The sequence below is a fragment of the Abrus precatorius genome, unplaced genomic scaffold, assembly GCF_003935025.1.
Source record: "Abrus precatorius isolate BTA unplaced genomic scaffold, Abrus_2018 Scaffold5, whole genome shotgun sequence".
In the NCBI taxonomy this organism is placed as follows: domain Eukaryota; kingdom Viridiplantae; phylum Streptophyta; class Magnoliopsida; order Fabales; family Fabaceae; genus Abrus; species Abrus precatorius.
The window spans coordinates 11,181,772-11,245,046 of record NW_020874395.1 but is presented as its reverse complement, the minus strand read 5'-3'; the positions used below and the strand labels follow the sequence as shown (position 1 = coordinate 11,245,046).

Genomic DNA, 63,275 nt, shown 5'->3' with positions numbered 1-63,275 from the left:
TACTTTTTTTGTTCCTTAATTTTAGGATAAAATTCACTTTCATCCTCTAATTTATTTATTTTTGTTCATTTTAGTCTTTTAACTTTTGAAAAAGTTTAAAATAAGTTATTTGTCTTTAAAGACTCTAACTCTATTAAAAAAATTTATCTTTTTATATCACGTGTATTATGCATTATTGTTCATCATCTTCTTCTTCAGATCTCTAATCTTGTCTTTGACATGTTTTCTTCTTCTTTTTTCCTTTTATCTTTATCTTCTTATATTCAAATATCAATTTTCTTGCCAAAGAATTGACATTCAAAGCCAAAGAACAGCCTATCCTAGCCATGTTTTCCTCCTTTCTTCCCAGAATTTTATCTTTAATCTAAATGTATTTAGACACAATGCAATATGAGTTGAGATAAATGAGTTGAGAGAAGCATAGTTGAAACAGACTTAGGAAAAGAATCCGACGCAATTAAGGCTATGAGTGTGGATTTTCTTGTGCCTCCGTCATCGCCAACTATGATTCTAACTCCTCTATGATTGTCGGCACTGGATGGACCTATCATTACAACAAATCACAAAACAAATGTAAATGAGTGTTTATACTCAAAGTTAATGGGCATATAAATTTTACATTAGAGAAGAGAAAAATAAGATGACTAAAATTTTATGAAAAATGGGTATTAAAAAGTTAAGTTATTTATAATTTGAGATCTGGGAGTGAGTACTTAGTGTTAATGACAAGAAGATAAAGTTTTGAGTATAAGAAGATGAAAATAAAAGGGAAAAGGAAGAAACAAGGTGTTAAAGACAATATCAAAGATCTAAAGGAGAAGACTATTAACAGTAATGCACAGTATACGTGGCACAAAACGACAAATTTTTTTAACGGAGTTAAAGTCTTTAATGAAAAAAGACCTATTTGAAACTTTTTGAAAAGTTAAAAGACTAAAATGAACTAAAAAAAAATTAGAGGATAGAAGTGAATTTTACCCTAAAGTTAAGGAATAAAAAAAGTAATTTTGCCTTTTTTTATTATGATGAAGAAAGGAAGAATCATTCTAATGATGAAATATTTTGGAGTACCTAATGACTCCTTTGGAACTTAAATGTCATATTTTCCTACAAAGTCTTATGGTGAAAATATATGGTTGATGAAATTGACCACACACAAAAAATTGATGCTTGTCCTATGGTGGAGATGTCTAGAGAAACCAATTTGCTTTGTACATTTAGTGAATATCACACACATTTATTTTGAGGCTCAATGCAAGGCTTACATGAGCCTTCATTCATATGGGTAAAATGTGTGGTGTTGGAAGGGAGAGGTTGAAGAAGATGCACTTATTTACAAATATATAAAATATTATATAACTTATTTATAAATATTAATTTTAAATAATAAAATATTTAAAAATAAAATGACATGACATGCCACATGAAAATGCTGAGTTGACTCTTCGTCAACTGACTCAACATTTATTAGAAAGGAGTTAACAACAAGAATTAAATCTTAACAAAAAATTTTATAAGAATTTATAGTTAAATGTGTTATAATTATAAAGCCTAATAACATATTTAAGTTTAATTTAATTAAAAAAATTAAACAAATACAAAAACTAAATTTAATTGCATTTTATAATATTTTTCTATATAATTATATTTGATATTATTTTTATGATAAAATTTTAATATATTTAATAAATACATTTGACTTTAAAATATTTTTAAATTTAAAATTTAATTTTTAATTTATTTAAATAAAATAATATAATTATCAGTTACTTTCTAAAATAAGTGGGCTGACTCACTCCTAAATCCTAACTCTGATCCTAGTCCGCCATTTTCTTTATATTAGAACTTAGGGTCAAATAAACTTACTAGATATGGAGCTTGAAAAGGGGTGGGGCTTAGAGATGTCAAAATGGGCTAACCTGCCTCGATTTGGTCCACCCTGCCAAAAGCCCACTTAAAAATGGGCTAATCCGAGCCCATCCCATTTAAATAATGCATTAGTTTTTCTAGCTCGACCAATTTAAAAGTGAGCTAGCAGGTTAACAAGCTAGCCCGTCAAAACCTATAAAGCCCTATTTGAATCATAAGTAGATTTGGACTTGGACTAAGATTTAGACTTGGGCTTTACCTATCTTAATTGAAATCATAAGGCGTATAAGTTTGGTGTAGGTCTAAATCTATAAAGCCCTATTTAAATCGTATAAATACTATGTGTTAGCTCTCTACTTTAAACCCTAAACAGTACTATTATTCGAGTGTGTCTATGTTCGAGAGCGCCGCCGCTTTGGACTACACAGTGACTCAAAACCTAGGTACACATTCAGTTCTAGTCTAATAGATTTCAAGAAGACTAAACAGGTATGCAATCTTGATTCTTTTAATTTTATATTCTAATTTCTTCTCGATTTGATTTTACTTTAACATGAAAAAACTTGATTTGATATGATTTACAATTATCTTTCTTTTCTCTCTCTTTAAGATGGTAGTTCAAGGACTAAGATGTACATAATAATTGGTGATTTTATTTATTATGCTCACAAATTTGATAAAAGATTTCTTTTTATAACTTTGATTGGATTATTTACAAATAACAAGTATGCTAAATTTTTGCATTTTGGATATATAAGTTCCAAACTTTAAGGTTTATTCCCATGAGATTGTAAAAATGTCACTCAAGTTTTGGTGACAAACCTAGGAATTTTATCATTGATTTAAGCATCACACAATTTTTAGTTCATTAACAAACATAGAGGTTTAAATCATAGGGTCATAAGTCATTAAGATTTGTAAGCCTTATATATTTAAATTTGAGGTGTTTTTACTAGGGGTGCCAATTTGGACTTAACTTAATGGGCTCATCTACTTAACCCACTAAAAATGGTGAGTCAGGTTGAATGTTTTAGATTTGTTGGCATGCCCAATTCACTCTATTTTATCTTGTCAAGATGCAAACCAATAGCGAGCCGAGATAACTTATTAGGCTATTTTTAATTTTTAAAATCTAAATATCTATTAATTTTTATTAATATAAAAAAATTAAATATTTTTTATTTTTTATTAATTTTAGGTGAGTAAACTTATTAATCTATTGATCCATTAACTCTTTTTTATTTTATTTTTTAGTCTTTGGCCAGTTGGCCCATTAGCTTGCCAACACAACCACAAATAGGACGACCAATAAACATCAAGCTCATTTTTTAAATGAGATTAAGGTGGGCTAGCCAATTTTTGATAAACTTTTGGTTTTATATTTAACTTACATTTAACGGGGTTATAATTTATTACTTTACTGATTATTAGATGTAAGTTAAATAAAAGGCTTAGATTAAGTGTAATAATTTTTAAGTTTACTATAGGTATAAATATTCGTAAAAAGTATGCTTTGCCCCGTATATGTTTAGTTACGTGTAAATTAAACCTTAAATTTTGTAAGGGTACAGTATTGCAAAGAAACTCTTTCTTTATTGAGACGTTAAATTTGACTGCTAACACTTCATATACTTCTCTTGTATATAATTCTTTGGACAAAAATATCTCCATTTTAAATTTATTTTCTAAATCCCTAATCTTTCCTCACTCCATTGGAAGTAAATCCTTTATTGTCACAATCATAAATGTTGCCATTGGAGATAAGGAAGTGCCCCTACTTCTGCAATGAAAGCACAATTCTCCTTTCCAGTTTTTGCAAGCAATCATATCTCTTGTGCTGGCACAATCTTTCTAGCTTGTGAGTCATTAACTAACTGTTGAATGAGAAGTGTGCATCAACTTTGTTGGCTTCAAAGGCGGCTTTGGTGGGACAAGTTGATGCAAAACCTTCACTCATTGCATCCATGACCTTTGGCAGATCAAAGAGAACTCTATGTGTACAACACCACTACACAATCAAATTCCTCAGAACATAGTTCGGAATGAGGTGATTGTGAACAAGCATTTGACCTATTTTTGGGAACGTAGTATGTGTTTCTTCCATCCACCTAGAAATGGGCAACAAAAATCCTTTGGAACAGTCAAAGCCATCATCAATCCATCTTCTCTCTTAGAAAACCCCCAAAAAACTATCTCTTACTCCCTTTCTTCCATCCTTAATGCCAACTTTGAATACAACCTTAAAGTCATTCTTGAAATAGCCGCATATCCTACATGATGACATCTCCGTTGGCGGCAATTATGGCTGTGAAAATGGAAAATGTACTTTTGAGCATGGAGAGAGGGGGATTAAGGATTTGGAAAATAAATTTAAAATAATAGTCTTTTTGTCTAAGGAATTGCACATATGAGACGTACTAGATGTCTAGTTCTGAACCTGAGAAGAGTGGCTTAAGATATCTCACATAGGCTAGAAATATAGTTAGAGTATCTTTTATAAGACCTAGACAATTCTCTTTCATGAGTTAGTTTTAAATAATTTTCTAATATAGTTTCAGAGTTTACAAGACCTAGATACTTGTCTATTCTTATCCAATATAAAATCTCTTTACTTATACTTACTATTTTAACAAATTTTTTTATAAAAATAAGTAGCGCTAAGTGGTGTTATTTTTTTTTTAGTGCCATATTTATGATGAGGAAATTAACCTTGTTCTCAAATCACATAGCTTTTATGCATGACTATAATTTAACGTACATAGGTGTCAATGACACATACTGATTAGAAACATGCACATGGAATTAACGCTAATTTATTCAATTGCAAAAATACGTTCATTGTAAATAAACTTTTCCAGAAAGTGAATTTCAAGATATATATCTATCATTTGTTTTGCTACTACATAAGAAAAAAAAACCGTCTTTTACCTAATTATGGTCCCGTATTCTAAACTATGCCCTTGTTTCGACAGATTTTATTTTATTTTTCAGTTAAACATAAAATGAAAAGCAGGGTTTATAGATACCACTGTCAAAAATTGAAAATAATCCTTCCATTAGAAGATTCATTGGATAAACCCTAACAAGATGCTAGAATATTTGCTTAAGATATTCTCATATGATTCTGGTGTTTTTCTTACATTTGTATAAACTAGTCAGAGATCACAATCATTTTTATTGATGGTAGCTTTATTTGTTTCATAAAAAGCCTTTATTTTCGTTTAAATTTTAATATTTGATTTTTATTGTGAATTGAGAAACCCTGTTTGTGCTTATACCTTTACTTGCTTATACTCTGCAGACATAGTTGAGGAGAATAACTCTAATATATTGTCATCAAGCTCATGGGGAATACTAAGAATAACTTACTCTCAACAGATCTTGCCCATTCTGCTGAAAAGTCAAGTGATAAATTCAATATACGGTAAGAGTAATTCCTCATATTCTTATAAGTTTCATAAAAAATCAAATTATAACTTCTTAGGCTCAATTTAGATTTGTTTTTATTTTTCTTCATTAACATTTTGCTGGTTTGGGGAAGTGCAGAAGACCAGTAAGTTATACATTTTATATTTCCCTTCACTTAGTTCATGGTATCTTGTTGCTGATGTTGCAATTGATTTACCTTATTATTATAAGATAATATATTGTGTCTTTGTTAACCATTGAAAAATGTAAAAGTTTACAAACACCAGCATTTTGAAGTCATACATAGACTTTGAAGATAATATATCATAAAGAATCAAATGTTCAGTGAGGCCAAAATATACTTTTTGCATAAAAGCATCGCAGTTATAATAGCAGGCCATTACGGCAATATAGTGGAATAGTAAAGCGGAGCGACCACAAGCCACTACAAAATTTGAATAGGAAAGCATTTTTAAATACATTTTTGCCCTAAAAAACAGTATTTTGGGAGATTTTTTACTTTTATTATTATTTACTTGTCTGTTTTGTCTGAAAAACTTGTGTGTTTTGTTTGAAAGTTATGAAAGTCATGAATTTTGGTTATAAATATGTAGTATACATTATTTAATTTGTATGTAAAATTTCTAAATAGCAGTAAATTGATACGCGTCAATATCTGAGACTGACATCTATCAAAAAGATCTAACTTGACATTTTTTGAGGGAGTCATAATCTTATCATATCTTTATTATTAATGCAGTGGTTTTGTGGCTGGCGTTCGCAAAAAAGACTGGAAATTATGCTCACCATTTTCAATAAATTGTGATTCTGCGGAGGAACCATCACTTCCACCACTGGATGTGTCAAGCTCCAGAAAAAGGTTTTGTCAGAAGATTAAAACAGAAGCTGATGCCGAACTCATTGTTGAAAATTACCCAAATGACTTTGGTAATGGAACTCAAGAAACTCCAATGCCGAACCGTATTCTTGCAAAAAGAGAAATTGATCTTAACGAACCTGCTGAGCTGATCAGCAACAGTGATGGCAAAGATTGGTCATTCATTAGTAAAAATGAGCAAAATGACTTTAGTAATGGAATTCAAGAAACTCCAATGCCTAACAGTATGCTTGCAAGAAGAGAAATTGATCTTAACAAGCCTGTTGAGCTGATTAGTGACAGTAATGACAATGACAGTAATGAAATGACAAATGATGCTGAAGTTGTAGTCAAAGCAGGTAACTTTAAGAACGCTTCAATAAGAGTATTTTGTTTACTAATTTAAAATATGTCCTTTGTTTGTCTCTGTTTTCTCCAGACAATGAGACTAGCTTGGAGGTTAATCTCAACCATGAAGCACTGAATGTTCCATTATTAGAAGTGTGTTCAAGCCTCTTACAAGAAGTGCATGCAAATGCAAGAGGTAGGTCATTTGATTCAAATGTGTAGAATGTATCACAGGTATGCAGCAATGACTTGTATTGTAGTGACAAGTTTTTGTAAATTATAATAATTTCAGTGTTCCAAACTCCAATGACACTGCCAACTATCCTGGAGAAGGCAGTTGCGGAAGGAGACACGAAGATGCTTGACATGCTGCTTGAAGAATCATTAGCACAGACGGGGGCAGAAAATATGTCATATTTACCAGTATCCATTGCAATTCCTTCGGCACATGTTAGCAACAACAGAAGTTCCCATCGACCAAAATCTCAGCTTATAGGAACAGGAAGTGAAACCAATTTCAAATACCAAAGCACTCCTTCCAAGCACATAACAAATGCTACTTCTGGAAAAGGAAAAGGAGTTCTTATTGAAGTAAGTACAATGAAAATCCCTTTTTTAAAGTCTTTAGAATATAACTTCCATCACTAGAAAATGGTGTATTTCCTTGTTTTTCATTTTATTTTTTAACATGAAGAGGAGCATCGTGTTGATTTGTTGCTGAGCTGGAATTTAGTTGTCTCAATTTGATTCCAGTTCCCTGCCTATAGCTTTCATTTTATGACAATTTTGTTGTGTCAACAAACCAGATCTTAGTGTTTTGATCAATTATGTACTATAGTAGTTGATTGAAAATTTTTTAATGTGAACTATTTTGACTTCTTGAACCATAATTTGAAATGCTTAGCTAGCTGCATATTGAGCTACTTTGCAGATTAATCTAATTCTTCATAATAGTAAAGTTCATCCCATGCTTAGCTAGCTGCCTATAGCTTTTATGCATGCTGCTATAAAGGAGAAATATTAAGTTAGCTGCATGTTAATGGCTAATTAGCTTTTGTAATTGACCAGATAGAGGAGAAGATATTATATTTATATATTCTAAAAGCACTTGTCTTTCTGAGTTTCTCAGTTGGCAGTGAAGTTCTTAAATCAAAAACTTCCATTGCATGAATGTTTTCTTGAGACAGGCTGTTTGGTTTAGAAATTATTTTCTGCTTTTATTTCTAGTTTTAATTGTGAAAATAAGGTGACAGTTTTTCATTAAAACAGAAAAACATAAAATGAAAATAGAAAAGATTTTTTGACAGTTGTGTGGTTTCAAGAAATGTTTTCTGTTTTCAAAGATTTTTAAAGGAAATACTGACAATAATTTTTTTTTCTGTTTTCATTGTTTCCTAATTCCTATACAAATCTTAGAAAACAGGAAACATAATGAAAACAAGGTAATAGTTTTGTAATTAAAAGTGAAAGTAGAACATTTCCAAAAACCAAATAGACAAATTTAATAGAAAACATGTTTCCAAGATAATAAACATTTTCTTCTTGCAGGAAATTGATGAGGCCACATACAAGGACATCACTGCTGAAGCAGTGGAGCAAGGTAGCATGAAAAGTTCACATGATCCGACAGCAAAGGATAAGGAGTCTGGTAAGGTCTCGGCAGATGATGCAATCATGGAAGCTGCAGAAACATTGACATTTTATCTACGTAATGAGGAAATGTAAACCATTTTCTGAAACACACCTCCTAGAAGGCAAAACCTAAGATACATGGACCTTTTTATTCATTAAGTTGCATCAAGACTACATGATAATGAATTGTGAATTTGGATAAACCAGAGACATCCGAATTCCAAGTTGAAATGTCTAGTTTACTGCTGCTAATTTTATGTACCTGTCTATCTGCTTGTGCTAATTCTTCCTGCAACTCAGCTAGATCCTTTTTCATGGGGCCTACTTCTGGTTTCATTTGATGGTTTGAATATAGGTAGCATAATATCCACTTGCAAACCACATTGTTGTCATAAAAACTACATACAGATTTTAGAAGCTCGCCAATAAATAGTAAATCACCCTACTCTAGTATTGACAAAGATACACCAGGAGTGTACCCACACTTTGCAGCAAAAGATTATTTGCTTACCATAAACCTTTTTGTCCTGTGCATCAAGAGATATTTCTTGCATCATCCAAGCCCCATTTGCAGATAACAAAAGTTGTACACAAAAAAATGATAAAAAATAGATCAATTTCACTTTAAATCCCAATAATGGACCAGTCATAAGCAAGGCAATAAACCATTCAGACTAGAAGGTTGATAGAAAATAGCAAAAATGGAAGGGAAAAATTTTTAATAGAAAATTTACGACATTCTCAATGAAATCCCACCTTGCATTTTTCAACCATGTTTTCAATACAAGTATTATTACTTCCTTAATATCTAGAACTTTTCTGATATATAATATAACAATATCAAGCATTTCTTTCGCTGGTTTTGGGGCCATAAAGTGCCGTGTCTTGTTTATATAGTGAAGGTGAAAAAAATCTCACTCTAGGGTGAATCTCAGTAGGGGCAAACTTACTTCTGTAGAATCATCCAGCATGGCTCAAAGAAATAGAATTTATGATGGAATTCTATTATAATTTTGTCTATTGTTTTTGTCCAATCAAAGTTATCATGATGGAATTGGAATCTCTATATCCCATGAAACTAGAATCTATCAATTATGAAGAACAAATAACAACAAAAGGTAAAATGTTGGAAATTTGACAAAGAAGTAGAATTATATATGTTATTTTCAGCTACGGAGATGTATGTGGTTGGCTTTAGTTTTATGACTTGAGTTTTGGGCTAATACGGATGACAATGAAAAGTGGGGAGAATATGCCTACTGAATTGACGACTTATGTTTGACTCACCACATCACTTTCCTACAAAAGTTTAAAATACGAGTAGCATTCTTAATCACAACTTTCATTCAAGACTTCAAGTTTCTTATCTTATATTTTACACAAGTTTACTGTTTTCTCATTTTCCATAAAAAATGGATGAATATCAGGTTGAGATTGAGAAATTCAGAATTTGTGTTTGACTTTCAATTTGATTGTAAAACAATGTCAATGCATATTGTTGGTACCAGGACAGTCATCATTAAATTGCCCCAGTTCAGAAATCAAATCCCAAGCATGTTCTATATTCCTGCAAAATGCACTTGTAACAACTATCCAAACTATTTTCTGTGATCTTGAAATAATTACCACAACATGAGTCAAAAAGAGGGGTGGGTAGATTAAAATTGAGAATGACAGACAAAAAGTTGAAGATAGCATTTTTGTCATTTTGGGTCGAGACCTGCATTTTAGGCAGAGGGGATGGGAAATGGAAAAGACACCAACATAGTTGTTTGCTTTAACTACTCATTGAAGACTGAATCTAAAACTTCATAATCATTGATGCACAGTCAGTGCATATGGTAGACACAAGTATGCCACATACGTATTATTCAATTTGACATTCTTCTATATAAAAAGGATATTATTGAGTTTCCCAGGCTTAAACATAATCATCCAAATAAATATACCAATTTCCTATCTCTACACAGGTAATTATTACCCTATCCAAAGTAATCCCACCTGGAGGTAACCCAGGCTTCTACAGGGTTGTCTAATGACAAGCAATCCCAAATAAGTAAATTACCAGGAGATAAGCCAGGCTACATTTTTCAAACTGCTGCATGATACTCATCTATAGTTTGCTTCATTGCATCCAACTGCGACATAATAAATTCAGCTTTCTTACAACAAATCTCATTGGCTATTCTTGAACCATAGTCACATTTCTCAAATGGACGATATTCACAAGCACTTTTGATTTCATCACGCAACGCCACCTGAATGTCCTACAAGATATATACAGAAAAGAAATGAAGTTAAAAAGCTCTACAAAATTACACCACAGGTTTCACCATCAAATTCATGATGATGATCCCAAATAAGAAACAGAGTTAGCTGATCGTGATTTCACTGCTTTGTCTACTTATAGAAATTCATAGCATCATTTTCGTAATTTAATCTGTATAACCAAACTTGGTGATAGCGATAGTTCTACACTCATATTTCAACACTTACTACCACATTAACCAACCATTACTCTTTCTTGCTAAATTTCAATGAACAGTTCCAAACACAAAACTCAGTTTTCTAAAGGTGACTATCATAAATAAATTTTATTCAGAAGTACCTATTCACCAATTACCCAGACTAGACTAGTATCTGTTATTTAAGGGAGCTAGCATTAGTTATTGATCAAGTTAGAATTCTAAAAGAATTTGGCAAATATAAGTGATTAAGAGATAGGAAGAGAAAGATTACAGGTATGTTGTTTAGTTAGGGATTGGTTATGGATCTTGCAATCCTGAGAGCAACAACTTGTATTCATTCTTTCTGTTCCTAACCAGAGTTAACCATTGGCATAAGGGAGATTTCATGAACAAAATCCAATCTTTTATTTCATTCTTCCACTACTTTCTGAAACAGTACCTAACACAAGATTAATTTATAGTTCATAAAATATTGTTATCCAATGCCTGGTGTTCATATTATACAACGTTAATTATTTTAATACTACCTCCAGTCCTATTTGTAAGAAACAACTGCCAAAATTTTTTTGTTCTAAATTCTAATTATAAGAAACAAAGGCTTATTTTCAAATGAATTAATTGTTAAATTTCTTTTATGCCCTTAATTTATTATAAAATTATGTTAACTAAGCACTCACCTATTTCCAATGCAAGCCACTGGCTTAGTCATTTAATATGATAGACATTTTTGGAATAACGTTAATATTTATAGTGTGTAACTGTTTTTATTGGTCTTGATGAAGTAGTTGCTTGTTTCTTATAAATAGGAACAAAGGTAGTATGTAGTTATACTAGTGCAGTCTTGCTAGTGTATGCTCTGTCTGGGACTTGAATCATATACATGTATAGACAAAACAATAAATCAATTTCTGAGAGACAAGGACCTTGATTAACTGCATAAACTCGAGGCAGTGGTTTTGGACTACATCTTTCCTAGGACCAACAGGGCTTGCAAGCTCATCCATGACTCCTCCTGCAAGCTCCAAAACCTTCACAATTCTCTACAAGACCAGCAAAAAGGAAAAAAAGAATCAATCAAAACAAACTACGCTGTTCTGTACTCCCGGGATTTGCTTGTAAATGCTTTCAAAATATTACCTTTTCTACATTTTGAAGTCTCTGCAAAGAAGTTGTCTGGCCCTGTGAATCCATGGATGTTGCTTCCTTGTGTTCCTTCTCTAACACAAGTCTCTACAATAAATTATTATTTAGACAGAAAAATGAACTAAGAATTGAGAAAAATAAAATGCACAATTAACAGTTTCATACTCACATAAAAGTGCATAAAAAGAGTTGGGAAGCATCGAATGGTAAGGGTTTATTAGTTTAGAGCTTTTCTTTAAAAATAAGAACTACTGATAAATTAAGATTATTCACATCAAGGTCCAGAGTGTTAGGAGCAAATAAAGAGAATTGTATTCCTAAGGGGGGTGGGGAATTGTGCAGATGAAAAGAAATGGCAATTAAAGAGATGAAAACTAAGAAGGCACACATGATAATCCAACGAAACTGAATTTGAAGTAGTAATTTGAAAAAAAAAACTGATAGTTTGATAAGAAGCACAATGTTAAATGGTCATCTTATTCTCACAAGTCCAGCACCAAAACCAAATGATTTTATAAACCCTAAACCAAATGCCCACTGTATCAATGGTGTATACATCCCTGCTCACTTAAGAGGAGAATTGTCCCTTCTCCATTTTGCATGACATGTACGCTATGATGTCTAGGTATGAGTACAAGTATTTGTACCGGTACAATCCTCCAGCAGTAGGGCAACCACAGACAGCTGGAATTAGGGAACCAAATTCACATTGTCATTGTATGATTTGGCAATTTAAGTATGTTTTTAACTTATTGTACTCTACTTCATTGCCATAGCTTTTTAAATATTATTTATGCATGAAGAAAACTCTTACAAATTTACAATTTGTGTTAACAAACATTCTACGAGTTTACATAAATTCTCAAGTTTGACAGCCTTGTCACAAAGGGCAGGGGCAACCGTGGGCGTTCTGCTGGGCTTCCTGGCAAGTGCCCAATGTGATCCTCAATCTCAAGGTAATCTCCAAAGTGTTGCAATTCTTACAGTCAGCTACCAACAAGAACAGTAAAGATATACAAAGGCCATTTCATACATGCCCACAGCCTCAAATGCACGTGCCTTTCAAAGGAAAGTCCAGACAAATCAATGCTGGAACTGAATTCAACAATCACAGCCTCAAATGCATCAAACACGAGTCCTATTGCTATGAAAAACGGCTAAGTCAGGGTGTGTTTTCAAAGAGCACCATTTCCACACTGTTCAAGAACATCCACATAGTCCCTATTCTGAAATCTCCCGTTCTCGTATTCTTTCATCTCATGCACTTTCTTAAAAAGAAATAACAAATCGAATTCCACCGCACCATTAACCGTGAGAATTGAACCTAGACTATCAACGGCATCTAGGTTTAAACCATTTCCCCATATTATCATCCCTTTCACACGCAATTAGTTATCTAAATCTAAACAAATCAAAATCAACACAAAACGAAAAAACAGTAATAGCGAAACAATTAGTTATCTAAGAGCGAAGTTTGATTTGAAAAATACCAATGCACTGAAGCCTGCGAAGAAGTGACGGAGTTATGGAACAACGAAATGGAACACTGAGACAGAGCTTCTGCTAGCGATTGCGAATTTCACTAAACAAATTCAGCTCATTTGCTGCGAAGAGGGAAGATTAGGATTATGGGCTGGCCTCACCTGGGGATGAACATGGTTCAATTTTAGGGGAAAAAAATGAAAATGGTTTTTTTTTAACTCAAACTTTTGTTTTCTTTTTTTCTTTTTGTTTTTTCTGCAAAATCGATTTGAATTATTTGTAAACCGGTGCAGAATTAATTTTAGAATCGGATCAGAGAATTAATATATAATAAATTCTAATTAAAAACTATATTAAAATATATTGAAAATTGTGAAAGTTAGTATTTATGTTTTTAATAAAATATTTTATTTTTCTAATAAGTGTTATTAGGGTAAAAATTAATTTTATTTGTAAATAAATTATGAAATTTTTTGCATAATAATATATAATTTTTAGAAAAAAAATAATCTTATTCAAATTAAGAATATTTATGTTACGGATTTGAACTTAAGATTTGATTAAAGAGAAAAAAAAAATATATATATATATATACACCACTTGAAATTATTTTTATTGATAAATAAATAAATTTTGAAGCAAAAATTAGTTTCAAAACTGGTTTTCCTTTTGTAAAAATAAAATAAAATCATTTTTATAACTTTTTTTTAAGAACCAGTTTAAAAACTGGATTTAAACCCTTCTCAAGTGCTAATTTGCCTAGCCTTGAAGTATATTTACCATCGAATTGAGTATGTAATAATCGGGAAGCAAGATAATAGTACAAAAAAAAAAAAGGAGAAAATAAAATTTAAGGGCATGTTTATTTTGAGAAATATTTTTTCATTTCATTTTTGTTTTTTTATTATACATTTGTAACCTTATTTTTATTTTATTTTTAAAATTTATATCAGAAAGAAAAAAATTATTTTTTTAATTTTTTACAAATATTTAAAAATATATATATATAATCAAGACAATATATTTTAAAAAAAAAAAACACTAAATAGCCCCTAAACCTTTACGCTCGTATTATTACAGGTAAAATAGAGGATATTGAAAAAAAAGAAGTTAATTTAATTTTTTTTCATTTTTTTAGAATAAATAGTAATTGAATTTGAACAATTTTTGTGAAATACATTAAATTATATTTTCGATGGAGCGGACAGCAGTACTTAGATATGAGAGGGGTAAATGTTGGTTTTTTTTTTATGTTTTTTTATATTTTTATTGTAAAATGAAATTTTACGAAATAAAAATTTTGTAATCCCTTTTTTTTATAAACAGTAATCGAGTCAAAATTAACTCTGAGAAGGCCCAAAGCAAAGCTCCAAAAATTAGCAGTGAGCAGCATAAGTGTTTTTTGTTTTTTAATTATTACTAAAAGATCATCTAATTAGAAACGACACTTACAAATTGTTTTAAAAAAATCATCTAATTAAACAATACTTACAAATTAAAAATATTAAAATATTAGAGCGTTAGAATAATACACGATAAATCAGAAAAAATATTGACCGTAAAAAATATATATCAGAAAAAATCAGACGTACATATTCAAATTTTAAAGTCTAACAATCTTAAAAAATCTAAATAAAAAAAAAGCTGAAACAAATCCCTAAAAAAAAATAAAAGACTCTTTGCAAAAACACCTTAACAGAGTCATAGAGAATATAATTTATATATACCTTTTTTTTTTGTCAAGTATAATAGTTTGACTATTAATAGCTTTTTTTTTTTATCCACTACTATAAATAGCTATTTTATGGGTCAAAAAATAGCTTTTGACTTTCTGAATTTATATAAAATCGATGGATTCATATTTTGCACTGTTAATGACTAAAAATAAAATTTTTTGCACTGTTGAATTGCTTGATGCTTTGACAAAAAACAAATTGGTTGATTCTTCGGCCTTTGATAGTATTATTAATATTTTAATAATACTAAAATAAGATGAGTTTGTTAAAAATAATATGTGGCTTGATTTGGTAAAAGCTAGAGTAGGAATTAGTGAAGCCTATTTTTAGGGATTTTTTAAAATTTATGTGTGGTAAAAAATGAGTTTTTAATTTTTATAAATAAAATTATTTTTTATGTTTTAAAGAAAATATTGTGAAAGAATATAAAAAATAAAAACATTCTTGAATGTTTCATCGGTAAGAGAAAAATAGTGTTTGAATGAAAATTTTATGAGTATAATTTTAAGTTTAAACATAATATATTTTAAATATACTTTAGCTATATAACACTACTATTATAATAGAAGGAAATCTCATTTAAATTTTTTTATTTAAATTATTATTTAATAGAAAGAATTATTCAGTTGTTGACATATTTCTTTCTATTTACTTTGAATACGTTTTTTTTATTTGCATTAAGTTGTTTACATATTTAGAGTATATTTAAATTAATAAACTATTAACTTCACATATTTCTTTCGCATGTCAAAGAAAAAAATATATTCATATTTATACGTAGGCAAACAGTTATGGATGAACTTTTTGTTATTTTATAATAAATGGATTGAAAACATTTATTGATTTAGATTTACTGCATGTTAATAATATATTAAAATTTCATTTATAATTCATTCATTTAAATTATCTATTTGTTAATAATTTATTATGAATGCACATCTAACTCATCCGTTTAAAAATATATTACATTTTAAAAATTATTTTTCCTTTTTTTATAATTTAAAAATTGAAAATAGAATACATGTTTGAATGAGTAATAATTAGATTTAATTATCTACATGCAATGAATGTTGGATACTAATTCTTAATTAAGCTAATCTTTTTCTTAGAAAATCGATAATCTATCAAATAAGAAAAAGTTGACGTTTATAATTTCATGAGTCATTTGTTACCTCTTATTTAATTAAAAGCAATAAAATCATAATTAATTTTTTAATTTATGATATCAAAATTGAAACTAGTAAAAAAATATATGAAACACTAATAGAAATTGATCCGATTGATAAGTAGCTTAATATCACTTAAGTAAAATTTAAGATTAAATTAAATAAATTTAACTAATAAATAGCTCAATATTACTTAAGTAAAATTTTAATTAAATCAAATGAAAAAAATATGAAAAGTATTGTGTGTATGAAAATTGAAAATTGAACAAAACATTTATTATTGGTATCACTAACTCTAGAGTAAATTTATTAATAATTGATGATAAGTATACAAACTAACGTCTGTATATCAACTCTTTTTGAGAACTTGTAGTAAAATCCAGATAACTGACCCTAGAGAAAAGTAAGAGTTTGATCTCCATTTATGCATCAATTATGAAGCCGGTTTGGTCCAAGAGGAACAAGCCTGTGAGAAACTGAATGAATCTGCTTGAACTTGTTCTTCTTCCTTGAATTCAAAGAGGAGAGAATAGATGAACATCTTTGCATAAACATGGAAGAAAACTTGATTTCTGATCTGCTTTCTAAGTCTTCAAGGCTAGCATGTTTGACCAAACGACATGTTGAACCCTGCATTGCTGACAACACAATCATGAGAAGGATAAAACAAATTTTGGGTTTTGGAACTCTCATGATTGTGATGGATTATGCAAGGAGCTAGGAATAATATGAGTGATGAAATGCAGTGCCTTGAAGAATATATATAGGCAGCTTCTAGATGAAATTCTACAAGAAAAAAAATTATAAAAATAAATGTTATTTTTCAAGTTAAAAGTAATTTATTTTTTAATTTTTTTGAAAAGCATAAATTATTTATATTTTACAATAAAAGTTTTATTTATTTTTTATACTAATTTTTTCCTATAAACATTTATTTAGAAGTTTATGAAAACAGGACTTAGGCCTAATTTGTGAAAATTTTTAGAGAAACTTTTGCAGAATAAAAAATAAATAACTTTTTTCTTATAAATTAAATCTATTTTTTTAAACAAATTATCTCATTTAACCTTTTTAAAATACAAATAAATAGAATTTTTTATTTAAAAGAGGAATTTTATTATTTTTTATATTAATTTATTTAAAAAATTTAAAGTTTATCCAAAGATGCTGCAGCATGTAGCAAGGGATATTGAACAACTTTCACATAAAATATGCTCGAATAAATTTAAATTATTTTGCATGTATGATTGATGTTCGGCGCATTTCATGGACAATTAAGTGGACGTGTAGAGCGGAAAACAAAATCATTAATTAATAGGCCTCCATTTAATGTATATATAAAAATAAAAGTAACGATTGATATTCCATTGAATATTATATTTATTAAATAGATAAGCATCTACGGTAAAATTAATTTTACGCTCTAATTAATATCATATTGATTGTTAAACGTATTAAATCCAATATATATGCAATTAAAATAATATAAATAAAACAATTATCTTTATTTAAATTACATATATTTTTTATTGGAGATAATTTTTTTAAGTAGAATAGGACTACTATGAACAACAAAAAAAGATTCAAAATATTTAAGACAGCTGTATTTGGTGCTAACTATATTTATTAAATATAATATATTTATAATAATTATTATTATTTATTAAAAGGTGATAACTAGCTACAATTAAAAAAATTATATATTTTTTATATTAAAATTTATAGTTATATTTACTTCCTAGTTACTAAAAAATAATATTATGAAATTTAATAAAGAAATAAAAATAAATGATATATACATAGAAAGACAAACTTTATTCTTACTTGTGTAAACGAAAATTAATTTATAATTATCTATACATAAAATGGTATAATTAATTACACTTTTTAATTAATATTTCATTAAAACTATATTTATTAAATACATAAAACAAGAAACTAAATAATATAATTATCTAGCTATTTTTATGAAATATAATATATTTATAATAATAATTATTTACTACCAAAGTGCTGTCTGGCTATTATTTAAAACTCTATTTATTTATATTCAAATTCATAGTTATTAAAATAAGTATATTTTAAAAAATTAATAAAAAAATAGTGGGAAGTAAGTAATAAGTTTTATTTCTTCGAAAAAGTTAATTCCGCTAAAAAATTAATATTTATATTTTTTTTCTTTTGAACTTTTGTTAATTTTTTTCTTAATTTTCTTCATTCTTTTAGTCCATCCATCATTTATGCTTTTATAACCTTCCATCGACAAGAATTTTCTTTGTTCATTTTTTTGTTGTTGAATTTTTTGGTTATGTAATGAAGAGAGATAAAAGATAAAAGAAAAAGAAGAAAGAGGAAAGATAATATTTTTGTAAAAATTCAAAAGAGAAAAAGAGAAACAGTTGTGGATGTATGAATGAAAGATTAAAAAATAAAATAAATTTTGTTTTTTACCAAAGTTCAAAAGAAAAAATAAACAATAATTTTTCAATAGCGTTAATGCTTTTAATAAAAAATTATTTAAAATAATTTTGTAAATTAAAATACTAGCATAAATGTTTTTTTAAAAATATATTCAATTAAAATAAAATTAAAAGTCAAAAGACCAATTTATTAATTTTATCTATATTTATATGTGCATACAAGTATAGTTGATTATAAATTTATGTTAATATTGCATTAAATATTATATTTATTTATTAAAAAAAGATATATTATATTTATTAAACACGACACAATTAACTAAAATAATATTTACATATATGAGGAAAAAGAATGTTCTTAAAATTTTTCAAGTTATCATCAATATTTATCTTTATTGTTGTGAAGGAATTTCTAGTTAAACACATTATCATTATTTTTTAGAAGTGTTTATTTAAACTACTTATATAAGTGTAATTTATGATACTCAGAAAAATTTATGTGTAATTTTAAAAAGTATTTAAATATATATCGACGATTTTTTTATTTCTATGTCAAGATTAATAAAAATTTATATTTTTTTTGCTAAAATAAAAATGTATATCTATGCATTATAATTTACTCACCTTACATTATTTATTGATTTAAGAATATGTATATTTTTTTATCTTTCATATTTTGATAATATTTTTTATTTTTTATGATTAACTAATTTTTTAATTACTCATTTATAAAGATTCTAACAAGACACATATTGTCAAAGATATTAATATTACAAAATCTGTAAATCTTTATAAGTTAGATATATAAAATTTTTTGACTATGATAAAATTAGAGAGTAATATGATAAAATTAAGTTCACTTATAATATTTCTTATTTTACCTATTAACTAAAGTAATTTTTTAATTAAAATTTAAAGTATTTAAGTGTATGGTATTGCAATTATAAATGATATATTGTTAAAATATAATTGTATTATATTTCGTGTTCCATTACAAATGAAAGGCTTCTATGACAATGACAACTTTTAAATGTGTAACTGCTCTAAAGGGGATGAATTTCAAATAATAAGACAATAAATTTTTTAATATAATTATACTGCTATGTTTTCTAAGTTTTTAATTAATCTTAAAATTCATTGATATTTGGTGACGCTATATTTTTCATTGATATAGGCAACAATTTATTTACTGTTATAATAATGATAATTACAAATTCAATATTTTCAAAGCAATTAATAGTAATATTTGATATTATTTTAAAATTATTAAATTTTATAACAATAAATGAGTGATTTAAATATAGTTTTATTTACATGTTTGTTTTAATTTTATAATAACTTTATTGAAAACCTTAAGAAATATGCACATACAATATAATGTAATAATTTAATAATATTTTTATTTACATACAATGAAGCGCTCTATTATCTTTCTTTAAGTAATTATATTTGATATTGTTAATTATAATGCATGTTTATAATCATTTAATAAATAATAAATTTATGGACTTTTTTAAAATATATTTTCAATATGTAAAATAAAATTGCTTCTAATTATTTTCAAATAAAATAATTCATTAAAAGTATAAACAAACCCGTAGTTTTCTAATAATTTTTTAATATAAATTCATTTATTAGTGAAAACCTTCATTTAGTAGTCATAAAATATTTTAAAATATGTAGTTCGTCTTTAATAATTAAGCTGATCCTTTAATGTGTGCTGGTCACACACACATGCATGTATAAGCATCAATCGGTACCGTCTCCACTCCGGTTAAGGTTTTGGTCTAGTAATACTAATATCCTGCAAATATCTCACTCATTAATTTCATTATTTCACAGAAATTACGTAAAAGAAAATATTGAAACGTATGGTGAGAATTTGTGGTGCAGAAAATAGGTGATGGAGAGGATCCAAATTCATTTAAGCATGCATATGATTAGATGAGTTTTCAGTAAATTTTTGCATTGTTATGTTTGCATGAGATGAAGAGTTAGATTGTTATTATTATTATTATATGGACCTTTAAGTATTAATATCTTTATACTTATAGAATATATAATGGACTGTTTCGAAAATCATGCAAATTGGTCAATATATGTTTGGATTTTATGTGAAAATAGACTTTTAATGACTGTCAAAGCTTGTTGGAACTTCGACCACCTGTGCCTATTATGAAAATAATAAAACTTACGTCCACATCCTTCATGTTGAATTCATGTAAGATAAAGTTGAAATTTCCATATGCATATTTTTCTCTCTTTTGACAAATGCATACAATAATCAATAGGAAAAGAAAAGGTGTATATAGAACTAGAGATCGATGATAATGCATGCCAATAATTACATATTTAATATAATGATTTTCTATTCTAATACAACCTAAAAAATTGACTACTAGCTAGCAGGCTGCTCCATATGTAAAAAGATAAAAACAAGAAAGTGACAACTATAATATAAATTTAGGGGGCAGGGAAAAAAACAAAAATAAGTATTCGACACTTATAAATAATGTGAAATGAGCAAATCAAAGAGAAATAAAAATAAAAAATACAAGTAAAAGTTATAATATATGATCCGATAAAAAATAGACAATTAATTGTAAAACAAAGTTAAAACTAATGGATAGTTTGCACCATCTTATGGCATACTTAATGTCATTAGCCTAGTCTGCACTCAATTCACTTGCTCAAACCAAACACTACAAATATATGGTAATGGTTATATATTATTCTTCAATTTTGGTCGTGGTAGGTTTGGATTTGGTAGGTTATATATATATGAGATAAAAAAATTTTATAACAGTGTAAATTTAAAAGCTTTTATGTTTGATTTTAATTTTTTATTTAATTTATATTTAATAAGTTATAATTTATTATTTTAATAATTATTAAATATAAATTAAATAAAAAATTCAGATCAAATATACGAATTTTTAAATTTATACTAATTTAAAAAAATAATTTATATATATATATAAAAAAAAGTCATTTTACATTGGTATAAGTTTAAAATCTCTTATCCTTAATATAAATTTTTTATTATATATATATATATATTAATGGGATCGATTCTTCAATTTGCAACAGAAGTCAATAATGAGTTAGAGAAGCTGACAATATCACCATAACACGTAGGCATACTCTAAAGTACACGCCAAATTTAGCGTCCACTGCCTATGATACGGATAACAAACTCTTCTGATGATCACTATTTTATATAATTTTCACGTACAAAAATTGATTTTAGACTATATAGTATGCAAAATTGGGAGAGGATATTATATGTATGTATTCAAAATTATATATTTTCCCATGAAGTTCATGTGCAACACAGTTTGAAAGAAAAAAAAAAATCCTTTATGGAACCTATCTGCTTGTATGTGTCTATATATATTGTTTAATGTATTGTTTTATATGATTTTTGGGGGTTAATTTTTCAGTAATATTATTTCTACAATAAATTTTTATGATAACAATTTTTTCTCTAATCACCCACTTCTTTCTCTTCTCTTTCTATCTTTTTTTAATTTGTAACAAAAATATAACCTTTTATCATAAAAATATCATTTCTCAAAATTTTTCGCTTCTTTTTTACTCGTGCAGACCAACGCAAGGCCCTCAATACTTGTTCTTGTGTCAAGGCATGCAAATTAAAGGATGCGTCTATTATATATCCTTTTAGCTCAATTATTTTACCTAAGTATTTGAATAATTTATTCATAAATTAGCTAGCTGCCTAGCTATGTAAGATGAGTATTTACATAAATTATTGAAGATGGATCAGATAAGCAAACATTAAACACATGAGATTTGTTAGCGTTGAGAGAAACATTTTTGTGAGGAGAAAAAAGTTGATGGGTACAATACAAGATGAAGTCATGGTTAGAACTTAGATATTCACATTTTGTCTTCAACTTATGATCTTAAACTCGTCCATCAGGACATATGTTTCAAGTATTCCTTCATTCCAAAGCTCTTGGAACAGCCTTTCTAGCTTGCACAGTTTCAAGCAAAGAAGACATACAAAAAGAAATTGAAGTAAGGTATGTAAATTAATTGAACTTCTGCTAATTGAGATATTCTTCAACATGTATTTGGCAAGATAAAGATGAAAAATGAAAATATAGGCAGGAATATTATTGCCAGTGATGATATAATAAACAGAGTATGGACAAGTACATTATAAGTTCCTTCACCATATTATACCATATAATCCCCACAAGTACAAGCAACTTTCAAGTGATACATTTAAGATATGCTTTTCTATTATACATATATCAAAGTGAATGTCATACCTTATGATGCAAACTAAAGCACCATTTTGGATATTCTGGAAAGGTATAAGGAAAATGAAATCAAACTATGTCTTGCTCCTAGGAAATTGCTACCCTTTCTAGTTACCAGATCTGCTTTCACTAGAGACATCATGAACCCTCCTATTTGGCTAATTCACTCAGTTATGAAGTGGGTTTGGTCCACCAGGAGTAGCTGAATGTGAAACAGTATGAAATTCACTGACCTTGGTGTCTTTGGTTTCATCAGAATTATAATTAGTACCAAAGGCCTTTGGAAATGAAAAGGGGAACTTGGTTCTTGTTCTTTCTTCCATGATCTCTTCATTAGCACCCCATGAAATGTGCCTGCAACTTGAAAGATGGAGTAGTATTACTAGTATGAAAAGAAGGAACATAATCATTAAGACTCTAGATTTATGAACACCCATGATTCCAAATGACAAGGGAAAAAGGGGCAGGGTTAGAATGAAAACTTTGGTTTAATAATAATATACTTAGAAAAGACACATAAGTTCCCTGCTTGCAAAAACACTAAAAAATTAAATACTTGTAGGTGGTTAGCTGGTATGCTATTTAGTATTTGCATACATACAATTCAATCAATCAATATGTGGTACAGAGTGTGTCGACACATGAACCAAATTATATCTCAATCATACATGGCCTAGTTGAAATAATTGATAGTCATTGGTCACAGATGCCGAAAAGATTAGGAGTAATGTTACATGGACTTACCTATTCTTCTCACTCCACGTAAGTATCTTCCGGAGACAAATTTACACACTACAACTTTTTGAATATTGAGTCACTCAATTGTGTTCCTCACACACGAGTGCAACCATCATTGTTCAAAAGATAATAGCTATCTATTTTAATATATTAAATCAATAATTTAATTCTAAGATGTTTTTTAGGGCGAAGACTCAACTGTATTTCTCATACACAGTAGAAGTCAACTTAACTTCATAAATTTTTTCTTCTTTGTCATCACTTTCACATTTTTTTCCATCACAAAAGGGTTGGTATCTTCCTTCTACAACTCTAATTACTTCTTTTACTTATTTTCACTTTCTTTACAATAAAATCTCATTACTTTGATCTTTTTCCTCTAATTACTAAGTAAGAATGTTATTTGAAAAACTGTTAATAAAGAGTACTTTAGAGAGTAATTATGAAAATTACCTTTTTAGTGACACTTAAAGAGTAATTATAATTTTTTAATTTATTTTTAAAAATTAAACATATAGGATATAAAATATTTACCGGTTTACATGAGATTTTTCCACACATAGTGTCTTCATGTGGGAAATTGACCCCACTAATATTGATATACCTAAAATAATAAAAGAACAACGATGGAAGAAAGTTGAATGAAAATGATATATGTTTAGTGCATGGTGTGATCAGACAAGCTAATATGAGTGAATGTGCATAGTTTGTAGGGTATTGCATAATTTCTTGTGGTACACTAACTTTATAGCTCAAATACTGTATGGTCTGAGTTGTTCTTTGTCAACCAGTCTGTGTAACGTTACGGATACAAATCACGGATCATATAATACAGTTGTAAAGGGGCCAAGACATTTAAGAAGAGAAGAAGAACATTGATGGAGCAAATTATCTCTTCTTAATTTTTTCAACATTGTTCCCCATGACAAAGTTAAGCATAAATACTCTTTTTTCTTGCATAGGACTACTATAAACAGTAAAAAAAAATATTTTTTTTAAATATGTAACACAATTACATTTATTTCAAGACGCAAATTAAATTATTTACATGCATGATAAGTATAAACACTTTTAATAACATGATTGTGTTACTGAAATAAATAATAAATATTTATTAATTTAATTCTTAAAATTGCAAGAAAAGTAGTCTTTAAAATTAATTAAGTTCTGAAAATCAGATCACCAATTAATTTATAATATTAACATATATGTTATTTTGTCCCTCTAATAATAATTCTTAATCAATTTAGTTTATAATGTTAAGAAATTAACCAAATTACATCATAGTTATAGATTAAACTGACAAATAGTCACTAAAGTTAGAGATATAATTGACATGCATGCTTTAATATCAAGGATTGCATTGATTAATAATTACTGATTTTAGAAAATAAAATGATTAATAATTATAATTTGATAGACTAATTAATTTATTTTGTTACTAATTTTGAATTGTATTTATTCCATTTTTATTTTTTAAATTTTTTACCTATACAAATTAGAATATCTAAAATAACTAAAAAGTTATAGTAGTTTATATTTACAATAATTTGTATTAATTTTAAAACACAATTATTTCTTATTATTTAAGATTTTTTATTTAATATTAATTTAATATGTTGTATTGTATTCACGATATCTTATATATACCTTTTAAGAGAATTATTCAAGCCTCTTAAGCTGTATTCATCTATCATATTCTTAATCATCATAAAATAATATTTTTAACACATTTTATGATCAAAATTAAATATTTAATACGTGGTGTGCATATTATTTGACCGTTTGTTTAATTTTTTTTTATGAAAGAACATTTTCAAAAATAATTATTCTTCATTATTTTAGATTACTTGATTTAGATTACGAAGAAAAATAGAAGCAAAAATAAATAAACTTTATCTTTTAAAAATTTATTTTAAATAACTTCTAAACCACTATGGAGCACGTGAATCAACTCACGTATAGTTGCTTCAGCTTAACTTTGACCTTAAGTTAAAGTATTAATAAATATAATTATCTTAAATATTTTTTAAAAAATTGTTGCTTACAGTAATCCATTCAATTTAAATCGAACTACCTTACAAAGCTGAAATGATAATTATTCACTGAAAAAAAAAACACTTTTTATAATAACAAAAAAACACAGTTTTTATAAATTCCCTAAAAATATTTTTTTATATATCTTTATAATCACTTTTTAAAAGTTAAAACAAATTATCTAAACTTCTATGAATAGGCTTTTTTATTTAAATAATGCTATTTTAAAAATAATTTTTTAAAATAGGTATACTTTAAAACTAATTCTTTGGTATTTTCTTTTTTTGCCAACTCAGCAGTAGTATCGCTTATGCATAAACGATAGTAAATTTTTATTATTATTTTAATATACTATTATTTCAGTATTGCCGATACTACACAAAAAATTGACACATGTCAAAATCATATGTATATCAGACAAAATGAAATGATAATATATTTTTATTATTATTTTAATACACTATCGTCATATAATATTCGATACTCTCATTTTTTTAATCAATTTTAATACTATCGTTACACATTAACTGATACTTATTTTTTTTATTATTATTTTAAAAATCTATCGTCTTAAACTCTCTTATACTCAATTTTTTATTTTAACAAAATTTGATTGCTATTCTTGCATCAATGAAAGTACTGTAATCGTGTATAGTGTAAATTGCGATAGCATTTTGTGGGCTGTTCTTTGATTATAATCAAGCGTCATATAAAATAAATCAAAATCATATTTAAACTAACAAAAATATTATCAACATGTTAAGACAAGAAAACGTAATATATTCAAAGATAACTAGGTATTTTGATACATTTTCACTAGCTCAGCCACTTTATTAAGTGTTAATGAATCATTCTCTAAGATATAGGATCAATGCTTTTTTACTTAAATAAGAGTTAATGAATCATTGATGTAAGAGTTGTGATCAAATTTTGTTAAAATAAAAAATTGAGTATCAGAGAGTTTAAGATGATAGATTTTTAAAATAATAATAAAAAATAAATATCGATTAATGTGTAATGATAACATTAAAATTGATTAAAAAAATAAGAATATTAGATATTATATGATGATAGTGTATTAAAATAATAATAAAAATGTATTATTGTTTCATTTTGTTCTATATACATATAATTTTGACACGTATTAATTTTTGGTGTAGTATAGACAATACTGAAACGATAATCTATTAAAATAATAATAATAATTTACTATCGTCTACGCATAAATGATATTACTTTTGAATTGACAAAAAAAAAGCACCAGGTAATAAATTAGTTTTAAAATATACCTGTTTTAAGAAATTATTTTAAAAATGACATTATTTAAGTAAAAAAGCCCTATGAATGGCCCAATATTAAAATTGATATAAGAAAGAGATTAACTTAGCTAAATCCCAAGAGCTACTTTAATATCTTGAATTGTATTTATGATTTTAGGCAGCAATGGGTACACTAGATGGATGAACTTGCATCTTTCTCCATGTATCTAATTTTGACTGCTTGAACAAAACAGGGGAGTAGTTGGTTGATTAATATCAATTAGGTAACTGGGACGGTCTAATTAATTTTAGCTTTATAAAGATCATAGACTTCAGGTTAGGTATCTAAGAAGAGGTATATATATATATATATATATATATATATGAAACTATAACTGGGCACGAAAATAACTCTTATGTATCAGTTTTTATTATCTTAATTAACCTACACAAATCACGTAATAAATAAGAATAGTAATTGGTGAGCGTGTGATGAAGACAAGAAAAACAGTCCAATCCTTGCCGAAGATATTCTTGCAATCGTAAACATGAAAAGATAATTGATGTGACAAAGGCACAACCTTTTCGTTTGTTAGCAATGTAAACGTCCAACCTACACTTACGGCTAAAAAGATAGTTAAAATATAATAAGCTATGGAATTTATTTGGATTTATAAAAATTATTTTAAGGTTTTAATAATAAAATTATAACACAAAGTTTCATATAACAAAAATGTATTAAATTTATAAAAGAAATATTTAAATTAAATTATTTCCTTAAATATACCATTATTATCGTATCTTATCATTTTTTTTATGGAATAAAACAAATCTATTGTTATTTTTTCAGAACAACACGTACAAGCGTACAACGCCGAAATCCCCAGTAAATATCAACCAAACTCTTAATCGTGGAATAATTGAACTTTCCAGTTCAACAAGTATATGTTCACCAAATACATAATATATATATTTTTATTAAAAGATATAAGATAATATTATTAACTCATTAAGTTGTGTAATGTCTTTTTTTCAGTAAAATTACTATTAATTTTTTTATTATATGCATTGAAATACATTGTAAAAATGAGTATTTTTCATAATATATTTTCATTATAATATGTACTTTTATTTATAATTAATTTTAGAACAATCAAGTCTTAAATATCTATGTGAACCTCAATAACAAAAATTAGAAATATGCCTACAATAATTTCTAAAAGAAATACTAAAAATACGTTTTCAAAAAAATCATTTTAATCCCTAAAAATCATAACTAAAAAATGCTTCGTTCTTTGCATTAAACAGACTAAAGTGTCTCATTTATAATTTTTTTTAAAAATATTTAGTAACTTTTGGTGAAAGGCTAAATTAAATTGAGTAAAAATCTTCAAAAACTAAATTAGATATTTACTCTTAAAATATATTGAAAGAACGTGTAAAAATAATTCGGCTAACATTTTTCAAGATATTACAATCTTTGGGTAATGTAGGTGAAGGCTGGGACAATAAGAAAGCAACACAACATCGTACTCTATCAAATCACATCAATTGCATGCTGAAGTTCATGGCATTAAAATGTGACGCCAATCTAATGATTCCAAGAAGAAAAACCAAAGCAAAAACACAATAAGCAATTATATCTCATAGCATACAGACCAGATGCATTCACTCAACACTTGGCTCAGCATATGGTCCCAAATGTTCATTGGTTTGTAGCCTCTAGATCTTATGGAACACAAGGAGGTTTAAACACAAAACAACTGAAATTAAATACTAAAATTTCTTATTTATCAAACATAATACTTAGACAAAGTTCCAATGCAAAAGGGTAGCCTAGACTAAAAACTTGTCCAACATTTGCTGAATACATTCAGTAAGGATCAGTCTTTCTCAGAAGCTTCTATATATAATTGTTTCCATTGTTTGCAAGAGTAAATTGCATCCAAGTATTGTTACTCTTTATGTGCATCAACCTTTGAAGGGGTTTCAGATTCATCACTTTTAACAGGTGCAGTTTCTGAAGGGACATCTTCAGTAAGCTTGGAAGATTCGGCATCACGAGGAATAGATTCTGATGGTTCACCAGTTGATTGAGTAGATTCGGATGGTTCACTTGTGGATTCTGGTTCAGCCACTGGAACTGTCTTTTTGATAGTTCCAACCTTTACATACTTGCCCATAAACTTGTATTCCCAGTCTTGTAAGGCCTCAAGCTCAAATGGACCCAGACCAGAGATATCACCTGTTAGATCTTTCTCTTCAAAAGACATCTTTGCTAAGGCTCTGCTAGCATCCTTGCCAGCAAATAGAGCATAAGGTCCACCGGGTCCATAAAACATCCTGGTAGAACACATTACAAAACATCAAAAAAATATGAAAAGAAAAACATATATCAATTTCCTTTTGCAAAATATTTCTTGGAGGCACTTAAGAGTAGAAATCAGAGGAAAAGGCAATATAATATTTTTGTCAACTAGTAAAAGGAACAGGGATTCTTTCTCACATCTACATTCTACAATAATAACCTTTGTAGTTGCCACTAACAATGGACATATGCATGCTAAGAGCAGTATCGGGAGTCAAGTCTGCAGGTGACTCCTTTCAATAGAGCTCGAATGGCAATTCAAACCATTTTGAACCCATCATTCCCAGCCTAGTCAAAAAAAAAGGAAGGGAAAGAGAAGAAAAAGGTGCTCTGAATCCTCTAATTCAGAATATATTCAACTTACTTCCTAGATAACTTTGTTGGTATCTAGATCATTGCATCAGCAGTTCCCTTAACTCTAAATTTTCATCTGATTATTGGACAAGAATCAATTTACTTTTAGAGCTTACACAGCTTAATTTCTTGTACATCAGAAATTTGGCTTGGGATGGTTGACATTTGTCAGTTTTAGAATGAGTAAAGTGAAATATATTTTATAATGTTTAAAGACACATTCCAAGCAATGTTTAAACTTTTGAGTGATGAATGATAGGAAAAATTGTCATCCTATTTTCCATCTTATTCAAGATTTGACAATCATTGCTAAGTTTGTTAGCAGGTAGCAACCAAAACATAGTTTGGCTGAGGTTTTAATGTCCTCAGCAACATGAATAGTTCATATAGAAAACCTTTTTGTTAGAAGTTGTGAGACCAAAACCTTAAGACTCTTCAAAGGTAACTAGAACAGACTGAATTAAAAAGAAAAATAATCAAGATTCATAAAGAATAACAATACATTCACAAGCAGAGCACAACTGCACATAGGTTCTACCAATCTATATAAAAAGTAAGATACATTTGTTTTTCCTTCCTCGTCATACCCACCTACTCTTCAATCAGAAATTTGAATGATTCATATTGTAAAAAAATTGTACAAAAACCTGAGCTTATTGGACAACTTATTTTTGGATAATAAGAGGGAATTATCAAGTTCAGTACTTGATAAAGCAATATTTGCAACAGGCAGGCCAAATTTGAAAATTGGGAGACCCAAAACCATAACTTCCGGGTGAAACTAAATAAACACACAAATTCATTATATCTAGATATAGAAAGGACATTACGGTAAGAGACAAAATCCCTTCAAAACTAAGGAGCATATCAATACTATAATTTGTCTAACCCTCTCTTTTGAGTCTAGATGCATGAAAACTACAGTTAAAATCATTGGAAAGTGCGCACGACATATATTAAAATGAGTAAAGCATGGAGGAACTGAGGGATACCCTTCTCAACTAAGTAAAGCAATTTCTGAGTGGAATGAAATGGAGTGGAATGAAACCAAATAGAATAAAGTTATTATATTGTTTGGATATTTTATAATAGAATAAAAATAAGACTAGTTTCATCCAATATTTACCAAATTAGAAATAAATAAAATGAGAGATATTGGATGAAATGGACTGCATTCCTACAGATTCTATTTCACTCAGTTCCATCCCTTTCCATCAATCTATACATAGCCCTCTACTAGGCACAAAGTTGGAAGAAAGAAAATTTCAAATGAATGTCACTTTAAACTTAGTGCACGTCTGGTTTTTCCGTTGAGAAAGGTGGAAATTAAATGAAGCCATTTTCTCTTAGAGACAACTTAGGTTAAATGTCATTATCACTCAGCACTCCACTTCCCTCCTACCTACTACTCCACCTAATACCGAAACAGACCCGGAGGCTAGGCATAGCAGAAGTGTTGACCAGAAGTTGAAAAATGGAGGCCTAAAAATTAAAAATGTATTTGAATACAATACACAACCTCGCATACATCCAGTATCTTCAATCCTCCAATTCCTACCTTCCAATTTTCCACCTCCACCAAGCATACCCAAAAATGCTTGTAGTTAATAACATGAAATTTCAAAACTTGAGAAGAAGCGCATCTTCTTCTCACCGTAAAACAATAACAAAATCAATACCCCTAATATGAAAAAATTCATAATCCCATAAAATCTAATCGTCAACCCCGCTCCACAAGATAAAAGACACCAAAAGCATACCCAAAAAAGGATAAATTTTTAACAAAAGTACCACAAACCCCCACCCCCGGAAAAAAAAAAAAAAAACCTCAAACAACGAAAGAAATACTCAGAATAACCAAATAGACAGATAAATCATACAAAAGGATCAATTTTTAACCCAAAAAACGCATTCTTCAGCCAAAAAAACAAAATTTTAAAAATCATACCCAGAACCCAAAAAGCCCCCGTTGACCAAACAAAGTGAGACCCAGAACCATAAATCAGAAGAAGTAAAAAGGGTAAGAATCAAAAAGCAAAAGGGGCGTTTCGAAGTGTTGGCGTTAATAACAACATAGCTAAACCTGCTCTGCGAAACATCATAGATCTGACCCTTGATGGCCATGAGAAGGGGCTTGTCGCGATCAGAGCCATCATAGGCTTTGAGCTCTTCCTCTGTGACCTCACCGATCTGAACGGGGGGTCGCAGAGGCTCCATCTGAGGCTCAAAGTCCTTCGAAGTTGCATGGCGCTGATCAGAGGAAGGGAAAAGACCCGAAACGACGTAGTAGAGAGCGAGGATGAGGGCGAGGAGTGTGAAGAAGGTGGGTGGAGAGAGACCAGTGTACGCAACTATGGCTTCCTTCAGGGTTTCCCACAGTTGCAAAGCCATTTTCTTCCGTTGTTGGTGTTGCACTTCGTGTGTTGGCGTCAGAGAGAGAAGAAGAAAGGGACGAAAAGGTTTAGATTTTTATAACAGCGTCGTCGATATGCTATTCAAGTCATTGTCAGTTGTCACTCACTCTCCTTTTATTTTATTTTATTTTTGAAAATATCGTAAATATTATTTTTTAATAAAGACCTATTAATTTTAAATACTTTAAATTTATTTTCAAATAAAAACTTAAAATTAATAAAAAAAATTTATTTTTTAAGATTTAAAATTTTTTATTTTTAAAATATATTAAATTTTCTTTTATCCTTTACAATTTTTTAAATTTATTAATTTTAATTTTTATTTATTATTAAATTATATTACCAGTAAATACTTTTTAATTAAGCATTAGGAGTAAAAACTTTATTACAGACTGAAACATAAATTATTAAATAATAATATTGTCAATTTATATTTTATATTAAGTTTATTTTTTATAAAATTATATTAGTGAAAAATAAATAATAAATAAAATTTTAAAATATAAAATTAAAAGTATTTTTTAAAAAGTAAAATTAAATAATATATTTTTATTTATTTTTATTTTTTTACTTTTGCCTTTATGGGCTCTGGTTTTGCAACTAGGTTGACTAATAAAATTGCCACGAGGTACATGTTGACATATACTAAATACTAAGGTTGCGTTGGTTTGGGTGTTGTCAGCAGCGTACGGAGTCAGTGGTTCTTTGCATATCCTTCAGAACTCCGTATATGCATTTAATGGACGTTCCGATCTGCGTTCAGTCAGATATCTTACCTACTGAAACTCTACAAATTTATTTAATTCATTTTTATTTTCATTTAATATTTCACTTTTTTTATTTAAACAATTTTGAGTTCAGATTTTACATTTATTAATTCTGATTTTTATTTTTTATTTTAAATAACTAAACTAATTTTTCAAAAGAGTTACACTTTTAAAGATTTTAGCTTAAATAAAGAATAATTCTTTATTTCAAATGACAGATCATCTATTTCTAATAATAAATTAAATAAATAATTTTTTATGTAAAAATTTATTTATTTTATTTAAAATATTCATGAAAGATAATTTTTTTTTACTTTTTAAGGCTAATTTGATTAAGATAATAAAATAATAAACGATAAAATGTAAAAAAAAATCGATAAACTCTTCTCCAATTGTATGTTTAATGTATACATAAAGTAATAAAAGAGATAAAAAGTATGTTATTTTTTAATATTTGAGAAAATAAAATATATTTAAATGAAAAAATTACTCATTTCTCAAAATTAATATAATTTTAAAATATCTCATTTTTTACTTTCATATATATATATATATATATATATATGAAATATTTTTATGTGCCTATGATATTAAAAGTTGATATTGAGATATTGAGTTATAATAATTTTATTTAATTTTTTTTAGATAAAATTATAATTAAAACAAAATTTATATTTTTTGATATTTTTTAAATATTTTTCAATATTTTTTAAAATTTATACACTTTTTAAGATATTTTCTACTAAAAAATATTCTTATAATTTTTTATAAAGAACATTAAAATTATACTTTTAAGACAATTTTTATAAAATATTAAAAAATATAAATTATATATAAAAATGTAACCGAAAAAAATTTATCTTATCATGATATTTATTAAAAATAAGAGTTTAAACTATGATAATTTAATATGATACAATAAGTTATTATAACTTATCAATCATCAAATACTAAAAAATAACACAAAATAAATTAAATTATCATCCTTCGATGTAAAAAGTTAAGTTTTAAAAATATTACTGCAGTAAAAATTTAATCTTAAAAGTTAGACTTAATTATATTTTTAGTCTTTATAATTATTAGTTATTTTGTGATAAGTCCTAATAAAAATTTTTATTAAAATTTAGTCTCTAAAAAGTTAAGAAATAAGGTCCTATTGTTAACTATCTTCTGTTAAGTGTGGAGTTGTCAAAGTCAGCTCAACACTGTCACGTGTCATGTTATTTTATTTATTTTATATTTTATTATTTAAAATAAGTATTTACAAAAATGTTCTTAAATATATTTTACATATTTACAAAGAAAGTCTTTTTCTTCCTCTTTTAACTCCTTCTTGATCTCACCCTCAACCTGTAACATCTTCTTTTCATTTTTTTATAAATTATATTTTTATGAATGTTAAGAAGTATCAGAATGCATTTAGATGTAAGTTTAAAGGATTTTTAAAAGAGTTTTTATGCAGGAGATTTCGCTTAGACGAGGTAAATTTCGCCTAGGCGAGATTGAGCATGTAAGAATATCTTACTATAGGGCTATCTCACTCAGGCAAGATGATTTTCGCTCAAGCGAGATAGGATAAATGTTGCCTAACTATCACCTTGTCCAAGCGAGAGTGATCTCGCTCAGGCGAGCTAAGGATCTCGTTCAGGCGAAATGGGTCGCTCAAGCGATGACCCACAGGAGAAATAACATGCTCTCTGGACATCATCTCGCTCAAGCGAGATAGAGATCGCTCAAGCGAGCATATCAAAAAATAATGGACGAGACCACTATCTGCATATCTCGTTCAAGCGAGATGCTCATCGCTTAATCGAGATGTTGTCGCTCAAGCGAGATATTCCTCGCTCAAGAGAAAATGTGCGGGGTTGAGGGGTATTTAAGAGATTTCTCGCATGAAAAATTTATTCTATTACAAACTCACATCCCTCTCTCAAGTTTTCTCTGAACTCTCTCTTCCTTTTATTTAGATAAAAGCCTTAGAAACTCTTATTTCTCTTTATAATCACACTTGGACATTGAAGCTAAGTGATTCTAAGTAAGTCTCTTTGGATTAAACTTGAGTTTTTCTATCATTTTCCTATTATTGTTCTTATGGATATCTCTTGATACTCAGGAGAACTTTCATCCGTGAACCTTGATCCTTTTCAATATTTCTTCTTAAACTCATCTTTGAGGTAAGGAGAACTCTATTTTATCGTATAGTACAATATTTATTTATACTCATAGAGCACTATTAGGTGAATATGGTATGAGAATAGATGATGTAGATATTTATTGTGTGGAGTATGAATGAAGACATGTTTGTTTGATTGTTTAGAATGATTGATTGTTTGGGCCAAAGGGCTTATGTATGCTTATTTGTATTGTATGATGAGTACTTGATATAGAATATTATGGAACTTGCTGAGTGATTTTGTGTGATTTTATGATATATATTTGAGTAAAATGATATAAGGTAATGATATTGATATCAAAGATTTACGGTTGAAATTATATCAATAAATATATGCGTGAAATAGACTTAGTCTGCAGTGCTTTACTAAGCACAATTTGATGAGTGAGAAAGAGAATAATGCTGAGAATGACCTAAGGGTCGAATATGAATGGAATCTAGGGTGAATAGTTATAGAGATACACTTGGAGTATAGAGTCCGAAGATGATGAAAATCTCGGGAAAATATTTGGTGGTGAGCGACATTCATGTATGTGTATACACATTTTCTGAGAGTGAATGCGTCACTAGGTCTCACTTGTTTCCTGACTAGACTCTTGACTATGCCTTTGCTAAAAATTCTGATTATTGTACATGTTGTATCTGTATGCATGAGCTAACCGGCGACTATTTACCTAATTGAGTAAGATCTCGAGAAGTACTGGATGCATCGATATCTATGATCACAATGCATTGGGAGTGCGTGTTGAAATAAGAGAAAGGAAAATAGATAATAAAATATTGATTATTATGTGTGATGTGAATATGTTGGTGAATCTGAATTCATGAAATTGAATGTGTTATATTTATATTAAAATTTTGATTTTATGTTAAATATTTTTTTTAAAGGATAGAATAAACGCTCATCCTTACTAAAATTTTTAGAAAATCAGGATGACGGAGCCTCAGTGAAGAATTAGACTAGTATATAGTTCTGTATATTTTAGGTTAAATTATGTATTTAATGAATATTAGAGAGTAAATTATTTTAAATTTACTGTACTTGTAGAAGATAAAACTATGATTTTTGTTATGATAGATATGAATTTTTCTTATAGCATCCCTTTTGACTTCTCTAGTAGTAGAATACACTAGACCCTATATGTATATATATACAGAGATACTGTTAGAACCCTGACAACTTTTACTTACCTATTATGACCACAACCACCTCAGAAAACTGTCCAGATGGACATTTGAACATGTCACTGGTACAGAGGTCAGAGTAGATTTGAAATATTGTTGTTTAGGTTCAGATGATGATCTTGATTCAGAGGATTTGACTGAGATAGAAAGTTGACATAGAGTGGATGAGTAAGACCGGTCTTCAGTAGTTGATTTTAAAGAAAAACTGCTTTGGGACTTGTATATTTTTATGGATTATAAATATTATGGTTATGTATATATTGTTGTAAATCTCATCCATTTTGACAAACAGTTTGTAATATTTAAAGTTAAAATATGTATTGTATATATAAATTTCTTATGAAGACTTCTAAGTTGTATTTATGATATTTATTTACTTTTTTCGATCTTCATTAATATTGCAAATTTTTAAAATTTCAATTTATATATAAAATGAAAAGAAAATTTCAGTAATTTGCTATATAAGTTCATAAAATTATGGAAAATATGTATTATTTCAATTGATTAAGAATAATTCATACATTGTACGAATTTTTGAGATAAGAATGTTACACAACCCCTTTCCGTTAGCTCCACCTCCCCCTAACCTCCAACTCCTACCTCACACCTCATTTCAACATCCTCTCCTCAAACAAAAAGCAAGTGTAGCATATGGCAAGGTAGTTGCACAACAAGAAAATATTAATCAACACATAAAATTCTAAATGTAAGTTCGTATAGAGAGTGGTGATGATTGCTATCACACCTTTAGCTGACATCATTAAAAGACTTAGCTGGTTACAATAAAAATAAAAGAAATAAATAAGAAAAATAAAAAAGGTAGAAAAGCCAATCTATTTACACATATTTATGATCTCAAAGTATCATAGAAACTAAAGAAGCTAATTAAGTCTCATAAGGAAAACACTGATAACACTTTACAAATAACTTAAATGTGTTAATTTGGTGTATAAAATTAATCATGCTTGCCCATCCTACCACCAAAATCCAAACTATATCAAACATGTTTATGGAAGAAAGTGTGAGATTGGTTGCAGGGTGAGAAAAAATGTAAGAGTAAATTATGAAAATAGAAAAAAGTAGAGTTAGCGGTGCCGAATATGTTTGTGTGTGGAAAGGAAGGGGTTAAGGTTGGAGGTTGGAAGGAGGGAAGGGTATAGAGAAGTGGAAGGGTTATAAGAGAGGTTTGTGATTAGGGGTGAGAGAGGTGGAAAAGGAAGGAGTTACATGAGAACTTTGTGATTAAGGAGTGAAAGAGGGTTTATAGAAGAAGGTTGGAGTTGGAGTAGGGGTTAGGAGGAGAGAGAAGAGTTATGAGTACGGTTTGGGATTTGGAGATAAGTGGATAGAAATAGACTACAGTAAAGTTTGGGGTTGGGAGTTAGAGGTTGAGGATAAGGTGGGATTGAGAGGGGTTGAGGGAAAAAGAAGAAGACTTTTTTTGTAAATATGTAAAATATATAATATATTCAATGACTTTTTATAAATATTTATTTTAAATAATAAAATATTATAAAATAAATGACGTAGTATGACATATGACAATGTTGAGTCAACTTTCTGTTTGCGCATTTAATATAGAATAGTTAATAGTAACTATTAAATCTTAAGTTTTTAACTTTTTAGAGGTTATATTTAACAAAAGATTTTATAAAGACTTATCATAAAATATCTAATGTTTATAGAGATAAAAAAATAATTAAACCTAAAAGTTAAATATAAAAGTGCTTGATTTTTAAAGTAACTTATACAATATTTTTATTTATTATTTTATTTTTTAAAATAAATTTTAAAAATATTTTTAATTTTAAATTAAAATATATATTTAATTCTAGAATTGATATTGGTTTACGAATTAATTTATATAATTAAAAATATTACATTTTAAACTTTATATAAGTATTTTATTATTATTTTTAATTATGAACATCAGTGTTATAATGATAATAATTTAAATATAACAAAATAATATATAATAATTAAAATATAAAGACTAATTCATAAATAATGTAAATTATGAAAATTAAATGTATATTTTTAATTTTTAATAAATATTTTTAATTTAATCTAGCTTATCTTTTTAAGTTTTCATCTTTTAGTTTATAATTTTCTATCAGCATTTTTAACTATAATTTTATCATATATACCCCCCATGATTTATTTTTAACATAAAATAATCAGTAATAATTTTTCAAGGACGAATTTTAATGCATTTTATATGATAGTAATTTTTTCCCACTCATTGTTAATCATATATATACAAACAGATCTTCAATGCAATATAAAATATTGTTAAACAAAAATATTTTCCTCGTAATTTAGACACTCCAAAACCTTGTTTTGGGATTTACAACTTAAACAAGTGTTTCAGGATATACAATATGTCACCCATCTAATTTCCAACAATTAGATACGTCTTACGTTTCAAATTATTTATTATAATGAATATTTTAATTTATTTCAAAATAGTTTATCAATTTAAAATTTAAGAAAATAATAATTATTTTTTAAGAAAGTGATTTATTTATATCTCAATCAATTTAATGCTCGCTCAATTACTTATTAAACATGTATAATAAATAGTAGAAGTTAATAATTTATTTAAAAAATCTATAAATATTAATTAATTTTTAAAATATTATAAATCACAGCTATTAATTTAAAAATTATATAAAAATATTCCTTCAAATTTACCACTATTATAATAAACATCACACTATTATTCTCCGATCAAAACACATGACTAGTAAACTATAGGCATATGCCACATAGATATATTTTTTTTACAAAATGACTAGATTGAAATGTATTTTATATGACTTCAAAAAAATTAAACTCAAACTCTTATGTTGTCACCTTTTCTTTCACTTGTCGTTTTTTTTATTTTTCTTCTTCAATCACTTACACCAATAATATTGCCTCAAACTATAATGAAAACCACTATGATATGATAACTTTTTCCTATCCCAACCTCCCCTCATCATCATCACCTACTCCACAAAGACATCTATTCCATTAATGGAAACCCAAGTTCTGGAATCAACAAAGATGGCTACAGAGAAATACATCAATGAAGGAAATTCATAACTGATCATCCCTTGGCATCACACACTAGAGTGCGTAAGTTATATCTTTAATTACATTTTGTGTAAAAGAGAGAAAGTTAAGATTTTTATAACTTTTCTTTTATTGTATCTTTATTTCAGTATATGAGTTAGATTGAAAGATACCAAATATGATCCACCATTTTGTTGTATTATACTACCGGGATAGGGTTGTGTTTTTCAACAATGATAATTACTAGTAAATTTGATCATTATTCTTAATTTAGCATATATACTCTCTTACTCAAGTTTGAGTGTATTCACTCTTAATAATGAATCTCTTCCACCCCATGGAAACTCTTTTAACCAAAATCTCACGATCCAAGTTCCTCTATCATATTCTTAATAGAGGCAACTCATTTTCCCCTTGAATCCACCCCTTCAACACTATAGACATGATGTCTTTTTTCTTAAATAAATAAATCATCTAATAGGTCACAAATTTAAACTTATATTATTTTTTTCTATTAAAAACAATATTTTCGTGCACAGTTAAATGAAGTAAGATAGATATAAATATTTTTTTAGCTCAATAAATTTTTTTATCTTAAAATGAGACACCATTATTTCTCTCTTAGAAACTCTATAATAAACGAATAATTTTTTTAAAAATAAAAATGTATAATAAATAAATAAATGAAAGTATTCTTTGCCGACCAATCAATCATCCTTGTCAGCTTGTATCTAAATTTTGTTGTTTATCGTAATCACAACCTGCCCTTATGACAAACATTTTTATATTGCACGAAATAAAGCTAGAAATCAGGTTCGCGTTTCGAATTTGAAACGAAAACGAAACCCTCCAATTGTTTTCCCTCTTAGAAAAAAAAAATCCATTGTCTCTCATACCAACGTCTCAATCTGCATTCCGATGGGTGTGAAGAATTTGTGGGATATACTCGAATCATGCAAGAAAACGGTTCCTCTTCACCATCTTCAGTTACGTTCGTGAACAAAATTTGTTCTTTGATGTAGAATCCTGTTCCCTTTTTGACGAATTGAAGTGGGTCTTTGTTGGTTTCTCAGGAACAAGAGGGTGTGCGTGGATCTCTCGTGCTGGATGGTGCAGCTTCACAACGTTAGCAAGTCACACGCATGTGTCAAGGAGAAAGTGTACCTCAGAGGACTCTTTCACCGACTTAGAGCACTCATTGCACTCAATTGTACACTGGTTTTCGTCGCAGGTTCCTTTCTCAAATTCTTTTTTTTTTGGGTTCTCTTCTCTTTATTTTCCAGAAATGTTTTTCTTTTTTATTTTAAATTCATTATGTGTTTGGTTTTTTAATGAGGTAGTTGTTTTGGAACTGTGTAACAGAGCTTCTAAATTGGTTATTTCAGTAATTTTGTTAGCATTTATTTGGTGTTTACTAGTGAGATTTTAAGTACAGTAGGTGTAGGGTAGATTAATTGTCAGTATGGATGGAGACTGTGGAGAGTGACTTGAATTTTTTAATGGGTAGAGTTGAAACTGACCACTTAGGCTTTTGGTATAGAGAAATGCTAGATCTATGACAAATTTGTACTACATTTTTCTACAAAAAGGGAGAGAGATGGGAAGAAAAAAGAGAGAAGTATGCGATAAGATAAGTGATGCGGTGGAAAGAGACAGAAAGGAAAGTAATATTGTTGTAAAAAGTGTTGTAGAAAAATGTTGTATGAATGAGCTCTTGTAAGTATAAGTGGTTGGTATTCATGTATGTAATGTTGGCATTAGATCTGATGGTTATAGAAGTTGTGTACATAATTTAGGAATGCTGATACTAGTTGTTTTAAGTTAAGTTCAGTGTGTGTGAATGTATTGGGTTTTGAATTACAGCTGTGGTCATGGATATGTTGCGAACATACTAAGTTTGTTAGCTGTAAGTGTTTTGCATATGCTGAATGTGCTACTGACACAATCAAAGAATACAGGTATCAGGCAAGGTAATACATTTTATACCATCCTATCAATCCAAGTTAGCTTGAAACAGGGTGAAGACTGAAGGGCATGGCCTATGATGGCACCAGTAATCTTACTAATTTGAAATCTGGTGTATGTCATTGACATAGGGCATCTTATTCATAGGTCTTATTTATGGGTGACAATTAGGTTCTTTGTTGTTGACTTTATTATGATGTTTTTATCACCATTTATTTTGCTTATTTGCCTTTTGAACGTGTCTGCATTTACGTTATTCTATTATATTCCTTCCTAATGAGTATCTTTGATGTCGGGTAGATGGATCAATTCCTGCCATCAAATTATCAACTTATAGGCGTCGCTTAAACATTGGAAAGGAGGTTGGTATCTGTATTATATTAACATTTCTTTTCTTTATCATTCTCTCTCTCTCTCTCTCTCTATATATATATATATATATATATATATGTCTTCTGTACTTTGGCATATTGTTTTTACTTTTTCTTACTTTTTTTGTACTAACCTTGGTTAGTAAATAATTATAATGAAGGTTACACAGATCGAAACTAACTTACAGAAAGTGACTTCATTACGGAGAAACATGGGGTCTGAGTTTTCTTGCATGATTAAAGAGGCTAAAGCGTTGGGGATGGCCCTTGGCATTTCTTGTTTGAATGGGTAATATTTAATTGCACTTAAACTTCCTTGCTTTGTTTTAGAGGATGCTTTCATATTATGACTGGTAATTGTGGTATTAATATAAATTTTACTTAAATTAATGAAAAATGTAAGTTTGTTTATAAATTTATAATAGTAATAATAGTGTAGGAAGAAAAAAATGTACTTTTGTCAATTGGACTAATAACTATTCTTTTTATATAGTAGTATATATGAGATTGAGAGCACTTATTCATTATAAGAGACACACTGTTCTCAACATTGTAGTCGTATGCAGAATGCCTATGTAAAATGTTGAAAATGTTTTTGATGTCTTGTTGTAGAGGTACTAAACTCATGTTTATAAATCAATATTATCTGCTTTTTTTTGTTATTTCTAATAGTTGATTGAAAAATTTGCATAGCTAGATATTAAAGAAATTACTACACAATTTAAACTAATATTATCTTCCTCTTTTCCAAAATTCAGGATTGAAGAAGCTGAAGCCCAGTGTGCTTTGTTGAACTTTGAATCATTATGTGTAAGCACTGCCACTGTGTATACTTATCTGTCTTTGAACTCTTTTTTTCATCTACTTTGTAATTTCTGACATTCATTGGATATTTATGCTATAGCTGTTGGCTAACCTATCATTGTTATTGTCATTCATTGTTAATAACTGGTAGGATGGATGTTTCAGTTCAGATTCAGATATATTTCTTTTTGGTGCAAGGACAGTGTATAGGGATATCTGCCTTGGTGAGTAGATCACCTCATTTTATTATTGGTGGATTGTTTTTGTATAAATAATATTTTCATGCAACTTATATAAGGAGTTGTTTATTAATGAGTTAGGGGAAGGTGGATATGTTGTTTGTTATGAGATGCCAGATATTGAAAGAAAACTTGGATTTGGAAGGGACTCATTGGTAAATTTCTGATTGACTTTTCAACATCCTTATGAATTGCAATTCTTACTTGCTTTTCTTTTCTTATTTATTCTGTTTTTTTAATAAATGATCTTTCATTGTTCTGTGTTGTTCAATACAAAGTCAGGGCCCAAAAGAGAAAGTTAGGTCCATGAATTATAGGTTAATTTTTAACTTTCTGCTTCTCATCATTATGGGAAGCCTAATTGAAAGGCCTGTCAAAATTGAATTTACTTTGTAAAGGCAGTGTAATTGACCTTCAATTGTTTGAATTGAAATAGTTTTTCTTGTCTTGCGTTGAATATAGAAATTTACATGCATGCCTGACTATTTGGTTGTGTTTTTCCCCCCTCCTTACACGTTTTGATGATCTAATACTTATATTAGTGACATTTATGTCTTATCCAGTAAGTCAAAGTTCTAATTCTGTATATATGCCAATTCAAGCTTCTTGTGTTCTTTTTGCGGTGAAAATCAGTAACTGAGTTACTTGTGATCTTCAGATTGCTCTCTCCCTGCTTCTTGGCAGTGATTATTATCAAGGAGTTCATGGTCTGGGTCCAGTAAGTCCTAAATACTGTCTTTCATAGTGTTATTACCTTTTTGGCTTTTCACCCATTCTTGTTTAGCAGAGCTGAAGATTACATGTTACATGTATGCTTATGTTTTTTGCATGATTTTTCCCTTGGTTATAGGAGTCAGCTTGTCAGCTAGTCAAATCAATCGGGGACAAATTTGTTCTTAAAAAATTTGCTTCTGAAGGACTTGAGTGGGTTAAAAAAAGAAAAGGTATGCCGTTTTTTTATCTATATTGCATTCTAATTTCATTATCTTATATTATACAATTGTTACTTTTGTCAATAATTTTTTCAATAAATTTTGCACTCATTTTTCTTTAACTCAATTGTTACTATATAGAAATTTAAAGTTTAAAATTGACGGAATTGATATGCCTTTTATGCTTATTTTATGTCTTCTAGAATGTATTATCTGCATCAACTTGCATACAGATGATGGCTTCCAGTTAATATTTCTTTTGTCAAATGGAAGTTTGTCAGTGTCTTGTGAACCTTGTATTTTAGTTTCTAATTCTATCTTTTGTCTATGCAGGAGGAGGTGAGAATGAGTTACTGAGGGATGGTAACATTTTACAAGTGATTAATGCTTATATGAAGCCAAAATGCCACCCAGCAGATTCAGATATTGTGCACAAGTAGGTTTACAATTCCTAAAAATAGACTCTTAATAGTGATTGAAATATATTTAATATACTCACTATTCAGAACATGTGAAAACTTCGAGTCAATTGACTTGTGGGATTTATCATTGTATCTCAAGCTCTTTCAAACTAAGAAAGGTCTAATCTATGTGAGTATCTGTTCTCAATCCTGATTACTGATTTGGTATAAACTGAAAACTGATATGAAGCTCATATGCAAAGCAGTTATAGATATCAAGCATTTAGTTAAAATTTGGTTAAACTTCTGAGATTCATAATTGGAATTTTATTTTTGGTGTAATGAATTAGATCTGGAATATAAATAGTATGGCATTGTTATCAGCTACTTAACGTTTGACTCATTTATAGGGCTCTTGCTCACTATCCATTTCAACGTACTAAACTCCAGCAGATATGTGCTGAATTCTTTGAGTGGCCTTCAGAGAAAACAGGTTCTTCATCTACTTTGACATACTTATTCTTCTAGGTCTGGAATTAATACCTTGGGTGGAGTCATTTACTATTGTAAAATATCTTAATTTCTAATTTATTTTTTGGTTTGGGAATGGCCTGGGTGCACAACTGTGAGTACTTAGTAGTTAGTGAATACTAAATTGTTTATTATTTACATAACAAATTTTAGAGTTTACATTTAATCCTTATCTAACTCAGAATTCTTAAATGTTTGAACGTTCGAAATATAAAAAATTGAGCTGTGCTGTGTCTGGGCTGGAATTTTGGAAGATACTTTGTAATGCTAATTGGAGTTTCATGAAATAGATGGGTATATCCTTCCAAGTATAGCTGAAAGAGATTTACGGCGATTTGCCAACTTGCGTTTAACTTCATCTCAAGTTGGATTGGATCTTCCTTTACATGAGGTACTGCTAATCCTTTCCTATATACCTAATAAACAATTCAGTAGTTAAGTTCAAAGTTGTCTATCTCATTGAGTAATGTAAGTGTGCAATGGATTTTCTATTTGGTAATGTATAACAATGGTTCAATTTTTCGATGATCATTGATTTACTGTCACAAGCTTCTACTAGAGTCAGTATATTATCTATAAATGGGCATAATCTATCACAGTTTCTATAATACCATTAGTCTAATTTGTGAGCATGAATTGTATCTATGGGCTTCTTATTTTTTAACCAGAACATCTCTCTCTCTCTCTCTCTCTCTCATATAATGTGTCCGATCACAGATCCCTGTGAAGTGTCCTGTGTCAGAAGTCATTAAGAGCCGAAGAGTTCAAGGGAGAGAATGCTATGAGGTTTCTTGGGAAGGAATGGATGGACTTGAAACTTCAATAGTACCTGCAGATCTTTTAGAAAGGTAATGCTAATTACATAATTGATGAACTTGCTTCATTCCCTAAATCACCAAAAGGAAATTTTTTATTTTATCAAATGTATGTATTGCTTCCCTTTTGCATGCAACTTGAGCTATAATACTGTTTGGTTTATCGCTGCATCAAGTATCTGTTTGAACCACTCATTCAGTAAGGCCGGTGGGAAGATAACTTATTGTTTAGAGTACCTTTCTGATAGGAGTATAGGCCAGGATGGAAGTCTATATTTTGCTTTTGTATTGCCAATTATCATCTAAAAACGGCTAAAATGAAACGGTCCTGTTTATTAAATGTTTCTAATATTGAAGTCCCCTAAAAAATTCTTGAGCAATAATGGGTAAGAAGTTAATCTTCCATTTCCATGATGTATTTTGAAACTACTATAAGTCTATATAACAAGTTTCAGTAAATTGACCACAATATTAAATTTTATCGCTATGACATTAATATTATCATTATTGTCTCATTATCAATCATCTACAGTGCCTGTCCCGAGAAGATTTTGGGGTTTGAGAATAGAAAAGCTCAACAGAAGAAACAAAATATTCAGAAAAGAAGACCAAAGAAAAAGGAAACTGTGTCATCTGTGGCTGAGCTTGATCTACTCCAGAATTTGTTGCTGGACAATAATTTGAGAGACCAAGGCAAACTTAATGCCTCTGATTCTTCAGGAATGATCTCAGAGATTACAACTGCTATGGCTGAAGTTAATCTGAATACCAAAGACTTGTTGCCCCCATCACATGACCCACAACATAATGGGTTGATTGAGAACATTAGCAACATCTACGAGACTGTTTCCAGTGTAGATAAAAATGAGGTCATAGATCTTCTGAGCCCTTCCCCTCCTAAGAAACCCCTTACTTTCTCAAAATGTCACCAACCAAGTGACAAGCATATTGAAGTGATTAATTTGAGTGATTCAGAAAATGACATGTCCCCTGAACATAAGCAAAAAGCAAAGGAGCTGAGATTGTTCTTAGCTAGTATTAGGAATGAAATCCATTGAATTGCAATGATCGTACATGTAAGATAAAAGCAGGCTTTATCAGTGTAATTAAAAAATTTGAAATTCTGTAATGATAATATAATTCCTTTATATAAAACAAACGATTTGATTTTGATCCCTTAGTGAAATTTGGTTATCCAAATGGTTTAATCATGGGTACTTTATTGAAAGATTTGGATCACTCTTATAAAGCAGATCAACATTGGCAAAATTTGATTTTGGATACAAGACTTCGTTTCACTTTGTAAGGTTCTTAAGCTAAATTTTGTTAGTAATATGTAATGATTTAAGATTTTCAATTCCCTTAAATAGTTTGGTCGAAGGAGAATGAAAATTTTCCTTTTCATTAACTCACGGTGACACAATAAAACATAGATTGAATAAGAAAAAGAAAAGTTGAATTGAACAGGCACGGGTTGTGTTTCTAGTACGAAATGAATAATTTAGTTTTTGTTCTCGTGGTACATGTAGATTGATAAAATTAATTTTATTTATAATAAAAATAGTGTAAATTAATATAAATAAAAAATATGTTTTATTAGTAATTTTATTAAAAATATATTTACTTAATAAATAAATAATGTTTAGCTCTCAAAACTGTCGTAAGAATGACTTTATACTCTACAAAAATACATAAAACATAGCATATGTATGAAGTGAGAAAATATATGTTTAAAGTATCTAAAGGATTGCCTTCAATCTTGTATAGAAAATCTAAATAAATAATAGTTTATATCATGATGTAATATATCTTGCATTCTGAATTTCATTATTAAGGTACTATCTATTTTCCTTTCTCTTTTTTGTATGGCAATAACAAACCTTGAGACACTTTAGTTTTAAACCTCAACCAATTTTGCTACTGCTTGAGCAAAAATAGTTATAAATTTTTTTTAAATCGTGAAAAGGTAATAATCAGTCTTGCTAACTACTAAATCAAAACTAGTTAACTCGTGTTAAGAGCAACATATTTCACTATTCAATGCTTACAAAATGATATGAGAAAAACTACTTTAGATAAGTAAATAGGAAATTGTTTTTTAAAATGCATTTTTAGTAAATAAGAAAAAAAAATTGTGATATGGTTTGTCTTTAAAAATTTGAATAATCTTATATTATTTTAATAATTTTTTTACTTAGATATGTATGTCTTTCTAGATTAGTTCTTAGGAAATAAATTTTTAATAAGAAACTTTTAGTTTTAAATTGATTATACTTTTACAATATATATTTTACTACGAGTTAGGATATTTTCTAATATATATGTATGTAGTTTGATATTTATTTATATTTAAAAATGTATTATACATTACAATAAAATAATACGATAAAGTATTTATTATTTTAATTTTTTATGAAATTTTATAAAATTGATTTACTTATAAGAATTTTTAAATTAATTATTTGATTGATTAATTTTATATTATATAAAAATTATTAAATTATATAAGTATTTAAATTTAATACTTAGTATCACAAATATATATACACATATATATACTTGTTTTTAACAGTGTCTAAACTAATTTGCAAATTTAGAAAATTTTATTTATTAAACACATAAATTTGTCTTTAGCTTGTTTCATTATTTTTTCTTCACATATTTGTATGTTTAATTGACACGTGAAAATTATACTTTTTCATAAAACATCATATCCTTCTTTAAATATTTTATTCTTAAAAAAAAGTAAGATAAAAACTTGTTTCCATGTAAAAACTTATTTTCAACAATGTCTGCAGTGATTTGTATACTTTTTTAATATATAGAGCACACGTTTTCTCCAATCTATTTCACTTTTCTTTCAAAAACTGTTTCCATATAAACTAGTTTATCAATGGCAGTTGAGGTAATTTGCATATTTGATTTTTTTTTTTCCAGAACATAAGTTTGTTTCTAGCCTGTTTTACAACTTTAGTCGCCACATTTTTTTTTATTGATATATTCAAAAATAACTTTCTTTTAAACATCACATCTTTCTTTAATGTTTATTTTTTCTCCAGAAAGATTATTTTTCATGTAAACTTATTTTCAACGGTGTTTGAGATAATCTGCACATTTGAATTTTTTCATACAACACAACTTTGTTTTTAACTCATTTCACTTCTTTCTTCATAATTTTTTTAATGTTTGATTTGATACATGAAAAAGGTATTTCTTTTCACGAGATATGACATTCTTCTTAAATGATTTTATTCTCAAGAAAAGCAAGGTAGAAACTTTTTAATGTAAACTTGTTTTCAATCGTATGTGAGATATTTTGCATATTTGATTATTTTTAATAAAACACAAGTTTGACTCTAACGCATTTCACTCTTATTTCTTCACAGTTTTTGTATATTTGATTGATACATAAAGAATACACATTTTTATTAAAAAAAACATCACCTTCTTGAATGACTTTATTCCCAGGAGAAGCATAATAGAAACTTTTCATGTAAACTTGTTTTCAATGGTATGTAAGGTTATTTGCATACTTGAATTTCTTTTTATAAAACATAAATTTGTCTCTAGCACCCATCTCACTTTTCTTTCTTTTCGTTTTTCAATGTTTGATTGATACATGAAAAATATCTTTTTAAAAAAAAAAATCATATTCTTCTTAAATGATTTTATTCTCAAGAAAAGTAAGATATAATTTTCGTTATGTAAATCTTTTTTCAACAGAAGGTAATTTGCATAATTGGAATCTTTATATAAAACATAAGTCTATTTATAACCCAATTCACTTTTCTTTCTTTACATTTTTGAATGTTTGATTGTTACATGAAATAATATATCTTTTTTTTTTAATATCACATTCTTGAATGATTTTATGTAAACTTGTTTTCAATGTTCTCTATAATAGAAAGAAGTTAAAACTTTTTTTTCTTCATTTGACATCAGTTTTAGAATTTGTAATTTTTTTTTATTAAAATATAAAACACTGATCATTTTAGCCAATGTTACATATTATAAATTTATTACAATACATAACATACTCCTCAATTTATATACAAAGGACAATACGAATATAAAATGTGTGTTGTCTTTTTAATAATTGATTTGGAGTTATGACATGAAATAAATTATTATCTTTGATATGAAACAATATTTTTCCAGCCTTGAGGCTAGAGTCAATCGTAAACTCCTAGTTAGCTGGAGTCATTATCATATTATACATTAAATACAAGAACCAAAGTATATCCTCCTAAAAAATCATTATTTTGTTCATTGAAATTAATTAGTGTACGATTTTGGCATATAAAATGCATAGTTAATAGTTAACTAAAAATGAAATCTTTGTCAATCTTCTGATTTCTATATGTTCACAATCACAATTAGTACAGGTGTTAACTGTTGACATTAAATAGGAGCATCTATGCTCGAGACTTGAGTGGGTGTTAAAGAGAAGACATTGATTTAATTAAACACTTTTTTAAGTGTTTAAAGATATAAAATAATAATTTATATATAGTAATAAATTTTTATTTTTAAATTATTGCAAAATACTATAGAATTCAGTAAATTAATAATATTAAATATTATATTTTTTAATGAAAATTTATTATTATTAATTTTTACAGTGTGTCTTTAGACACATTAAACAATTGTTAATTAAAGAATACATGACTTAATAGCCATGCCTAAGCCACAAAAAGGTCTAGTTCAAACGCTAGTTGTTCCGTGGTGCATGTCATTCATCTGAAAAAGAAACTAATTTATTTAATTTAGGAAGGGAATCCCATACCAAGATCTTTTCAACAAGGACAACCATATTAGGGTTCTTCCTTTTGTGAGTTTTGGTATATCTTTAAACTATTCAAAAGCTTTAGAGTGCCTTTCGTTTAATTTGAAAATAGTTGTTTTCTTAAGTAATCTAATAAATTAAACATGAAATGTATACGAAAATGTTCACGAGAATTTGATTCTGTTGGGATGTTGCTGAGATTCTATGCTTAAAATATATTGATTACATGATTGGATTGTCACATGGCGTATATAAATGCCATAGTTGAGAGAAGTTTACTCTCAATGCCCCTTCTTCAGAAAAGATAGTAATTCCAACGTGGAAATTTAAAATGGTTCAAATGATTATCAGCAAAGTGCATGAGCTTTGGCTCCCTCAGTGAGACCTACAATGGAAACTTCAGATAGAGATGATAGAACATGAAAGAAAAATAAATTAGAGAAGAGATATACAATTTTAATGTAGAAATCTTCTATATATAAAAAAGAAAAAACTACATGATTTAGTCTAGAAATATTCCTCACTAAAAAATGGGTAATAATCATAATAATCTTTCTCAGATGTTTTAAGGACCCCCTTAAGGTAACAACGTTTCTTTCTCTTTTTCATTTTTGAAAGCTTATACAAAATTATTCTCACACAACCAATTATATCAATTGTTAGCCACTTACTTATAGAAGAACATAAAAGGTGTAATTATTATTTTCAATTCCAAGATTGATTTTGTTCTTCAAATAAAGTATAAGTAAATCTCTGTCACCTACAAAATGAGCAATCCATTTGCAGCACGTTCTTCGTAGAGAACCGATTTTAGAGAAACCCCAACATATTAATTGTTCATTGAGTAAGCTTTTGTGTTATATTGGAAATTAAGTATGCACTTTTTTTCAGGTTTATAATAAAAATATCATGATTATATTTATTATTTAATATTTAATATATTATTAATTAATTATTAATCACATGACACGCTTTCGTTCACTGTTGATAGATTATAAAATAAATTGATACTATATTGTATTTAAACTTTTACGATAGATATTGAAAATGATTTTTTTTTCTATACAATCTTAAAGATCCATTTAACAAATAACCACTTATAATTAACAACTTTCAAATAGTTCTAATGTAATTATAATTATATAAATTAAGTCTCATATCTTTAATATATACTTACAACAAATGTTAGGTGGTTTATAAATTTTGCCATGTACCATGTAATTTATTTAAATTTATGGATGGATTTGGCTCATTTAAAATGATAAGTATAGAGTAAAAAAAAAAACATTTATTTATAATTAATTTAATATTAATTATATTTTTGAAATATTTGAATTTAAATATATAGATAAATTCTTACTTTTTTACTTTATATATTTTTTTCACTTTAGAAAAATTAAATTCACAATTAATCAAATTATTTGAGAACTATTTATCATTATTATTTTAATTAAGTTAATTGTTAAAACATACGCATGTCACTATTTAGCAGCTTTAAGTTCTCTAAAAGACAACGTTAAATTTTGTTAAACATGCTGGCATATATCAGATGTATTTGGGTTATTACCAACCATGTATGCACACACACAACCATATCTGTCGATGAAAGTTTCCAACCTAGTAACCTAATTAAATGCAAAATGCATGTATTAATTAATAAGTAATGTTGGTATTATATATATATATATATATATATATATATATACAAAACCCTTAGTTTTGGTGAGTTTTAATTGGTAAGCAGGCATTGACTTGAATTATGAACAATATTTCATGTAGGTAACTAAACCTTCAATATTTGTTATGTCTAAAGTTGAGAGAGTTGTTAGCATCACTCTTACCTGTTATTTGTTTTATCTTTCATTTTCTCTGATGATGAGTTGATCGTTGCATAAATTCAGGTCAAAATTGACATTGACATTGTCATTGAAGACACATGCTAGAGGGAAATGTTCAAAAAATTATATTACATCAACTTAAGTAAAGTAAAATTACTGTAAACAGTGCCATAAATGATAAAACTATTTGTATTTGTAATCAACACCTAGTTTGATTTATAAAATCTTGGTATTTTAGATATATAATATGGCTTTTTCATAAATTATGTTGGCAATTAAGATAAGAAAAGAAAAAGAAAATAAAAAAGGATTAAGCACAACGAAAAGAAATTCATTTAGTGTCAAAGGTTGACATGGTAATCATGCAAAAAGTGGATCAAAGTTTCTACAATTAATCAAATTATCACTGTCTAAAATTTTTTTCTACTATTAATATATTTAATACTAAACTCTTATTTTGATCTAAAAGATAATAAGAGTCGCATTTTACTTTCTAAAATTTTAAAACTATCATTAGTAATTATTCTATATAGAGTATTTCAATACTTAGATCTAGATACTGTCAATATAACAGAATATTAACATATCACGTTAAGTGACAAGTATAAAACATGACATGTGTAAAAGATGAGTCGGTAAAAAGTAATGTTGTTTCTACCCCAATTATGTCACCACTATTTAGTACTAATGTCTTTCAGCTACTAACTCTTCTCATTCTTCTTTTTCTCTTATCTCTTTTATTTCTATAAAACCAATAATGTCTTCCAAAATTTCACTTTTGACACATGAAAAACTTTAAACCATTTTTCTACATTGTCTCTAACAATAGCTTGTAGTTACATTTACACATTGGTCTTCTAAGCTCTAACAACAATTCATCAACCAAATAGAATGGTAAGTTCATTTGTAAAGTCGATTCACATGATGTTTCTATTTAATTAATGACATATTTTTATCATTGTTGGGGAAGGAAATAAAAGAATTAAAATTTGGATAGTGCTCAAGACGATAAAAAACAAAAGGTTCAAATGGATGTGTTAGAGAGAACCATTGAAATTGAATGTGGAATATTGTGACTTTGTGTATTTCAATATGGTTTAGAATGACTGAAATATTAATATTATAGTCCTTCATTATTAGTGCCATTGTTGATGTCCAAAGTCCATTGATAATTGTCTTCATCATTATAAAATAGTTGAAACTTTTAATATTTTTAAAACAAGTAAAAAAAAGTAAAGATTGAAAAGGTTGGAGTTTGGTAAACGAGTACTAATTTTTAAGGGAAATGACTTGTCTTGAGATGTAGAAGATTAGTTGAACTTGGATGAATTTTCTTGCTTTTAGTTTTGATATCATTGGCTTTAGTGATTGACGACGGATGAGTGATAAATAACTTTAGTATTTTTTCTTACAAATACAATCTTGATCATTATAGCGGAAGGGAAAAAGGAATCAAATGTTAGGTAGTACTCAAGATAGTGAAAATGAAAGGGTCTAATATGTGTGTTAGAAAGAACCATTGAAATTAAAGGTGGAGTAGTGTAGTTGTATACACTTGCTTTTAGTTTTAACGTCATTGACTTTAGTTGATTTTTTAAGTAGTCTTAGTATTAAGGATGTGTTTTTATCTTTTGGAGTAGTTAGAGATGGTTTTGTGCTTGATTTGTGTTTGGTATCGATGAATCTAGTGAGTCTTGGGGGTTAGATGGGTTTGAAAGCTTTTATGGTATGAATTCATTCACTAATATTTGAACTAGAGACACAAACAAATATTATGATAGAAAGAGAATTAAAATATATGTATAACTAGGATACACCAGTTTCACATGTTAGCATTTTATTGTTATGTATTGAAGACATTTGTGTCTAAGTACTAAAATGTTTGAAAAAGAAAAAAAATTAAAAACCAACATGATATTTTTAAATTTTCAATAATTAAAATATTTGATATTTACTATTTCAAGAATTAAAATAAAATTTTAATATATATTTAAACTAAATTCTTACAGCTAAGTAATTTTGTTTGTATTTATAATAAATAAATTTTTGAGATTTTGATCATAATATTAATATTATTAAATAAATTCACAAGTAAAGTGAAAAAAATATGAATGTTAACGTAATTTAAGGATTAAATTAAAAAAGATTTAAAAATTATAAGTCATTAATAAATCAATAAAAAATATTATTATAAAGATTATATTTTATAATTAAAAAATGAATTAATCTGAAATACAACCTTTTCAAACTATTTTAAATTTTTTTAAAAAAAATAATAAGTAATCAAATTTGAAAAGAAAATATTTCATTAATTATTTTTATATTTTTAAATTTTATTACATTTAATTCAATAAAAAATAAGTATAAAACTAAAAACATTATTAATATTTTTAAAAAAATTTCAGTTGTAAATAAAATAAATAACATTTATTTAAACAATAAATAATGTGCAATAAGTTTTGTGTTTTCTCCATTTGCATTTTTTAATAAAACCTAGATAAAAGTTTAAAAGAAATCACTTTATTATTCCTGTTATCCGAATAAGAGAAGTGTACTTAATATAACACTATTAAAGTTAGGGGTAGGGGTGCAAATAAAAACTAAATTATAAAAGTCCAATTCATAACTAGGGCCAATCGATTTTAAAAATTTAGATTTTTAAAAAAATTAGAAAATTAAATCCGTAAAAAAAAAGTTTGGATCTAAATTAATTTTAATATATAAAAATTGGATTAAATTTTAGAAAATCAGATTTATTCTTCGTTGATTGCATTGAATCTAAATTGCCTTTAATAAGTTTTGAAAATTTTTAATTTTTCGTTGACTGCATTGAATCTTATATTTTTATAATTTTTAAAAAATATTATAGTTTAAATATATATTATTTTAAAATACTAAATATAAAAAGAAAATAATCTCAAATTTCAATTTTCATTGTTTAATATAATATTTTTTCCGACATTTTCAGTCTTTAAACATAATTTTTAATACCGTCACCGACAGCATTTGGTCGTCACCATCATTCCTATGTCACTGCCACCGTTTCATTATCATTGCTTTTTGCCATTCTGTTCATTATTTTCTGCCTCAATGGTCTCAAACCACCACACTGTAGTTGTCCCTGTCGCACGTTTCATTTTCTCTCCCATTGTCATAATCCCTATTGCACTAATTTTAATTTTAAATTTAATTCCATATATTTTATATTATTATTTTAAATATTTTTATTTAGTTAAAAATATCATATATGTTCAAATAATTTAAGTAATTATTTAATAATTTTTAAAATGACAATTTATGGAATAAATTTAATAAAAAATTTATTCACTTTATATTAAAAGGTACATGTGTATCATTTTATATCAAAAATATGTTTCATTTGTTAATTTTAAAATAAAATTATGACTTTATATTAAAAGGTATTGCCAAAGGTTTTGCCGTATGAAAAGTAAAAGGACATAGGTTTAGACTAATATAGGTTAATAATCACCTTTCAAAGCTCAAGTATACCATATATGCACATGTTTAGTATTTTAATCAAATCCTTTTAAAAATTAAATAAAATATACTGATATTATAATATACCATCATTTAATTATAAATTAACATATAAATAAGAATTATTAATTTTTATGATAAATAATTTAAAGATTATATCTATAAAAAAATTTCATTAATGAACAATATATCAATTAAAATTACCATTTAACATTAATATACTATTTTTAACCCTTTCTCGTGCTCTTGTTTATTTAATAAATGCAAAACAGCATTGTTGAGTTGTTAATCATTATGATTCTTTGTTGATTATATCAACTAATATATTGATTAAATTGTCTAAAATTGTAATAATGTAGTCGTATAATAATAATATAAACAAAACTTACACGCGCTTTGGAACACATTGAGTTAACCCTATTTGTTTGTCTTCATCTCTAATGTGAGATTCCCATATTCTTTGACCAAATTTCTATTGGAGATTTTTTTCTTTTTAAAGTAATATTCGAATAAAGGTCGAATTAAATAATAAAACATATGGAGTTGAACATTTTTAAAAAATTAGGATAAAATATTTGTTTCTTTTTGACTTGTAATTTTCTTGATTGAGTTAGCATAAACGGGCTTAACTAATTTATTACCTCAAATCTTTTCCTACCATCGTGTACGCTCTGCTAGGAATGGCAATGGATAGGGTACTATAGTACCCATCTCCATATCCGCGTTTTTAAAAAAATACCGTACCCGGCCTCATACCTACGTGGATATGAATATTAATCCTCGTACCCGTACCCTCTGGGTACCCGTATACCCATCTTGTACTTATTACACTCGCTTGTTTGAGAAAAAAATATTTATAAAGAAAAATATGTTTATATAACTTCACATAAGTAAGATAATAATACAAAAATTTAACATATAGTTGTCGAATAAGGTACAAAGATAAAAAATAAATATTCAAAGATCATAAATATTAAATGTATCTTAATATAATAATTTTCTAAACTAAAATTCTTAGAAACAATAAGTGAAACTAAATACACAAGTTATTTGTCAGTGATAATCCTATCTTGTGTGAGATTTGATCGATTGGTAATGTCAGAGCGACAATAAAATAGATCTGTATAATGGTTGTCCCTTCGTATGGGATTACCTCTTGTGATGACATTGACAACTAACTTTAATGAATAACATTTCATAGTTGTTAGGTTTTAATAAGACAGACATTGAGAATAAGAAAAGAGTTAAAGTAGAGAAATTTAATACTAACAGAAAGTGGATACATAAAATATTTTTTTTTAACTTTTGAATTTGAAATTGTAAGAAAAATAATAGATTTAATTAAAATAATATAATATAATTAATATATATATATATATTAATACTAGTATTTTTAACTCATATATTATATGAAAGCATTTTATTAAAAATAGAAATTTTTGAAAAATTATTTTAATGAATTAAATATTTATAATGTATATAAATTTTAAAAGAAAGAATTGGAATAAAAGATAAATAGTTACAATAAAATTTTATAATAAAGAAATATACGTGTATATTAAAAAAATTATACTTTTTTATCTGAAAAATTAACAAATAAAATTTAACAATAATTTTTTATATTTATATTTTTTTAAAAACTTCTTTGAACGTGAATAAATAGTAAGAATAATATTATTTAGATTTAATAGATTATAGTTGTGCTTGTAATACATATGTTGCATAGAAAATATTATTTTAAATTAAAATATAAAAAATAAAATTTAAATATTATTAATAAATAATAAGTTTACGGTAATAGTAAGTGATTAAAAATTTATAAAATATTTATAATATATTTATTATTTATCATTCATTTTATGATTTAAACATCAATATGATTTTATTAACAAAAATATTGTGTAAAAAATATATTATGTGTGTCATATATAAATAATATTTTAAAAAAAATCAATCTCATATTAACTATGTAATAATTAAATTATATTAGTCTAATTAAATGATATAAAATAATAAATAAATTTTTCTATTAAAAATATAAACTAAAATAAATTTTTTAGTTTACTTTATTATTAAATATATTTTTATACTAATCTTATATAACTTCACATAAGTAATATAATAATACAAAAATGTAATGCATAATTGTAAAATAAAGTTTAAACATATATATATGGGTATGGGGTGGGGTGAGTACTTAGATACCCATACTCGTACCCATTTCCATTAAAATTTGTGAGTTTTTACCCACACCCGTACCCGTATAGCGGTAAATACATTACCCATTGTGAGTAAATTTTGCGGGTGCCCATCGGGTATTTTACCCATTGCCATCCCTACGCGCTGCACTATGAGAATGAAAATAATAAAAGTAAATTATTACAATTTATTTAAATGGTTAAAATTTAAAAATACACACTTTTTAAATGATATATATATACAATTTAATTAACATAATTAATTTATTACAGTTAAATTATAAAATGTTATTTTTAATTTGAACAAAATAATATTTAACACTATCTTACTTTTATATATACGGATACTTATAAAATCGAAAAAATAGTAACATTTAGACTAAAATATTAGTAAATTAATTTAGAAAAATAAAAAGTCATTAAAAAAACTAGTAAATATACTAGAAGAAACTGTTATGACGTAAATAACCTTTACTGTTTCTTCCCTTTTCTTCTCTCCTTTTTTCAGTCATTTTTTATTTTTTAATCTATTTTTTTTCCTTTTGTTCTTAGTCTTTTTTTTTCTTTTTTTTATAAAAAGAAACTAAAATAAATAAATAGACACGGACGAAAAATAATTTTTTTTATCAAGATTCCTATTAATGAAAAAAATTAGAAATTGAAAATTTATATCGACGTACGTTAAAATTAATTTATTTTAATAAATTATAAAAGATAATATATATTTTTATATATTTTTTATTAAATTATTTTAAATATATATACTCTTCAACCCCACGTAGCCTTGAGAATTATTGCAATTCGAGTTTATCATCACCTCCCTGTTTTATTTGGTTAAAATATATTTTTATTTCTGCATGTCATGCTGATTCCTAATTTGATACGTACACGAAAAAAAAAATTAGTTTATGTATATTATATATTTTTTCATTAAGTTCTGATTTCCTATTGTTTTTGTAATGTCGTCTATTGTAATTAACATAATGAAAATTATACCAAACTATAAAACTTATAAATATAACAAGTTTTCTTGCATTCGTTGATTACTTTTAATCTGAACCTTATGCCTCACGTGATTTTATGCCAATTTTGTTGGTTTTTAATATAAATTAAAAAAAATCTTATATTTTCTTTATGTATTTTAAATTAAGCTAAATTTTTAAATATAAATAAAATATATACGAAGCAACAGCAAATTCATGTATTTGAAGGGAAATAAAGTATAAAAATAAAATTCTTCATTATTAATAATAAGGATTCAATTTTATTATGGAAGGATAAATTACAGTAATTTTTTTTACAATAAATAAATAAATTTTGTAAATTAACTTTTTAAGAAGAAAACTTATATGTTATCACATATTATTAATATAAAATTCTAGTTTTAAATATTGAACAACACCAACAATATGTATAGAACTGTACTTAAATTTTCTAGTTTCTATACAGTGTTTTAAATTTAAAAATTTATACTTAAATTAAGGATGATTAAATTTAAATGATAATATTTGAGAAAAGTATATATGAAATAGATATACTTGTAATGAAAGAAGGCACCAAGATCACTGAGAAAGACAATAGATTAATTAGGATAATAGGACTCAAATAATAAGCACAGATGAATCGATTTGAAGGAATATATTAATTTAAAACTGATTGTACATATAAGGACGAACTGAGTTTTTTTTAATATATTGCTCAAATTGAAAATAAATGTTATATAGAAAGAATAAAAGTATTTTCTTATTATACAATCACGACTTTCAAATATATTTTTCAATGAAAAAGACGTGTTACTGTAGAAAGGGCTCATAAATCGTTTATAAAGTTGTACGGATTATCGAAAACATTAGGTATTTAATTAGCAAACAAATTTAGAAAAATCAAATCCCACATTATGAAGAATCACAGTGATTTTCTTAGATTATGAAACAAAAATGCTGTGTCATAAAACATGCACAATTGTAATTGAGATGTGACACATTTCTAAATTCATGCACTACTTTAAAAATCGGTTGGGTAAATATTTGAAAGGCTAAAGTTAATTTTATTTTAACAAAGATCAATTTTCTGAACATAGTAAAATCAAACATGGTCGGTCAACATACTTTTAGGACACCTAAACTATGCTTGAACAGTCTTTAAGCTATTCATCTTTGGTGAATGTTATGTCTTTTAAAGTAATGCATAAAAAATTATTAGTTGTACTAAATTCAATGATAAAATAACATTCATTAACTAAAGTATTTTTTTTTATTAAAGAGGCAAAATATAATTTTGAATTAATTTAGGTATATATATATATTTATCATTTTTAAAAATTAATTTAAAATATAAGATTTACAAGTATTATACACAAAAATATGAAATTTTAGAAAAACTAAAAATCTTAAAGTGACCAATAATAGGAGTCATTGGGAGTAACTAATCAAATATCCAAAGTCCACTGAATTGTTCATTATTTACTGCATTATTAATCCAATCATAAAAAATGTTTCTTTTAACAAGCAATGATGGAGTGACTCTGGTAGGGTCAATGTTGCCCCTATAGCAAGGTTTCTTACATGTCAGCTGATTGATTGGAGCTGGAATTTATATCATCAGCCGCATACATCAGCCAATGATATATGAGAAACACTGGTTTTCTTATCTGCATTAGCTTTGTAATAATATTTTGATTTTGATATCTGTAAAAAGAATAAGGGAATTTGATGACTTCTATGCACCGAATATTTTTGTCCTTTCTTTGTGCTATCTTCTTCTATAATATGTAGTCCTTTTGTTAATCATATTCCATCCAATACATGAACCTAATTTGGTCTTTCTTTTCATTTGTCATGTCTTGCCAATACTGAATCTAACTATCAAAAATCTTATCCAATTCTACCGGTGGACTAGAGTAAAAAGTGGTTGCTGTTAGCATACATGCAAGGGGAATGCATCCATGAACAAAAACAACATTCCCTGTCATTTATTGAATGACATGAATCTTGAATCATGCAATTCAAGCACTTAAAAGGCATTACAATTCCCATTACCCAATATATGACTAAAATAAAAATCAAAAGCCTAGCCTAGAATGGAAGTTTACAAATAAAAATGTTATAATTTTAATAAAAATGTATTATTTATTAATTTTCTAGCATGTGCCAGAAAAATGGATTAACTATTTATAAGATGCAACTAGTTAGGCATGAAACAAATTTGAGGTGATCATTGATCAATTTCTGTAATATACAAAACTTTGTTGATTGCTATTGGAGATTTAGAATGTGTCGGCAAATGCTGACTTAAGCCTCGAAATTCCTCAGCCTCAGGGAAAAAGTCTCCTCTCCATGGCTAGAAGAGACAAATATTTCAATTAGTTACATGAATTTAAGTTGTTGGTGAAGTCTGAAGATTCTTCTAATATTATCTTTAATAAAGGCTTTTGCATAAAATATGATTTTGAAATTAGGTAAGAATAAATAAATAAATATTAAAATACAAGGTGAAGGCTTAAATTTATTTATATGAACACTTTCAATATTAAAGTGTGGTCTTTATTAATTAGCCACGACAATGATTTTTTAAAAGTACTTGAATATTAAAATGTTTAAAATGGGCCATTTTGTGTACAAAATATCAAGTCATTTATAACATACCAAAAAATAATCACATTGCATTTGAGGTTTTTGGGCTGGGGTATACTTATTCTGATGAATGATTGATGCAGAGAAAATAGACAAACATAATATCTGTGGTACAAGGCAATTTCCGTTGGTACCCCTGTAGAAAAGTAGAGCAAAATCTCAACCAATAATATGTATATATATATATAAATTATCATTTAGGAAAGGTTTTTCATGCTTGGTTTATATGTTTATTTATTTATTTATTCTCATTTCAACTCTTTTCTGTAATAAATTATGAACACACCCTGCACAATCACAGCTATCTTGCCTTATATATCACTCTGCTTCTGCACTCTTTCAATGCCAAATATTCTCTCCCTTCCCTTTGTCTGTTTGTGCTATCCAAGCTTACCATTAAACTGAAATTCTGACAGAGAAAAGAAAACGCAAAATGGGGTGTCACCAATTAGAAAAATCAAAACCAAAATACAGAAAGGGTTTATGGTCACCTGAAGAAGATAATAAGCTCAGAAACCATATTCTTAAGCATGGTCATGGCTGTTGGAGCTCTGTTCCAATTAAAGCAGGTAAGTTTGTTTTTTATATTTTCTATATCCTTTGTTACTCATCATGTATGTATCATACTCCAAATGTACCTGCTATCTAGCAAAGTAGCATTTTTCTTGGTTCTGATGCTATCATTCAGTAGAGTTTTCCATGTTTTCATGAAGAGAAGTTTATCTTCTCTTATTTGATAAAATGTGCCTTGAATTTATTTGACTTAAGATTAAGTAATCAAATAGAAATGTGGGCATGCTTCACTGACTTTGGCAACAATAAGACATTATTTAGCTGCATCAATTCTAAGAATTTTTTCCAATCAATTCAAAATTAGAGAAGGAGAAATGTGATTAGAAGTTCAGAATCTTTATTGTGGAAATAACCTAAGCATTTTTCATGCCCCTCATTACCAGACTTTGTTTACTTTATGGTTGACTAAATAGACATTTTGTGTCAACATTACATTTTGCTGGTGTAAACCAGAATGATAAAATAAAAAAGATTTGATTGTGAATAACTTTTGATCATTCCTGACATACGTAGTAGTCATACAAGGTAAATTTTTATTAAATTTATTTGTTGCTGATTTGCTAAGTACAATTAAATGTTTAGGCTTGCAGAGGAATGGAAAGAGCTGCAGACTAAGGTGGATCAATTATCTGAGGCCAGGATTGAAGAGAGGGGTGTTCAGCAAACAGGAGGAAGACACAATCATGACCCTTCACCACATGTTAGGAAACAAGTAAGCAAAATGAACTTTTTTTTTAATTTGTTAAATTTTAATGATTTCAGTTTTACTTGCAAGTTTGAAGTAAAAGAAGTAAATTTGTAAATTTAAGTCAAAATAACGATACAGACTTCTAAGTCTAGTAGTTGTTAGTTAGCTAACAATTAGAGCAATTGGGCAAGAAAAGGACATTATTTTTTTATTAAATTTTTTAAAGGTGTTAAGTTAAAGAATGTAATTGGATAGGCCAGCTATGTCCTATTTAATTTATTTTGAAGAAGCAATTGGATCTTATTTAAGTAATATTAAAAGGAAAAACATATAGGATGGTCAAAGCATGAACTGGCATGGATAGGAGATGCTTCTTTTTTAAAGAAGAGAGAGAAGTGAATGTATATAGAAAATATATCTGGTCTAATATTCCCTTTTTATAATTTAAATTAAATGTTGCCCAATATTAATTACTTTAGACTTCTCTTCATCACATATAATTAATAATCAGTTTATTAAATATTTACACTTAAATATACTTCTCTATTCTTTTTTCGTATCTGTTTTGATATGAAATGTGTATTATCTTTTATAAGGTTACTAGCAGTGTATAAAGATGGGTCTATCTACCCTTGATTTACTTTAAAATACATCATCATCTTAACATATTAATTCAAAGGTAGATATTTCTTATTTGTGAACTTACAAATAAGCTCATTTTTAAAGAAAAATTATTTTTTTAGTATAAACTTGATAACATTAATAAAAGGGCTTTACGTGGTTATTGTCTTGTTAGGAGTTGATTTTTGCTAAT

The 63,275-nt window shown here is 27.4% G+C and overlaps 4 protein-coding genes across 6 annotated transcripts in view; 2 read left to right on the top strand and 2 right to left on the bottom strand.

Moving 5' to 3' along the window:
• Window positions 1–10,051: 10,051 nt before the first annotated feature.
• LOC113867721 (mediator of RNA polymerase II transcription subunit 11) lies at window positions 10,052–13,455 on the bottom strand. Of its 2 annotated transcripts, none has more exons than XM_027503158.1 (4): window positions 13,236–13,455; window positions 11,740–11,830; window positions 11,526–11,642; window positions 10,052–10,401 (listed from the first exon to the last, which is right to left on the bottom strand). In XM_027503158.1, exons 2-4 carry the CDS (start codon window positions 11,791–11,793, stop codon window positions 10,225–10,227), a joined length of 348 nt encoding a protein of 115 aa, XP_027358959.1. In that variant the 5' UTR covers window positions 11,794–11,830; window positions 13,236–13,455; the 3' UTR covers window positions 10,052–10,224. The 2 variants fall into 2 exon arrangements, with proteins under 2 accessions (XP_027358959.1, XP_027358961.1); XM_027503160.1 differs by having other exon boundaries at window positions 10,052–10,392.
• Window positions 13,456–28,488: 15,033 nt separating this feature from the next.
• Window positions 28,489–32,101, bottom strand: LOC113867077 (membrane steroid-binding protein 2-like). 2 transcript variants are annotated; one of them, XM_027502046.1, is made up of 2 exons: window positions 31,678–32,101; window positions 28,489–29,215 (listed from the first exon to the last, which is right to left on the bottom strand). In XM_027502046.1, the coding sequence occupies exons 1-2, from the start codon at window positions 31,983–31,985 to the stop codon at window positions 28,828–28,830; spliced, it is 696 nt and encodes a 231-aa protein (XP_027357847.1). In that variant the 5' UTR covers window positions 31,986–32,101; the 3' UTR covers window positions 28,489–28,827. The 2 variants fall into 2 exon arrangements, with proteins under 2 accessions (XP_027357847.1, XP_027357848.1); XM_027502047.1 differs by having other exon boundaries at window positions 28,489–29,218; window positions 31,681–32,081.
• Window positions 32,102–40,108: 8,007 nt separating this feature from the next.
• On the top strand, window positions 40,109–46,306 carry LOC113867990 (flap endonuclease GEN-like 2). Its single transcript, XM_027503527.1, has 14 exons — window positions 40,109–40,176; window positions 40,264–40,421; window positions 41,456–41,517; window positions 41,688–41,815; window positions 42,285–42,336; window positions 42,482–42,554; window positions 42,651–42,724; window positions 43,228–43,287; window positions 43,420–43,513; window positions 43,838–43,937; window positions 44,313–44,395; window positions 44,724–44,824; window positions 45,151–45,281; window positions 45,781–46,306. Exons 1-14 carry the CDS (start codon window positions 40,109–40,111, stop codon window positions 46,304–46,306), a joined length of 1,710 nt encoding a protein of 569 aa, XP_027359328.1.
• A 15,327-nt stretch (window positions 46,307–61,633) lies between these two features.
• LOC113867830 (transcription factor LAF1-like) overlaps window positions 61,634–63,275 on the top strand; it is a 2,704-nt gene continuing 1,062 nt past the window's right edge. The window contains exons 1-2 of the mRNA XM_027503322.1: window positions 61,634–61,769; window positions 62,356–62,485. Of these exons, the coding sequence (XP_027359123.1) occupies window positions 61,634–61,769; window positions 62,356–62,485 (266 nt within the window). The remainder of the gene's footprint in view (window positions 61,770–62,355; window positions 62,486–63,275) is intronic.

Coding starts and splice junctions, on each gene's coding strand:
- LOC113867077 (XM_027502046.1), bottom strand. CDS start 31,985: ATGGCTTTGCAACTGTGGGAAACCCTGAAGGAAGCCATAGTTGCGTAC. Junction 29,216..31,677: donor TATGATGTTTCGCAGAGCAG/GTTTAGCTATGT, acceptor GTGTTCTACCAG/GATGTTTTATGGACCCGGTG.
- LOC113867990 (XM_027503527.1), top strand. CDS start 40,109: ATGGGTGTGAAGAATTTGTGGGATATACTCGAATCATGCAAGAAAACG. Junction 40,177..40,263: donor GTTCCTCTTCACCATCTTCA/GTTACGTTCGTG, acceptor TTGGTTTCTCAG/GAACAAGAGGGTGTGCGTGG. Junction 44,396..44,723: donor GTGGCCTTCAGAGAAAACAG/GTTCTTCATCTA, acceptor TTCATGAAATAG/ATGGGTATATCCTTCCAAGT.
- LOC113867721 (XM_027503158.1), bottom strand. CDS start 11,793: ATGGATTCACAGGGCCAGACAACTTCTTTGCAGAGACTTCAAAATGTA. Junction 11,643..11,739: donor GACTTCAAAATGTAGAAAAG/GTAATATTTTGA, acceptor CTGGTCTTGTAG/AGAATTGTGAAGGTTTTGGA. Junction 10,402..11,525: donor AGTTTATGCAGTTAATCAAG/GTCCTTGTCTCT, acceptor TATATCTTGTAG/GACATTCAGGTGGCGTTGCG.